The sequence below is a fragment of the Coregonus lavaretus genome (genome assembly GCF_964263955.1).
Source record: "Coregonus lavaretus genome assembly, chromosome: 12".
NCBI classification, from domain to species: domain Eukaryota; kingdom Metazoa; phylum Chordata; class Actinopteri; order Salmoniformes; family Salmonidae; genus Coregonus; species Coregonus lavaretus.
Genome location: NC_139999.1, coordinates 20,531,063 through 20,584,260, shown reverse-complemented (window position 1 = coordinate 20,584,260; position 53,198 = coordinate 20,531,063). Strand labels below are relative to the sequence as shown.

Sequence of the window (53,198 nt, the reverse complement as noted above, 5' to 3'; positions counted from 1 at the left end):
ATCATGTTGAGGAGATCAGTGAGAAGAATTACCCAGAGGGATCCAAAGAAAACCATATTAGCCCCAGAGTCTCTGATGGGGTGGTGGTCATCAAACGTGGCTGCCTGCCATGGTTGGCGGGTGGCTCCGTGGTCAAAGCTGCAGCTAGAATCCACCACTGTGCTGAGCTTTGTCGGACAGATGTGTGGTTAGCAGCACTCGGTGTGTAGAGCTGATTAAAATCGAACAAGCTTGTCATAGCTTTGATCTACCCAGCGGCCCCTCTCCCAGTCCCTCTCCTCTCTCGCTCCAGTCCAGCGCCACGGCAGCCATCCTCATACTAATCAGCTGGCATACCATCAACCACGAAACAACCGTATTAACCCCTACACGCCCACCCACTTCTCTTATCCCTTTCTCTTGCCTCTCTCGCCCAGGATCTTGTCTTGGCTTCCACCCACCCTGCTTTATTCCCCCTCTCTTTTCCTCCCTGTCTCCTGCTTTTACAGCGTTGGGCTGTAGTGGGGGTCATGCCTGCATGTGACTCCCATTTTACAGTAATGAGAGCAGCATGTGCTGCTGCTAACTTTAGCTCCTCATGATGACCAGATGTTGGCTGGTGTGATCAAACACTGCCAACTCCCCCCTCAGCAGTGTCACATTGTTGGGGGAACCATAAGAACTAAGTGGCCACAGTCACACACATACCCACACCTTATTTTCCTTATAAAACCTACATGCCAACTACAACTGTGGACGCACCCTTGTGTGCGTAGATGCAAATTATTCTAGCATGCATCTGTGTTTAGCAGAACATAAACAAATTGAGGCATAGCTTAGCGCAGTATCATGGAGCCCCCCCGCAAGGTCTGAGTTAGACCCGCCCCCCCAAAAGAAACATTTGCCGTTTTATTGCTAATCTCATGCTATTCTACACTATTTGCCATTTTGCCATGGCACCATGTGGTCGCCTAGGCAGAGAACTCCTGTACAATACATTTTGTAAATATTTATTTTTATTATAATTTTTTGGGGGAATAGCTAAGTGAGCATAGACGAAGTCTGGGTTACATCTATTTGTTTCCTGCCCGTGAATCTGATGGCAAATCAGAAAACAAGATGGTGCCGACAGACACGGTCACCCTGTTTCTAGCTCCTAGACAACTTTGCCATATTTGTTGTTGTGGTAATTTCTTACATTATTTGCTCAGAACATTTCTTGTATTATTACCTTCAGCCAGAAATAACTTTCGGATATTAGATCGGCGGTCACTCACCAGAATTTCGAGCAGAAATTTGATTTCTCTGACCTGAACCCTTTGTTTGAACTTCCGGAGGCAGCTGCACCAAAACGCTGATGCCGGAGAAGAGGTAGAAGGAGTGGGGCCCTAGTCAGACTCAGGCGGCATGCATACCGTCCACCGCTTCCTAGTATATTACACGCTAATGTTCAGTCCCTGGACAATAAAGTAGACAAGCTCAGGGCGAGGATCTCCTTCCAGAGAGACATCAGGGGCTGTAACATACTCTGTTTTTTGGAATCATGGCTCTCTCCAGATATATTGTCCCCATGCATTCAGCCAGCGGGGGTTCACCTTCCATCATGCAGACAGGAAGAAAGCTCTCTGGGAAAAAGAAAGGTGGATGGGTTTGTTTCATAATGAACAACTCATGGTGTGATTGTAGTAACGTACAGGAACTCAAGTCCTTTTGTTCTCCCAATCTGGAATACCTCACCATCAAATGCCGACCGCATTACTTCCTGAGATAATTTTCTTCGGTCATCGTCACTGCCGTGTATATTCTCCCACCCAAGCCGACACTGCGACAGAAAGAACAAAGAACTACACTGGACTATGTGCAAACTGGAAACCGCATATCCTGAGGCCACATTTATCGTAGCTGAGGATTTAAATAAAGGAAATCGGAGGAAAAAGCTAACGAAATTCTATCAACACATCTCCTGTGCTACACGTGCAAAATGGACCCTGGATCATTGCTACTCTCCCTTCCGGGACGGCTACAAGGCCCTACCCCGCCCTCCCTTCGGCAAATCAGATCACGCCTCCTTTCTGCTCCTTCCCACTTATAGGTAGGAACTTAAACAGGAAGCTCCCGTGGTAAAGACTTTTCAACATTGGTCTGACCAATTGAAATCTAGCTAGTTAAGGACCATATCACCTCCACCTTACCCGATACCCTAGACTCACTACAATTCGCATATCGCTCAACAGATCCACGGACGACGCAATCGCCATTGCACTGCACACTGCCCTATCCCACCTGGACAAGATACACACTTAAGTAAGAATTCTGTTCATCAACTACAGCTCAGCCGTCAATACCATAGTGCCCTCCAAACTCATCACTAAGCTCAGGGAAGGAAGGAGCTGATCGTGGACTACAGGAGACAGCAGAGAGAGCACACCCCCATTAACATCACAGTGAAGAGGTTCAAAAGCTTCAAGTTCCAGTGGACATCACTGACAACTTGAAATCGTCCCTTCACACAGACAGTGTGGTGAAGAAGGCGCAACAGCTAAGACCCTCACAAACGTCTACAGATGCACCATTGAGAGCATCCTGTCGGGCTGTATCACCGCCTGGTACGACAATTGCACCGTCCGCAACCAGCAGAGCTCTCCAGAGGGCGGTGCGGTCAGCCCAAGGCATCAGGGGCACACTCGGTCACTCAATTTTTTTGGGGGGGGGTTGGTTCTTTCTGTAATGAAAAGTACTATAGAAGCTGAATACATTTGTATTATTATTATTATTATTATTATTATTATTATGAGGCTGATACTTTCTTTTCAGTTTTAAAGCTAATTTCCTGTAATTCTATTTTTATGACACGACCTCCGGGGGACCCCACCCGCCTTGCAGGGGCTGTGGGGATGTGTGCTACGCCAGTGGGCATGTGTTCCTGTTGTAATCTTATAACATAATATGCATGTCGTTTTAAATTCAGACATAAACGATGCATGCTGTTTGTATTTCCAATCAAGGGAACATTGTGAATAGTTTCCAGGCATCATTTGCATGTGAAACCCTTCCAAACTTACAGACTGAAGCTGAGGTGTGCTTTACTACTAATCATAGAGATCCCTTATCTTGGAGGGGACTGATGGGATTAGGTGACCAATTAAAAATAAAAATAAAAATGTATTTGTCACAAGCGCTGAATACAAGTGTAGATTTGACCGTGAAATGCTTACTTACGAGCCCTTTCCCAACAATGCAGTTAAAAACTAAGAACATTTACAAATACAGTGCCTTAGGAAAGTATTCAGACCCCTTGACTTTTTTCCACATTTTGTTATGTTACAGCCTTATTTTAAAATTGATTAAATTGTTTTTTTCCCTCAGCAATCTACACACAATACCCCATAATGACAAAGCAAAAACTGGTTTTTAGATATTTTAGCAAATGTATAAAAAAAACAACAACTGAAATATCACATTTACATAAGTATTCAGACCCTTTACTCAGTACTTTGTTGAAGCACCTTTGTCAGCGATTACAGCCTTGAGTCTTCTTGGGTATGACGCTACAAGCTTGGCACACCTGTATTTGGGGAGTTTCTCCCTTGCTTCTCTGCAGATCCTCTCAATCTCTGTCAGGTTGGATGGGGAGCATTGCTGCATAGCTATTTTCAGGTCTCTCCAGAGATGTTCGATCGGGTTCAAGTCCGGGCTCTGGCTGGGCCACTCAAGAACATTCAGAGACTTGTCCCGAAGCCACTCCTGTGTTGTCTTGGCTGTGTGCTTAGGGTCGTTGTTCTGTTGGAAGGTGAACCTTCGCCCCAGTCTGAGGTCCTGAGCGCTTGGGGCAGGTTTACATCAAGGGTCTCTCTGTACTTTGCTCCATTCATCTTTGCCTTGATCCTGACTAGTCTCCCAGTCCCTGCCGCTGAAAAACATCCCCACAGCATGATGCTGCCACCACCATACTTCACAGTAGGGATGGTGCCAGATTTCCTCCAGACGTGACGCTTGGCATTCAGGCCAAAGAGTTCAATCTTGGTTTCATCAGACCAGAGAATCTTGTTTCTCATGGTCTGAGAGTCCTTTAGGTGCCTTTAGGGCTGTCATGTGCCTTTTACTGAGGAGTGGCTTCCGTCTGGCCACTCTACCATAAAGGCCTAATTGGTGGAGTCCTTCTGGAAGGTTCTCCCATCTCCACAGAGGAACTCTGGAGCTTTGTCAGAGTGACCATCGGGTTCTTGGTCACCTCCCTGACCAAGGCCATTCTCCCCCGATTGCTCAGTTTGGCCGGGCGGCCAGTTCTAGGAAGAGTCTTGCTGGTTCCAAACTTCTTCCATTTAAGAATGATGGAGGCCACTATGTTCTTGAGGACCTTCAATGCTGTAGACATTTTTTGGAACCCTTCCCCAGATCTGTGCCTCGACACAATCTACAGACAATTCCTTCGACCTCATGGCTTGGTTTTTGCTCTGACATGCACTGTCAACTGTGGGACCTTATATAGACAGGTGTGTGCCTTTCCAAACATGTCCAATCAAATGACTTTACCACAGGTGGACTCCAATCAAGTTGTAGAAACATCTCAAGGATGATCAATCGAAACAGGATGCACCTGAGCTCAATTTCGAGTCTCATAGCTAAGGGTTTGAATACTTCTGTAAATAAGGTATCTGTTTTTTAATTTTTAATACATTTGCAAACATTTCTAAAAACCTGTTTTTGCTTTGTCATTATGGGGTATTGTGTGTAGATTGCTGAGGAAATTGTTTTATTTAATCAATTTTAGAATAAGGCTGTAACGTAACAAAATGTGGAAAAAGTCAAGGGGTCTGAATTCTTTCCGAAGGCACTGTAGATAAAAAGAAAATAGTAACACAATAAAATAACACAATAAAATAACAATAACGAGGCTATATACAGGCTATATACAAGTGTCACGCCCTGGCTCTGGGGACTCTGAAATGTTGAGCCAGGGTGTGGATTTTCTATGTTTAGTTTTCACTGTGTAGCTTCTATGTTGTGTTTTCTATGTTTTGGTTTCTGTTCTAGATCGTATAGATCTATGTTGGGCAGGGTGGTTCCCAATCAGAGGCAGCTGTTGCTCGTTGTCTCTGATTGGGAGCCATACTTAGGCAGGCTGTTTTCATCTGTTCTTTGTGGGATCTTGTTCCGTGTTGGTTGTGTTAGACCTAGGACGTCACGTTATCGTTTGTTGTTTTGTTTATTGTGTGCACTTAATAAAATAAGGATGTACATTTAAGTAATTTAGCAGACGCTCTTATCCAGAGCGACTTACAGTTAGTGAATACAATATATATATATACACTGCTCAAAAAAATTAAGGGAACACTTAAACAACACAATGTAACTCCAAGTCAATCACACTTCTGTGAAATCAAACTGTCCACTTAGGAAGCAACACTGATTGACAATACATTTCACATGCTGTTGTGCAAATGGAATAGACAACAGGTGGAAATTATAGGCAATTAGCAAGACACCCCCAATAAAGAAGTGGTTCTGCAGGTGGTGACCACAGACCACTTCTCAGTTCCTAGGCTTCCTGGCTGATGTTTTGGTCACTTTTGAATGCTGGCGATGCTTTCACTCTAGTGGTAGCATGAGACTGAGTCTACAACCCACACAAGTGGCTCAGGTAGTGCAGCTCATCCAGGATGGCACATCAATGCGAGGTGTGGCAAGAAGGTTTGCTGTGTCTGTCAGCGTAGTGTCCAGAGCATGGAGGCGCTACCAGGAGACAGGCCAGTACATCAGGAGACGTGGAGGAGGCCGTAGGAGGGCAACAACCCAGCAGCAGGACCGCTACCTCCGCCTTTGTGCAAAGAGGAGCAGGAGGAGCACTGCCAGAGCCCTGCAAAATGACCTCCAGCAGGCCACAAATGTGCATGTGTCTGCTCAAACGGTCAGAAACAGACTCCATGAGGGTGGTATGAGGGCCCGACGTCCACAGGTGGGGGTTGTGCTTACAGCACAACACCGTGCAGAACGTTTGGCATTTGCCAGAGAACACCAAGATTGGCAAATTCGCCACTGGCGCCCTGTGCTCTTCACAGATGAAAGCAGGTTCACACTGAGCACATGTGAGAGACGTGACAGAGTCTGGAGACGCCGTGGAGAACGTTCTGCTGCCTGCAACATCCTCCAGCATGACCGGTTTTGGCGGTGGGTCAGTCATGGTGTGGGGTGGCATTTCTTTGGGGGGCCGCACAGCCCTCCATGTGCTTGCCAGAGGTAGCCTGACTGCCATTAGGTACCGAGATGAGATCCTCAGACCCCTTGTGAGACCATATGCTGGTGCGGTTGGACCTGGGTTCCTCCTAATGCAAGACAATGCTAGACCTCATGTGGCTGGAGTGTGTCAGCAGTTCCTGCAAGAGGAAGGCATTGATGCTATGGACTGGCCCGCCCGTTCCCCAGACCTGAATCCAATTGAGCACATCTGGGACATCATGTCTCGCTCCATCCACCAACGCCACGTTGCACCACAGACTGTCCAGGAGTTGGCGGATGCTTTAGTCCAGGTCTGGGAGGAGATCCCTCAGGAGACCATCCGCCACCTCATCAGGAGCATGCCCAGGCGTTGTAGGGAGGTCATACAGGCACGTGGAGGCCACACACACTACTGAGCCTCATTTTGACATGTTTTAAGGACATTACATCAAAGTTGGATCAGCCTGTAGTGTGGTTTTCCACTTTAATTTTGAGGGTGACTCCAAATCCAGACCTCCATGGGTTGATACATTTGATTTCCATTGATAATTTTTGTGTGATTTTGTTGTCAGCACATTCAACTATATAAAGAAAAAAGTATTTAATAAGATTATTTCATTCATTCAGATCTAGGATGTGTTGTTTAAGTGTTCCCTTTATTTTTTTGAGCAGTGTATATTTTTTTTTATACTGGCCCCCCCTAGGAATCGAACCCACAACCCTGGCGTTGCAAACGCCATGCTCTATCAACTGAGCTACATCACTGCCGGCCATTCCCTCCCCTACCCTGGACGAATTGTGCGCTGCCCATGAGTCTCCCGGTCGCGGCCGGCTGCAACAGGTCTAAGGCCTGGATTCGAACCAGGATCTCTAGTGGCACAGTTGGCACTGCGATGCAGTGCCTTAGACCACTGCGCCACTCAGGAGGCTACGAATATCACGCTGCGCCTTGGTCCCCCTCCTTCGACGATCGTGACAACAAGGAATACCAGTACAGAGTAAATTAACTATTGCAAACAGGGCTGGGGTCAATTCGAATTGAAGGCAGTCAATTCAGGGAGTAAACTTAAATAACAATTCAACATTTGAAAAAACGCCATTTATTTTCAATGACTTCTCAATAAACTGAGTAGAAGCTATTTATTTTAAGTTTAAATCACTTCCTGATTTGACTACCTTCTATTTTAATTGACCCCAGCCCTGATTGCAATAGTTAATTTACTATTTATCATTTTCAAAGTATTTCTCCTCTTTATGAGGTGCGCACTCACAACGACAACACCAAGGCACTACATGAATGTCATATGTGCTATTTAATGGCTGAAATAGATACACCGTTAGGGCAGCACATGTCTCATTAACACTGCAGTGTTTTGTGGCTGTGGGTTTTATGAGTGGAGGCCATAGACCAGCGGCGAGAGAGGCTGTCCCTATGGAATGTTGGTACTGACGACCGGCAGGTTGGTGAGGGGGGGGGGGTAACTTTAACCTCAGTGCCTCCTGGGGGCATTGAAGTGGCCGCTTTGGGTTGGGGCAAGTCACAGGTGGACGCTTGGCATGCTCGTAATGAGAGCATTTAATGTGTGGCGGGTTTAAGGCAAGGACGTGGAGAGACAAAGTGAGAGACAGAATCTCCCAAACCCTGCACCTCTTAGACCCAAAACAGCTGCATCTGCATTTGCCCCATTTCTGACTGTGACTTTTAGGGGGGAACAGTTCCCCAGGAACCAAAGTCACATTAAAGCTCAAAAATCAGAAACCAATGGTCGTAAAAGCATTCAGCAGAGGGGAAAGCCCTCACTGATCCAAAGTGACTGCGAGCACTTTGTGTGTCTGTGTGTATGTGTGTGTGTGTGTGTGTGTGTGTGTGTGTGTGTGTGTGTGTGTGTGTGTGTGTGTGTGTGTGTGTGTGTGTGTGTGTGTGTGTGTCTTGACTGTGGACATTACAGAAAGGTCTGCTAGATTTATTGCAGTTTCAGTTTCTCAGTCCTCCCTTACCTCTAAACCAGTACTCATGATGCTGGGAGACCTTGTTCCACTGTTGTCCACTACCCTTTAAATGCCATATCATTAATGGACCAGACAGTGCACAATCATTCATATCCTGGATATCCTGTAGAGTCGTTGGAACAAAACCTCATGTAAACCAGGACTTTATGCTTCATCTTCATGGGGAAATGAGTTGCTTTGAGAGGGCAGGATAAGAAAGAGTGGATCTAAATATATGACATACGCGTGTACAAATGTATGCATGAGTCAGGTTGTGCAATGCAGGCATATGTGTTTGTTAGCATGTGTGGGCAGGATAAGAGAAACAAGAAACACTGCTCAGAATATAACATGTGTGTGCAAATATGGTTATGTGTGTGAGAGTAAATGCGTCTGTGTAGTAGGCATGTATGTTTGTTAACGTGGGTGGGAAGATCAGCAGCGCTTCAGCTGCATTAGTAAAATAAGTCACTGCCAATAAACCCAAACCCTCTTCAATCAAAACCTTGCTTCTTAAAATTTCCAGTCATTCTTTCTTGCTAAAACTTAATAAAGGAGAAATTAAAGGGATTTGAAGTCTCGACACATGTAAGTGTTTACGAACATAGATTCCCTGGTAGTGCGCGCACACAACACACACACACACACACACACACACACAGTGCATTATTACTTTGGCAATGTGCCCAAGCGTTGCACAGGGGCCCTGGTCTGTCATCCTGCCTCATCTGGCCTCTATCACTGGCTGGCCTGACAGCTTAATTTGTGTCATTCATTCTCTCAGATCAAAGAACCTCAATTTCAACCCATTACACCCACACGTAAAGACACAGAGACATGCATAGTATACACACATAAAGATACAAACACACACACACATGCGCGAGACAACATAAATGTGGAAATACATAGATACACACACACACACACACATTAGAGATACTGTATGTGAGCAAACACTGAATTCAGATTTGTGATGCAGCCCAGCGAGGACAGCAGGAATTAGGAGATCTTTCTTCTCTGTCTGGTCATGAGCGTCACCATGGAGGAGTATTTAGTTGAAAGAGTAACAGAGTAAACACTCACAAGAGGAGACCCTAAGGACAATGGACCACCATAAAACAGACCATAAGAATGAGAATTCCCTATTTTATTGGACCTTAACTAGACCTTTGGAAATTACTTCTAACCCAAACTTTAAGAGACTGATAGTATTTTAGGGTCAGATATGCAGAGAAACCCCACCTCTGTGAACTACCTCACTGCATGCCTTGATGTCCACTGGTTTAGGGTGTACAGTAGGGTTTCACTATGGTGCAGTGTTTTAAGTATCAAAGCATGATGATAATGAATGCACATTAACCTTACTGACCGACCTAGGCTCTTAGTGACACCTCAAGCAGTTCCCATGTAAGAAAATATGACTCTAAGAGCCTTTGCACCACATATCCACTATGTTTTGATGGTTACCCATAGCTACACAGAACCGAAACATCAATGCTCACCCAAGCACAGTCCACAACAACCATGGTCTTCACCTGTCTCTGTTAGGCCAGGAGACATTATTATGTGACCACCCACCCAGGTTGCCCTCAACCCATAGGCCCTACCACCGTTTTACGCTGCAGATAGTCAACAGTGGCAATGGAAAGAAAGGGCACAGAGTGAACAGACTGAGAGCAATTTCCCCTCTTATCTTATCTTTATACTTAATAGTGAATAGAGAAATGCAGTAACAAAGACAGATTTTTGAGAAATAGATGAATGTCAAGCCCTCAGTATCACTCCTACTCCCCAGGCGCTATCATTTGCTGACTTCTGTAATCGCAAAAGTCTTGGTTTCTTGCACGTAAATATCAGAAGTCTACTTCCTAAGTTTGAGTTATTCACTGCGTTAGCACACTCCGCCAACCCTGATGTTCTAGCAGTGTCTGAATCCTGGCTCAGGAAGGCCACCAAAAATTCTGAAATGTCCATCCCCAACTATAACATTTTCCGTCTAGATAGAACTGCCAAAGGGGGTGGAGTTGCAATCTACTGTAGAGATAGCCTGCAGAGCTCTATCATACTATCCAGGTCTTTGCCCAAACAGTTTGAGCTTCTACTTCTAAAAATCCACCTTTCCAGAAATAAGTCTCTCACTGTTGCCGCTTGCTACAGACCCCCCTCAGCCCCCAGCTGTGCCCTGGACACCATATGTGAATTGATTGCCCCCCATTTATCCTCAGAGTTCGTACTGCTTGGTGACCTAAATTGGGATATGCTCAATACCCCGGCCATCCTACAATCCAAACTAGATGCCCTCAATCTCATGCAAATTATCAACGAACCTACCAGGTACAACCCTAAATCCGTAAACATGGGTACCCTCATAGATATCATCCTGACTAACATACCCTCTAAATACACCTCAGCTGTCTTCAACCAGGATCTCAGCGATCACTGCCTTATTGCCTGCGTCCGTAACGGGTCCGCAGTCAAACGACCACCCCTCATCACTGTCAAACGCTCCCTAAAACACTTTAGCGAGCAGGCCTTCCTAATTGACCTGGCCCAGGTATCCTGGATGGATATAGATCTCATTCCGTCAGTAGAGGATGCCTGGTTGTTCCTTAAAAGTAATTTCCTCTCAATCTTAAATAAACATGCCCCATTCAAAAAATACAGAACTAAGAACCGATATAGCCCCTGGTTCTCCTCAGACTTGACTGCCCTTGACCAGCACAAAAACATCCTGTGGCGTACTGCATTAGCATCAAATAGCCCCAGCGATATGCAACTTTTCAGGGAAGTTAGGAACCAATATACACAAGCAGTCAGGAAAGCAAAGGCTAACTTTTTCAAACAGAAATTTGCATCCTGTAGTACTAACTCCAAAATTTTTGGGACACTGTAAAGTCCATGGAGAATAAGAGCACTTCCTCCCAGTTGCCCACTGCACTGAGGCTAGGAAACACTATCACCACCGATAAATCTACAATAATCGAGAATTTCAACAAGCATTTTGCTACAGCTGGCCATGCTTTCCATCTGGCTACCACTACCCCGGCCACCAACTCTGCACCCTCCGCTGCAACTTGCCCATGCCCCCCCCCGCTTCTCCTTCACACAAATTCAGACAGCTGATGTTCTGAAAGAGCTGCAAAATCTGGACCCCTACAAATCAGCTGGGCTAGACAATCTGGACCCTTTCTTTCTAAAACTAGCCGCCGAAATTGTCGCAACCCCTATTACTAGTCTGTTCAACCTCTCTTTCATAACATCTGAGATCCCCAGAGATTGGAAAGCTGCCGCAGTCATCCCCCTCTTCAAAGGGGGTGACACTCTAGATCCAAACTGCTACAGACCTATATCCATCCTGCCCTGCCTTTTCGAAAGTATTTGAAAGCCAAGTTAACAAACAGATCACCGACCATTTCGAATACCACCGTACCTTCTCCGCTATGCAATCCGGTTTCCGAGCTGGTCATGGGTGCACTTCAGCCACACTCAAGGTCCTAAACGATATTATAACCGCGATTGATAATAGACAGTACTGTGCAGCCGTCTTCATCGACCTGGCCAAGGCTTTCGACTCTGTCAACCACCGCATTCTTATTGGCAGACTAAATAGCCTTGGTTTCTCAAATGACTGCCTCGCCTGGTTCACCAACTACTTCTCAGATAGAGTTCAGTGTGTCAAATCGGAGGGCCTGTTGTCTGGACCTATGGCAGTCTCTATGGGGGTGCCACAGGGTTCAATTCTTGGGCCAACACTTTTCTCCGTGTATATCAATGATGTCGCTCTTGCTGCTGGTGACTCTCAGATCCACCTCTACGCAGACGACACCATTTTGTATACATCTGGCCCTTCATTGGACACTGTGTTAACAAAACTCCAAACGAGCTTCAATGCCATACAACACTCCTTCAGTAGCCTCCAACTGCTCTTAAACACTAGTAAAACTAAATGCATGCTTTTCAATCGAACGCTGCTGGCACCCGCCCACCCGACTAGAATCACCACTCTCGACGGGTCTGACCTAGAGTATGTGGACAACTACAAATACCTAGGTGTCTGGTTAGACTGTAAACTCTCCTTCCAGACTCACATTAAGAATCTCCAATCCAAAGTTAAATCTAGAATCGGCTTCCTATTTCGCAACAAAGCCTCCTTCACTCATGCTGCCAAACATGCCCTCGTAAAACTGACTATCCTACCGATCCTTGACTTCGGCGATGTCATTTACAAAATAGCTTCCAACACTCTACTCAGCAAACTGGATGTAGTCTATCACAGTGCCATCCGTTTTGTCTCCAAAGCCCCATACACTACCCACCACTGTAACCTGTACGCTCTTGTTGGCTGGTCCTCACTACATGTTCGTCGTCAAACCCACTGGCTCCAGGCCATCTATAAATCACTGCTAGGCAAATCCCCGCCTTATCTTAGCTCATTGGTCACCATAGCAGCACCCACCCATAGTCTGCGCTCCAGCAGGTATATCTCACTGGTCATTCCCAAAGCCAACACCTCCTTTGGCAGCCATTCCTTCCAGTTCTCTGCTGCCAATGACTGGAACGAATTGCAAAAATCTCTGAAGCTGGAGACTCTTATCTCCCTCACTAACTTTAAGCATCAGTTGTCAGAGCACCTTACCGATCACTGCACCTGTACACAGCCCATCTGAAATTAGCCCACCCAACTACCTCATCCCTATATTGTTATTTATTTTGCTCTTTTGCACCCCAGTATCTCTATTTGCACATAATCTCTTGCACATCTAGCATTCCAGTGTTAATACTATTGTAATTATTTTTGCACTATAGCCTATTTATTGCTTTACCTCCATAACTTGCTACATTTACACCACTGTATATATATTTTCTGTTGTATTTTTGACTTTATGTTTTTTTACCCCATATGTAACTCTGTGTTGTTTTTATCGCACTGCTTTGCTTTATCTTGGCCAGGTCGCAGTTGTAAATGAGAACTTGTTCTCAACTGGCTTACCTGGTTAAATAAAGGTGAAATAAAAAAAAATAAAAAAATACAATGAAGGAACAGGAAAAATATAGAGATGCTAATGATAGACCTAACCGTTTTCTGGTAGATGGAAAGGCTTTCCCAAAAACCTTCTCTATTAAATGTTAACTAGCTACAAAGTAGTATATGCCTACCTGTCAGAATATCATGATTATTTGTATCAATCCAGTGGCCATTTCTTTAGCAATCTCCATCTCATGTGCAACAGAAACACTACTAACCAAACAACAGTGATAGGTGCCTGAACACTTGAATTAAAGGGTAACTACACTAAAAAAAAGACATCTTAGATTTTTTCCCAGACCTCAAAAGTGGTCTCCTGATGTGGTTCAAGCATTTTTATGGACTTAGAACACACAATTTTGTTGTATTTCTGTATAACAAAAGTGCGACTTTGAGAGCATAGTACAGCTTGGGTTGGCATGACTGTGAAAGACCAATATGGGATACAGTATATGATTTTAGGTCATTCAGAGTATATTTAACTGTTTCTCATATAATTTTTCACACAGGGCGCCTTTCCTTCGCTGGGCGGGCCGTTTGAAAATGTTTTGGCAAAATTAGAATATACCCACTTCTCCAGGCACCACTACACCACTGGAGAGCAGCAATTAAAAGTAGAGTCATGGGGCAGGTAACTGAACTCTGGGATAACCTGGCTGGTATTTGAACCCTCACAGCTGAGGGCTGTGATGAACATAGAGATAGAGAACAAAACGTATTCCAGGAACAAATGGTGACAAAAGAGAATGTAGCCTACTCCATGTACCATTTTCCCCTTGACTGCTGTCAGAATGCTTGCTGTGTTTGCCAGTAGGGTTTTGCTTTCATTATCTTTTCAAATGTTGTAAACAACAGTTTTATTGCCTGTGGGCTGGCAACTAACTCCTTTTTCATAGTAAATTACCGACAATTACTATCAAGGCAATTTACATTTCAATGTGTTCTGCATTTCAAGCGTACATATGTAGGATCTTAATTTGATCACCCTGTTGCAGGAGAACATTCCTGCAATGCAGGACATGTAATACTTGAAGTGTATTTGAGTTTCAAAGATGCTTCTGAAGTTTGTAATTTCCACTTCGAAATTTCAGACTTGATTTACCCTTACAAAAAAAGCATCAACCACTTACTAAAAATGTCATTAATTATAATCCACATAATAATTAACATTTCCTGTTGCTGCAGGATTATTTTCCTGCTGTAGCAAACTGGCTCAAATTAAGATCCTACATCTGTAAATGAGCAGACAAATATAGGGTGGATTTACATTAGTAAAATATGTCTTCAACATCAGATTTGTAACTTTTCTGCTTACAATAGCCTTATAATAATAATATGCCATTTAGCAGACGCTTTTATCCAAAGCGACTTACAGTCATGCGTGCATACATTTTTTGTGTATGGGTGGTCCCGGGGATCGAACCCACTACCTTGGCGTTACAAGCGCTGTGCTCTACCAGCTGAGCTACAGAGGGCCTTGAATGTGGTGTGGCCAAAACCATATTCCTGCTTCATGTGTGAGTGCAGCTATTAGCATACTGTAAATACCATAGTATATAGACAAACAAAATAAGGATAGCAATTCAAACTATGTAGGAGCTTCTCATCTAAACAATATTGCACATAGTGTTGCATAATTGATTAATGCAAGGATTCACAAATGTGTGGATATTTTAAAAGCCTTTCATTTTCAATTTTGCTAACAGAGCAAAAATGCTGTCTACTGGTATTAAGATAATTAAGATAAGTATTCCATGGACAAGTGGTGTGGGAGAGCCTTTGTCTTTACACTGTACCACTCAGAGAGGGGGTATGTGGTGTAGATGTCTCCAACACTACCTCCGGAGGTAGAGTGGGAGATAGTGTGGGAGACATCTCTTAAAGAGATATTTGAATCTAGCTCCGTCTCTTTACACTACACAAGTATGTCTCCTAGACCAAGTTTGTGTCGTCAAGTAGTGTAGTGGAAAGAGGCTCTATAGATGGCTCTTTATAGTGCAGCTTTCAACATGGTTTATAGCCCTCTCTCCCATCCTGTTTAACCCTTTCAGCTCTCATCTCCATGAGCTAAAATGAATCAAAATACATGATTAGATTTACAACAAAACTAGCAGAATTCTAAACAAATTAATAAACAATCCACATTTGCCAAAACACATCCCAACATATGTCTGGTGTTTTAGCGATGTTTGTTTACTTTGCAGTAACACCAAAGCAACCCCATAGTCTGATTGATTTGCATACTCCGTCCACTCTCCATTCTCATTCAATTTCTTGATCTGAATGTCCATATCATCCAATTTGCACACAAAAACTGATTACAGATAGCACACACACACACTTTCAGAAAGTATTTATACCCCTTGACTTATTCCACATTTTGTTGTCTTACAGCCTGAATTCAAAATGGATTAAATATATATTTTTCTCACCCATCTACACACAATACCCCATAATGACAAAGTGAAAACATATTTTTGGAAATGTTGGCAAATTTATTAAAAATGAAAAACAGAACTATTCACGCCCGTGCGTCAATACGTTAGAATGACCTTTGGCAGCTATTACAGCTGTGAGTCTTTCTGGGTAAGTCTCTAACAGCTGCACACCTGGATTGTACAATATTTGCACATTATTCTTTTTTTAATTCTTCAAGCTCTGTCAAGTTGGTTGTTGATCATTGCTAGACAGCCATGTTCAAGTCTTGCCATATATTTTCATGCCAATTTAAGTCAAAACTATAACTAGGCCACTCAGGAACATTCAATGTCATCTTGGTAAGCAACTCCAGTGTATATTTTGACTTTTGTTTTAGGTTATTGTCCTGCTGAAAGGTGAATTTGCCTCCCTGTGTATGTTGGAAAACAGAATGAACCAGGTTTTCCTCTAGGATTTTGCCTGTGCTTAGCTCTGTTCCATTTCAAAGGCACGGAGGCATTCGAAAAAACTCCCTTGCCGATGACAACCATACCCATAACATGATGCAGCCATCACCATGCTTGAAAATATGAAGAGTGGTACTCAGTGATGTGTTGTATTGGATTTGCCCCAAACATAATGCTTTGTAGTCAGGACATGAAGTTAATTTTTTTGCCAATTTTTCATTCAGTTTTACTTTAGGGCCTTATTGCAAACAGGATGCATGTTTTGGAATATTTGAATTATGTACAGGCTTTATTCTTTTCACTCTGTCATTTAGGTTAGTATTGTGGAGTAACTACAATGTTGTTGATCCTTCCTCAGTTTTCTCCTATCACAGCCATTAAACTCTGTAACTGTTTTAAAGTCACCTTTGGCCTCATGGTGAAATCCCTGAGCGGTTTCCTTCCTCTCCGGCAACTGAGTTAGGAAGGACGCCTGTATCTTTGTAGTGACTAGGTGTATTGATACACCATCCAAAGTGTAGTTAATATCTTCACCATGCTCAAAGGGATATTCAGTGTCTGCTTTTTAAAAATGTTTACCCATCTACCAATAGGTGCTCTTCTTTGCGAGGCATTGGAAAACCTCCCTGATCTTTGTGGTTGAATCTGTGTTTGAAATTCACTACTCGACTAAGGGACCTTACAGATAATTGTATGTGTGTGGCACAGAGATGAAGAAGTCATTCAAAATCATGTTAAACACTGTTATTGAACACAGAGTGAGTCCATTAAGTTTATGTGACTTTTTAAGCACATTTTTACTCCTGAATTGATTCAGGCTTGCCATAACAAAGTGGTTGAATACTTATTGACATAATTCAACTTTGACATTATGGGGTATTGTGTATAGGCCAGTGACAAAACAATCTCAATGTAATCCATTTTAAATTCAGGCTTTAACACAACAAAATCTGGAAAACGTTGAGTGGTGTGAATACTTTATGAAGGCACTGTACACACACACACACACACACACACACACACTCTCTCTCTTTCTCACGCTCTGTGAGACAATTTTACAACATAAGCCTCTCTAATAGGCTTTCGAAAAGCTGATAGTCTCTAAATCATTATTTTACAATGACACAATCATCCAGATCCTACATCTGTATGTCACTAATGTTACCATCTAACAGCTAATCCCTCAATCAGGATGAATACAATCTCTCATAGAGACATATATGACACATACTGCAGTTTTGGAGAGGGACCAAAGGAGAAACAATGAGATGTTTGAAGATGAAGGAGAGAATTCAGCTTTTTACTGCCTGGATGTCTACCAGACCCTATAGTGGGTGTAAGAGTGGAGTGGAAGAAGTGTGAGATTGAAAGAGTTGTGTGGAGTAAGAGAACACAAATGGAGAACAGATAAAGAAATGGTGATGCAGCAGCTACTCTTGCTGGGGTCCACATAAAACATACAAATACATGACAAAGTACAGAACAGTTATAGACAAGAACATATATTACATTAAATAAATAAATAAAAGTTATAGGCCTATTTGGAATGATAATTAATATTAATATTTAAAAATATAAACATACCATTTTAGATTTGGCACATTTTCCTATATATTGTTGAACATAATATACTCTAGGGGCATATGAGAATTCTAGAGTGGGATCTCTGCTAGTTTTAGTGTTATGATCCAATTTGTAAGCATTACCAACAGAGTGAATGTGAAAATGTATTAAAAATACTTCCTCCAAAGTACCCTTATGTAAATTACATTTTGTGTAACTGAAAATCCCCCATATCTGTCTTTTTTTGTGAGGAATCACCCTTATCCACAGCTGCCTCATAAAGGCTTGCATGTCATTGTATTAGTTGATTTCTCTCCAATTATGTCCGATTTCCTTCCACTACCCTCAATGATAATATGTCAGATACTGAAAATCATAGAGGCCTTCATGTACAGCTATTCTGTTTAATATAAACGTAATTATGCCATGGTGGTTCCAATTTGTGTTCACTGCCTGGAAATGCCATCAGTCTGGTCTGTAAATAGTTTGTATGTTATTAAAGTCATTTATGGGAATAAAATCCAATTGTGTGGGTCTATTCAACAATTCTGAGCCCCTTACATTTACACTGAGCCATAATACTGAAGAGGCATGGTGTTTATTCCATTTACTGGGTATGTGTGTCATAGTGCCAGGGGTCAGGAATGCATCAACAAGTTCAGCAATGGACTGTTCATTTCCTGACATAGGCCTACATGTGGTTGAAAGGGAATTTTATAGAAGCACTGTGCTATATCAACACTTTGAAGGCCATGTGTTTAACATCGAGCATCACTATAGAAACGATTCACATAAAATTACGTTTGGTAGAGCATGGCGCTTGCAACGCCAGGGTTGTGGGTTCGTTTCCCACGGGGGCCAGTATGAAAATGTATACACTCACTAACTGTAAAGTCGCTCTGGATAAGAGCGTCTGCTAAATGACTAAAATGTAAATGTAAAATAAAAACTACGGATTTCAGCACCAACAGACTATCCTGCATTTACACAGTAAATTGACCTGTGTAAAGTAATCTAGAGCTGATTCAAATAACCAACTCATCATCAAGCTTTGATTATTTGAATCAGCTGTGTAGTGCTAGGGCAAATGTTGTAATGGCTCAGGAGTCCGGACTCGGCATCGTCAGACTCTATCGTTGAGACATGGACCAGCCGCGTACGGGACACACTTCATTGTCATTGATTAATGTTAATGCTGATGCTCTGAATGCGAATACAATCCTTTCCCCGTCGTCATTATTAAAGATGTCAGACAAAACATATGGATGAATCAAACTGCTGCTCTATTGGACTTCAAGTGATAGATAGGGATGTGGGCTAGGCTATGCGGAATTTTGCCGTTCTCATTGAAATGCGCTCATCTTTGGAATAAACAAACGCATGTGCTGCTGAGGCGTATCTGCACTGCTGGCAAGAATAAGAAGACTATTTGACTGTGGGGAGTTTTCTTGTAATTCGGATTGCTAATAATCCATCCAGTGGGAGATTCTCAAAGCCTATGAAACGACTTGAAGGTCGCCTTCGATTTGAGATGCTGGCGATTAACTGCGCTTTAATTGTAGCGCTCATGCACAGCGGGACAGGTGAGTGTCCATCACTTTGAATGAATTTGATATGATGGGATGCACCAATAGGCTAGGCATAATATAGGCTATATCTGGAATTCATCACCCATGCATATTTAATGACTCTTATGAATAATAGCCTAATATATTAATTCCCCATATTAGGTTAGATTTATGTCCGTCATAATAATGCCTGTTGGTTTCGCCTTTATTTGGCGCTAGTGTAACGCAGTGGATTATAGGAATGTATCATAATAAATTCCATTGTGGGATGAATTGTGAACACAGTGCCACCGTGCCTCCAGCTGGCGGTTCCGTTATCTGCCTTGTTATCTTTACAGTTATGACTGGAAAATATCGAAACTCGTTCTTGATAACTCTGATAGCGCAGTAGCCTATCGCCTGATTTACTCTGATATTATTGGGTTACCTTGGAAGATGCAACCTGAGATACACGCGTGCACATCGCTCCCTTTCCTGCCCGACACTATGAGTGCATTGACACTCTCCCATGGGAAAATAGCCAATATGCAGTTATGAGATCACTTATTTTATATTTATTCTGCATTAACTCTCTTCATCCACCCATATTCAGCCTCCAGGTGTGTAGACCTTGCATGCAGTCCTCCCATGGGCAACCTGGCCAGTGGTAGGACCCTCACAACCCTCTCAGGCTGCTGTGGGAATGGGTCCCACCACTCCCCATGCCCCACTCCCCTCCACACCTGTCCAGATCATCTCCACCCGCCTGTCCACATGGTGGATGATCCCTTCCTGCACCCAGACACCTGGTGGGCCTCGGGCATGGGCACTGACCAAGAGGAGGAGGTCCGTCTGGACCTGGAGACCCGTTTCTGTCTGACCCACGTGGTGCTGCTGTTCCACTCACCCAGGCCCGCTGCCATGGCCATGGAGCGCTCCCAGGACTTCGGCCGGACGTGGGAGACACTCAAGCTGTTTGCACAGAACTGCAGTCTGGCATTTGGTCTTCCTGATGACACCAGTCAGCCTGGCTCGCTGTGTACGTCCCGGTACTCCAGTGCCAAGCCGTGCAGCAGGGGAGAGGTAAGGGGACAGAGTGTCTCATGCACTTTGTGGGGTAACATAAAAGCAGAGTTTTAGAAGCACAGTAGACATACAGTATATAGTAGACCCTTATGTTTCTCACAGGTGATATTTCGGACTCTGGGTCCTGGTGGATTAGTTGACCCCTACAGTCCAGAGGGCCTTTCCCAGCTGACCCTCACCAACCTCCGCCTCAGACTTCTCAAGGCTCAGACCTGCCCATTATCTGTGGCACCTTCCACCACTTCTTCCTCTATGGGACTCTCCAAACCTCCTGCGGACCTGAATCTCCCCCTTCTCCCTTCCACTTCCCCCCAGCCCAGCTCAGAGGCCCCTGCCTCAGCTCCGTTTTCCATTTACACTCTCCTGGCTAGAGGGACCTGTCTCTGTCATGGCCATGCAGAACACTGCTTAACCCACAGAGGCGGACAGGACACACTGAAGGACATGGTGAGTGTGGCCTGCTCAACCTGTGTGTGTGTGTGTGTGTGTGTGTGTGTGTGTGTGTGTGCTTTAAAAACCCTGAAGTAGTAGTATGTTGGTCCTTTATATTTGTGTTAAATAGCCCTGATGTTTATTGCAGGTGCCTGGCAGGTGTGTGTGCACTCACCACACAGTAGGAGAACACTGTGAGAGGTGTGGCCCACTCTACAATGACCGGTCCTGGAAGCCAGCCAACGGCAGCAGTGGGGAGCCACACCCGTGCCATAGTGAGTGCCCTACTAAGAGGGGCCAGGCCCTGTTGAGTTGCCAACTCAAATCAAGCTCATGTTGAGAGATTATAGAAATACTTGTTTACATTTCAGTTATTAAGTTTCATTCAAACATTAACAAAATCTCCTGGAAAAGTTGTAGAACTTGCAGGGAGGTTAAGACTCCAAGCCAAACCGGGAGTGTTGGCAACCCTACCGTTGGGTGTCATCTCATAATCTATCCTCTCGCCCATCCCGTTGTTGTTGTCTCCCTGTGCTCCAGAGTGTGAGTGTCACGGCCATGCAGAGAGCTGTCATTTCTCCCAGAGGGCGTGGCTGTCCTCGGGGGGCACCAGTGGGGGCGTCTGTGATGACTGTCAACACAATACAGCTGGGCGCAGGTGCCAGCGCTGTCGCCACGGTTACCACCGCCAACCAGCCATACCCCTCAACTCCCCCCATGTCTGCACACGTAAGTCAGGACAAACTATAGACAAGTGAAAGTTATAAAGAATAACGTATGATGATACATTTAATCTGTTGTACATTCATTATTGTTCCACATGGCAGTTAATTCCAGTTATACATCATGTATAACACTGCTTGAAACTGAAAACATGTATATTAAAACATCTATTGTCTCCCTCTACTGGTATGGATTTGTAACAGCATGTGGGGATAGAGCGAGAGAAGACAAGGGAGAGAGGATGTGTGTGTTCTTGATAAGTCTATGTGTCTCTGTTTATCTCTCTCTCTCTTCCTCTTTCACAGGTTGTTGGTGTGACCCACTGGGTTCATTACCAGCCAGCTCTGGGGAGGAGGGCCCATGGTGCCACCCCAGGAGTGGACAGTGCCACTGCAGACCTGGTGTGGGGGGAACAGGCTGCAGCCACTGCCTCCCAGGGTACTGGGGCTTTGGGGGACAGGGGTGCAAACCCTGTGCTTGTCCCCAAAACTGTGACCCCCACACTGGGCTCTGCCTGGACAGGTAAGCCCTAAGCCTATTTCTCTCTACTAAATCCAACACTTCATATGTGGCTTTCTTTCCTATTTTTCAGTTTCACTCTACAATGACATCTTACCTCTGTGTTCTCGTTGTCACTTCATCAGCTATGCAAATAACCAGGTTTTAAATGTCCCTATGGGGGGCAAGATTCCTGACATGGACCATGCCTTGACCAATGAGGGCGAGACAGTGTGGTCAAAGCAACTGGCAGTCTCTGCCATGCACTACACAGGTGAATGATGATGCACACTAGCATTAGAGTTATGCACCACACACTACTTAATGCTTGCCGTCATGGGTTTGAGTAAACATATTAATGTGCTGCTGACACTGTCTATGGCTCTTTCCAGGGAAATGCAGCTGTAAGGAGAGAAAGTTGAGGAGTGTCTCAGATCTCTGCAAGACCAAATATGCCTATGGTAAACTATTTCCCAAGGTTCTCACATACTGTACACATCCTACATTACTTTAATGTACCTCTCACTTTTTCAGTGATGTATATGTCTCCGTGTGTTTGTGGCAGTGATCAAAGCCAGTGTGTTGTCGGCTTATGACAAGGGGAGCTACGCAGAGGTACAAGTCAAAGTTCGCAAGGTCCTGCGGTCAGGACAGGTGCCCCTCTCCCAGGGCACCCACAGTCTCTACCCCCTATCCTGGACTAGCCGGGGGTGCACCTGCCCCATCCTTAATCCAGGTAGCCCAACATATACACTGAACAGAGTATTGTGCGACTATATTCAGTATGTTCTAAATATCGTCCTTATTTTTCCACAAGGTTGGTAGCTACTCTGTTAACTCTGATATATGTTCTTCTAAACAAGATTGATGCTGAACTCTCTCCTCTCCCTCTTCTTCCAGGTGTGGAGTACCTGCTGGCGGGTCAAGAGGAGGCAGGGACGGAGCGGCTGCTGGTCACCATGCAGAGTGTGGTGGTTCCCTGGACCCCCCAACTGGGGGCCCACATATCAGAGGGCCTAAGACAGGGCTGCCCCGAACACCCTCTCCAAACCCATAACAGATCAATTTGAATGGAAATGGACCAAGGGAATCACTGGTTCAATAGATCATTCAGGAAAGGGACTTAAACTCAATGGACAAGTCTTTGCCAAGTGTCTTGACCAAGGACTTCTATGGAAGATCTTGCCCATATAAGACTACAACCCTGCCATACGATACAAAGTGGATGGACTGGAATCTTCTGAGCCAATCTTATTAAGATGATTTAACTAGACAGAAAAAAGCATCCTTCTGGAATCCAATGAATGTTTGGGTGGTTATGGGTGGTCGTATTTGAGACCTTTTCTGCAAGCCAGTGTGAACTATTGGACACAACAAACCCTGGTATACAAGCTTTACAGACTTTGTATGTCAAAAGCCATGCCTTTTATAAATGATAAAAACATCAAAATGATGCTAGGTTCTGTCTCAATACATTACATTCCAGTGCGGTCTCTGCTTTTAGTGTACTATATATTTCTCAGAATCCAATTCCAATCATTTATTTTTCATTTGAAATGTTCCAATTAAAATGCAAAAAATACACCTACTTACTTAAATATTGAGGCACATAAGGCATCTACAAGAGAGTGCACTGCTCCAGTCTGCAGCCTTCTTGGTGTGGTCAGGCCACACTCCCAACTTATTTTCTATTGTTCTTCTCTATGTCTCTCTTCAGCGTAGTGCAATCACAGGGTGCAGGTCTGGTGGTAATCTAAGTCTACACATGTCCCAGCCATCGCCATCTTATTTTCCTCAACAAATATGGCCTACAAAGTACATCAAAAGATAAACCTTAGAAAATGTAAGTGTTACGGAAATGTAGCTAATATCTTAATCCAAGGCTCAATGTGTGTGGTGCAGTTTTACCAAAGAATGAACTCAGGATCCCTGAGGAAGAAACACTCTCAAAGCATCATGGTCCAGTCGTATATATGAAGACCTAAATTCATTTGTGCTTGAACAGTATTTAAACATATGATTAGAAATAGGAAATGAGACATGGTTCAGTATGATATTTAATCAGGAGGTTAAATAGAGTACCAGTCCATTAAGGCTTAAATTACATGTTTTAAAAGCAGGTGAAGGAAGTGCCTTCTTCACTGTGGATGGTTACTCAGGCTTTGTACAATTTCATCATTGACAAAATTGTTTTCATTCAATGATTGCCTAGCACTTATGAGTGGATGCTACTGTATGTACTCACCAGCCTTTCTTCATCAGAACAAGAGTTGTTGATAAAAGCAGCCAGCACCAAACATATCCGGCCTTCTAGGACCTGAGGCCTCTAACCCGAAAAGTCATACACTACATACACAAAAGTATGTGGACACCTCTTCAAATTAGTGGATTCGGCTATTTCAGCCATACCCATTGCTGACAGGTATAAAATCGAGCACACAGCCATGCAATGGCCTTACTGAAGAGCTCAGACTTTCAACGTGGCACCGTCATAGGATGCCACCTTTCCAAAAAGTCAGTTCGTTATATTTCTACCCTGCTAGAGCTGCCCCGGTCAATTGTGAGTGCTGTTATTGTGAAGTGGAAACGTCTAGGAGCAACAGCGGCTCAGCCGTGAAGTGGTTGGCCAAACAAGCTCAGAGAACGGGACCACTGAGTGCTGAAGTGCGTTAAAATAGTCTGTCCTCGGTTGCAACACTCACTACCGAGTTCCAAACTGCCTCTGGAAGCTACGTCAGCACAATAACTGTTCTTCGGGAGCTTCATGAAATGGGTTTCCATGGCCGAGCAGCTGCGCACAAGCCTAAGATCACCATGCGCAATGCCAAGCGTTGGCTTGAGTGGTGTAAAACTCTGCGCCATTGGACTCTGGAACAGTGGAAACATATTCTCTGGAGTGATGAATCACTCTTCACCATCTGGCAGTCCGACGGACGAATATGGGTTTGGCGGATGCCAGGAGAATGCTACCTGCCCCAATGTATAGTGCCAACTGTAAAGTTTGGTGGAGGATGAATAATGGTCTGGGGCTGTTTTTCATGGTTCGGGCTAGGCCCCTTAGCTCCAGTGAAGGGAAATCTTAACGCTACAGCATACAATGACATTCTAGACGATTCTGTGCTTCCAACTTTGTTGAGGTCCATACAGAAATGGTTTGTCGAGATCGGTGTGGAAGAACTTGAATGGCCTGCACAGAGCCCTGACCTCAACCCCATCGAACACCTTTGCCCATGATTTTGGAATGAAATGTTCGACGAGCAGGTGTCCACATACACTACATGACCAAAAGTATCTCAAAGGCCCAAATCCTGAGATTTACACACATTACATCTCAGATGTTCACATAAATCATGTATTGATGTTATTGCGATTTGCATAAAAGTGTGCATTATAAACACACATCTCAAGTTAGGATTCAGCCCCAGTGTTCCAAAGCTCCCCTCTGATTAGTAGTGTCACTGTCCAATACATTTCCAACCTCTCTCTTCCATGGAGACTGCATTATGCACCCCATAAACAAACCCAAGGCTCGCAGTGTTTCATTCTCTCCTTAAGAGGAAATTATTGCATAGACACAATGGATTTCCACTTTCTTAGGGTATATCTTATGAAGGGTGGTCATTAGATGGAAAAATCAATTAAATAATAGTGAGGTAATGTAGGCTGTGTGCTAAAACTCAGATTTAACTGAAAAATACAGACTGGTGGAAAACCTTGCTGCCACCAGCGACGTTCAGGACTTTTGACAAAACTTAAGTGGAAAAACAGACATGTCACATGATCTTTGGCCAGCAATTGAGTACACAAGAGTAATCAAGCTTTAATACTAGCTCAATCGCTTACTATGATCCGTCAAGCACAAACATGAAGTCAAGTGATCACAAACTAGTCTGACCAGTAACATTGACAGTAGGTTACACACCTCCAGTGTAGCATTAACGCAGAATGGCACAATATATCTGATTTGAAGCTTGATAAGCAGCATAAAATGTTGGTTGCGAGTCTTAACTGTAGTCCTCTGCAGCAAACCACCCCACAAACTCGGCACTGTAGGAACCTCAGGAGCTCAACAACCACTACAATAAAGCCTATGAAATAGATTGGTATTGATTTTGTATTGTCCTCCTCTCACAGCATTAACTGATATTCCTGTAAGAGACAACTCCTCTGCAGTACTAGGCCCCCTTTAAAGTCATTATCCTTTGTGATGAATGTTAAACGAAGAGAACAGGTCTGAGGCACCAGTGAACACACAGCTGAACTCCCCTGAGAGTGGCCTGTGCTCGGCAGTGGTTTCAGAGAGAGACTGGGGGATGGTGGGTGATTTTAGCTGGCAGCCTGGCTGTCTGTGGGTGGTGTATTGTCGGATGACGGGGCATACTCAGGTGTTGGTGGGGACGTGGTAGAGTTACTAGAGGGCACTGAGGCTGGGGAAGAGTCCTCAGCGGGCACGGGGGCAGGTGCAGTATAATCAATGGGGGGAGGGGCAGCAGCGTCAGCCCCTCCTGGGGTGGCTCCCTCATTCTCATCCTCCTGGGGGTAGAGCTCGGGGTACTTCTGCATACACTCCTGCATAGCACGGAAGTTGTCGATACACTCTGAACCCTTCACCTCCTCATTGCTGTAGTGGAAGCAGGAGAAGGCCTCCTTGAACTGTGTCCCACAGGGCCCGCTAGCCATCCCTCCCAGGCATGGACAGTTCCAGTTGATCTCCCCACTGGGCAGGATTAGGCCTAGAGGAATAGGGATATAAGAATGTATTGACATGGTTGTAATTGCGAACCTTCATCATTCTTCAATATACACCTCTTTGGTATCCTTGTAATGACTACACTACTGATGAGTTTCATAATCCTTCTACATGAATTCACAGAATCCACAGCCCACTGACCCTGATCTTCGTAGGGGTCATTGGGGTCGTCTGCAATGAGCTCAGCGTTGCTGGGCGCTTCATGGTCTTCCTTGGTAACGAAGATAATGCGATCTTTACCTGGCAGGGAGAAAACAGGTGAGAGGTCAGCATGAGAAGATGGCATCTCCAAGGAAACAACAGGCACAGAGTTGTGACCATGAGATACTAAATGCACTTCCCCTCCCCGGTCTCCAGGCTGGTTTTAAATCAAAGTGGGAGACCATTAAAAAGGAATGGTTCACATTGTGTATATTGTCTGACTGACCCCCCAAAAAACACAATAGTGCATTTATCTATTGGATCATTGCAAGCAGTAGGCTATTAATGTTGGCCATAATGTCTGTTAAGTTAACAATTCAACAGCTGTTTTTCAACAGAGTTCTGCACACAGAGTGCTAAGTCAGCAGGGTCCTGATATAAAACAAACTTAACTGTCACCTGACATGAACTGCTCTTAGACAGCTCCGAAAGAAAGTCCTCTAGCCTTGCTAGCTAGTATCTGGCTAGCTAGCATGGAAGCTGATGCTCTCGTCTCGCACTACTAATAGCCTAGCTAGCTACCTCTACAAATCGGATGAATACTGAGATAATTATCTGATTGCCCTATTTATAGACCTCGTTGAACCTATAACTGGCAATCTACAAGGAATTACTGCACCAATAAAGCTGGAACAAGCAACGCTGACATGCTACTAGTAGCTAGCTAAAATGCTAGCCCCGTCAATGACATTGCACGAGCGAAATGAATGAAAATGTGAGGATGTGCGCCATTAACGTTACCCTCTTGCTTGCAGTACGACATGACTGCCGGTGGTAATATCCGTCAGTCCTCTACTTGTCTTACAAGCAACGACGGTTTTTGTCGAACAATTAGCAGCTGTGCAGTCATTTAATAACCGCCCGGCTATCAATGTCTTGTCAGCAACACTTAAAAGGTACTTCCGGGTCACGGAATTTCGAAACGTTTCTAAATTAAAGTCCCCCACGTAAAAGTAGAAAAGTGTCAATGGCCTGTATTTATTAACAATTATTCATATTTGTTCATGTAAAAGTGAAATTTGCATTAAATTTGGGTTTTAAAACATGTTACAAGGTCAAATAAATGACCCCAATGCGAATCACTGTATATGAAATACATATTGGCTTATAGAGCAAAAACTATTCTAGGTGCGCAGTAAAAGTATTGTAGGGAATACTCAGTAGGGTCTGTAGAATGTATATATGGTGTCATTTCATGGGGCTCTGAATAATACGGAGTGTTGCTGGCCTTTTACTCCACCCATTTCATTGGCCACAATGGGAATCACTCTATATGGAATACATATTGGTTTATAGAGCACAAACTATTCTAGGTGTGCAGTAAAAGTATGTTAGGGAATACTCAGTAGGGTCTGTATAATGTATATATGGTGTCATTTCATGCGGCTCTGAATAATACAGAGTTTAAATTAGGGAATGTCAACTGCTCAGAGAAGACCTCAGACTGCTAACTTAATATGCAATATGTACACACTTAAGGATAAATAACCTGCTTCTGATTTTCATCCTGATGTAGCCAAGATTTCGTATGAGGAAGTGTCAGTGGTGCAGCTCAATCAAATATCAGACACCCCAAATAATGGAAATGAATACTACCACTTAGAGACAGAAAGTTGAGGTAGAGGTTTATCAGACGAGGAAATCGCTAGCTCTATGAAAACCAGTAGGCTATTATTATGTTTTGACATTCACTTACTTTAGCTCCAACCATTTCTCAATGTGCTTCACCTTAATATTTCTTATATAAAGTAGTAATTGTCTTTAGTTTAGATTTTCCCCATGTAGTTATTCATATTTTGTTACATTATGCAAATCTGCAAAAAAATATTGATTTCGTATCAGTGTTTTCAATCGGACTTTTATTTTTAAAACAACATTCCAAAAACAGGAAGTGTTCATATGGATAGGGGATCCAGCTAGTGCTGCTGCCATGACACTAATCGCCCGGCTTCTGTCAGACATGCAGTTACCTTTGACCGCTCTATCCTTCGACTCTTGGACGCATACTAATGACGTCACCTGGGCGTCCAGTCGTGATTAAAGCATCTCGAGGTAGATCTAGGATCAGATTACACGTCCCCTTGAAGATATAATAATAATATGCCATTTAGCAGACGCTTTTATCCAAAGCGACTTACAGTCATGCGTGCATACATTATATATATTTTTTGTGTATGGGTGGTCCTGGGGATCGAACCCAAATATTGGTTTAAGATAAAATAACAATCTGACCCTGGACCAGTGGTTAGGGGCAACTCCTACCAACCCCTGTGGCGTACCAGACGACTATTTGGCAGTACTGTACCACAGAGAAGTGAAACCTGACTGTGCTGAGCTCTGTTGGCAGTATGTACCACAGAATTATATATAGGTTTGTACCCGGTTTGATGCATATTGTAGTGACTCCTCCTGCCATGTGAATATTCAACACAGAATATGCTTTCTAGCTGTTATTGAAAAACATTGGCCTAAACAAAGACATAGGCCCTGTCCATAGTAGCGTTTTATTTGGAGTCGCTGCAATGGTTTCTCTCTGTGGGTGGCATGGTGTATAACATTATGAAATAAGTTAATTTAACTTGAGTGTTGGGAAAAAAACACTTGTTTTTTTTAATAATACAATTATGTCCAATACAGAAAGTAAAAACCAAAAAAATGAAACCCCTTTCCCTCCCTACCAAACCCACCCAACCACGTCTAGGAACTATCTGCAGCGATTCAGTCTGGGAATAAAAGACCACGACAACACAGACAAACCCTTCCCTTTAGGACTCAGAGACAAAAGCACAAACATATGCCCTTGCTAAGACCAGCACGAATACAAATATATTCCATGATTTAAAAAAATATATAAAATGACAAGACTTGTTGGAAATTTCCAGAGCCATTTAAGGAATACAATACATGTACAAGTATATTTAACTTATATTTTTTCACCCCAATATGTGGCTCTTCAAAATCCATGCACAGCTTGCGATGACCTGAAATGAACATGACATGGCTTTCTTTCCACTCTCCAAAAATGTCCAGGTGTAGTGCTTGTGTTGGTTTAAGCAGACTCCTTTAGATGGTGTCTCAGCCTTCAATTTCCTTGAGCACGCTTCAGCCAACCTCGCTTGATGTCAGACAACGACATCATGTCAGACCTTTGTGCTTTTAACCTGTCTATAGGAGATGACAGTCAGCAGAGTAGCCTGGCTGGTCAGATCAAGAGAGGACAGTAATGGTATTGAAAAAACAACAATGGGACAGAACAGGTGCAATTCCATTCTGAACACTGGGACAAATGCTAACATTCTTTCCCCAATGAGATCCAGTCTGCATTTGAACCCTCAAGAGCTACTGGGAACACAAAGAAGCTGAGAAAGAAGATGCATCCCAGAGGCAGAATGTACTGATTTGTGCGCATTAGATACAATGCAAAATAAAAAGTAAGAATTTGTGGAGGGTGGAGGCTGTCTGTCTGTGGTATGTGTTGGAGGGGGGTTTCTAGAAAAGCAGCGCGCCCATGCTTCCCACTTCACTCTGCTCCTTGACGAAGATCTCAAAGTACTGGTAGATGATGGTGACAGCCAATAGGATTCCAGTACCCGAACCGATGGCGCCCATGAAGTCAGCCATGACAGACAGCCCACCTATGCATAGGCCACCGAAGGCTGCAGCCGTGGGGATGTACCTTCACACAGAACACAAGATATTAGAAATGTGTAGAAAGGTATACACACCAATAATTTTTGACACTTGGGCCAGAGTGCAACCAAAGGTGCATATGTTTTTACCTGTTGAGCTCATGCACCATGGAGGTTTCTCTGTGTCCCCTCATCACCATCTGCTGTTCCTTCAGCTGCTTAGCCACCTGTCGGACATACAGACCTGAGTTAGAAACTACCATACATACATACTTCACTGTACACAACCTAAAGTACATCTATAACATATTGAGCAAATATATCTGGTGCATCAAGTGACTCACATCTTTGGCAGAGGACCCTGAAACCTCGATCCATGTCTTGGAGAAGAAGGCACAGGAACCCAGCATGAAGACTATGTAGATTGCAGCATGGACGGGGTCATCCAGAACAGAACCAAAGGACTCCGGGGGAGAGAGGAAGTAGCAGAGACCTCCAACCGGGTAGGCACGAGCTGGTCCTCCAGTGGAAGTATCCTATACACAAACAACCACACATACAGTTAATACACGATGTATAGATTTGAGTAAAACCTGCCAAAGGCTAGCCCGCTTACACAGGCCTGCTGAAATGAAATATTTAATTATGTCAACCCTCCCAGTGTTCTTACATAGTAGTCCAAAACGTGATCATAACCCCATTATGGCTTCAAATAGACTCTTTGTTGTTTACGGTCACCCATGACTAGACGTCACATAGAAGTATTCAGTACTGTTGAACTCATGAAGGTTTAAATGTGATGCGATAAAATAACCAAGTATGTGCATTTTAAATAGTACTGGTGTAATGAAAGTTAGTAAGGCAAGTCTTCCTCTGTGTGGTGGACACTAAAGCAGCACTCGAAGGTCATTCTGATAGGTACTTACAGACCAGGTGCCCAGCAGGTTAACCAGGAAGTTGCCGCTAAATCGCGTGGAGAGCATCTGAGAGATGACGTACAGGTTGGACACGAGGGCAGATTGGAGGATGATGGGAATGTTGGAGGTGTAGAAGAGCTTGATGGGATAGGTGTTGTACTGGCCACGGTAACGGGCAGACTTGATGGGCAGGTCCACCCTGAAGCCCTGGAAGGAAGAGGAGAGAAGTGTTCAAGACCTTTCAAACAACTACGGAGAGTCAATGGTACAGTGGGGAAAAAAAGTATTTAGTCAGCCACCAATTGTGCAAGTTCTCCCACTTAAAAAGATGAGAGAGGCCTGTAATTTTCATCATAGGTACACGTCAACTATGACAGACAAATTGAGAATTTTTTTCTCCAGAAAATCACATTTTAGGATTTTTAATGAATTTATTTGCAAATTATGGTGGAAAATAAGTATTTGGTCACCTACAAACAAGCAAGATTTCTGGCTCTCACAGACCTGTAACTTCTTATTTAAGAGGCTCCTCTGTCCTCCACTCGTTACCTGTATTAATGGCACCTGTTTGAACTTGTTATCAGTATAAAAGACACCTGTCCACAACCTCAAACAGTCACACTCCAAACTCCACTATGGCCAAGACCAAAGAGCTGTCAAAGGACACCAGAAACAAAATTGTAGACCTGCACCAGGCTGGGAAGACTGAATCTGCAATAAGTAAGCAGCTTGGTTTGAAGAAAATCAACTGTGGGAGCAATTATTAGGAAATGGAAGACATACAAGACCACTAATAATCTCCCTCGATCTGGGGCTCCACGCAAGATCTCACCCCGTGGGGTCAAAATGATCACAAGAACGGTGAGCAAAAATCCCAGAACCACACGGGGGGACCTAGTGAATGACCTGCAGAGAGCTGGGACCAAAGTAACAAAGCCTACCATCAGTAACACACTACGCCGCCAGGGACTCAAATCCTGCAGTGCCAGACGTGTCCCCCTGCTTAAGCCAGTACATGTCCAGGCCCGTCTGAAGTTTGCTAGAGTGCATTTGGATGATCCAGAAGAGGATTGGGAGAATGTCATATGGTCAGATGAAACCAAAATAGAACTTTTTGGTAAAAACTCAACTCGTCGTGTTTGGAGGACAAAGAATGCTGAGTTGCATCCAAAGAACACCATACCTACTGTGAAGCATGGGGGTGGAAACATCATGCTTTGGGGCTGTTTTTCTGCAAAAGGACCAGGACGACTGATCCGTGTAAAGGAAAGAATGAATGGGGCCATGTATCGTGAGATTTTGAGTGAAAACCTCCTTCCATCAGCAAGGGCATTGAAGATGAAACGTGGCTGGGTCTTTCAGCATGACAATGATCCCAAACACACCGCCCGGGCAACGAAGGAGTGGCTTCGTAAGAAGCATTTCAAGGTCCTGGAGTGGCCTAGCCAGTCTCCAGATCTCAACCCCATAGAAAATCTTTGGAGGGAGTTGAAAGTCCGTGTTGCCCAGCGACAGCCCCAAAACATCACTGCTCTAGAGGAGATCTGCATGGAGGAATGGGCCAAAATACCAGCAACAGTGTGTGAAAACCTTGTGAAGACTTACAGAAAACGTTTGACCTGTGTCATTGCCAACAAAGGGTATATAACAAAGTATTGAGAAACTTTTGTTATTGACCAAATACTTATTTTCCACCATAATTTGCAAATAAATTCATTAAAAATCCTACAATGTGATATTCTGGATTTTTTTCCCTCATTTTGTCTGTCATAGTTGACGTGTACCTATGATGAAAATTACAGGCCTCTCTCATCTTTTTAAGTGGGAGAACTTGCACAATTGTTGGCTGACTAAATACTTTTTTTCCCCCACTGTATTTAAAGTTGGTGTTCAATCATTCTATGCATTCAGGTTTTTGGTCTGACCATTTATGTTCACATTGTCAACAGATCCAATGGTCATATCATAGGTCACTTAAAGCTGAAATCCGTAAAGGGGAAAACTGTCACATCTCTTTGGGATATTACAACAACAAAAAAGTTACTTCAAACAAACACTATTTCCTTCGGACATCATTGCACATTTGATAGAACACCAGAATATGCACACTAATTGTTTTACCACACTGCTGGACACTCCTTTCCTCCATTTCATCAACTAAACAAAAACAATAAAGGCGCTGTAGCGAACCGTGGCGTTGTTTCCCATTTACGGATTTCAGCTTTAAGCATTGAATTGAAAGCAATTTGTAAAACCAATCAAAAGACAGCCAAGTTGATATAGGCTACAACTATAGAGGGGGTTGTCTGTCCACTGACCTGGAAGTATATGACTACAGCAAAGACGAAGACAGTGGCGATGAGGTTCAAGAGGTTAGGCAGGTTCTGGCGGTAAAAGGCCTCTCTCAGGGCGCGCACCTTGTCTGTGCGTGTGGCCAACAGGTGGAACAGGGCAATGATGGCACCTTCAAACTCCGTTCCTGAGACACAAAAGACAAGGTTACTCAACCAACCACAGAACAGAAGGGGGAGCAACCCTGACTGAAAAACAAGAGAATGAGTACATTGTCAATACACTTACAGGTAGCAGTAAGGCCAGTATACATACCTCTGCCAGTATTGACAGTGGTGGGGCTGAAAGCCTTCCAGACGATGGTCTCACAGATGTTAGTGGCGATGAACAGGGAGATACCAGAGCCCAGACCATAGCCCTTCTGCAGCAGCTCATCCAGCAGCAGCACAATCAGACCTGCCACAAAAAGCTGGGGAAGAAAGAGAGGGACAAGAGAGCTTCAAATACAGTCTGACCAGGCGGATGAAAGCTGAGCATCGCTGATTGAAAGATTAGAGAAATGGCAGCCAGGGGTTTAAGTAGTGAAAGTTAGAAATGTCTCTGTACTTAAAAGGGTCAAATTAATGAATTGTTTATATGAACTGTCCAGTTCACTCATGACCATTATCCCTAGGGTTTCAACCATTACAGAGAGTGTGGTAGTGGTAGTATTAAGTGTAGTGGTGGGGGGGGGGGGGGGGTCTAACTAACCTGAATGATGATGAGCAGGCAGATCCCAGCACCCATCTCTGAGGGGTCTCCGTACATGCCGGTCATCACATACACGATGGACTGTCCAATGGTGATGATCATTCCAAACACTGCAGAGGACAAAGGGAGATGGGTTGTATATAATATAAATAATAATATGCCATTTAGCAGACGCTTTTATCCAAAGCGACTTACAGTCATGCGTGCATACATTTTTACGTATATATTCAATATCCTTGGACAGCTATGAGTTGATTGACGATGAAAAACGGAATACACCCCAGCTTTATGACAGGCTATAGACCCTTATTCGACTACCCACCACATACAAGCCCACAACTCAGAGAACAGTTGTCAGGTGGTTAAATAACCATCACTTATCTCATTATGATTAATCCCATTCTTGGTAAAAACTTTGTAGGGTGGACATACGTTTCTGCGCTCCATTGAAGAGTGCTCTGTCCTTGGGGGTGTCTCCAACCTCAATGATCTTGGCTCCAGCCAGCAGCTGCATGATGAGACCGGAGGTAACGATGGGTGAGATACCCAGCTCCATCAGAGTACCTGTAGAATGGTGGGATCACAGTACTGTTTTCAGTCAACTATTATTATGAACCAACACTTGTAATGGGAAAGAGGATTATACTAAGGCTAAGCTATGAATACAGTGACAAATCAGCCAAAGAATGTCAGCTCTTGCCAAGACTGCTTGTCAAAAGAGATAAGACCTGATAACATCACAGGGAATAATTATTTATCCATGTAAGAGGTAGGAACAAACAGCGAAAGTATAATAGGGATGTGTTCAAACAAGATCAGTAGCCAAGATTGAGAGCTGTTTATCAATATGACTGATGATAAGATACAGGCAAGCATTCAAACTAAGTAGAACCAGACTGTTGGTTTCTCACCTCTGTTGGAGGCCAGGATTACTCTCATCCAGTAGAAGGGATCTGCGGAGTCTGAGGACATGATGCCGAAGAGGGGAATCTAGAGGACAGAAGACAAAGAATGAATCAATACACTGAACCCACAAGAGCTACAACTGCACCTCTGGCCTTAACTATATTATCAGCTGGTGAGAGAAAATGTGCATTATTCCTCATGTTATTTTTTTAAATATATTTTTCTCTCTGCATTGTTGGGAAAGTAAATAAGCATTTCACTGTTAGTCTACACCGGTTGTATACGAAGCATGTAACAAATAAAATGTGATTTGATTTGGGCTGCAGGGTTTCTTTGCAAGCGCCATACAATAGATAGAATTACACTGAGAAACAGATTTTCAGGCCGGCAGATACTAACCTGGCAGCACACCAGGAAGATGAAGAGAGTGATGGCAGTCCATAGTACTTTTTCTCTGAACTGAATCTGTAGAGGTAAATGAGGGACATTTTAGAGAGACATCACTAGAGCTAAGATTGTTAAAGAGCTATTGCGGAGAAATTGCAGTATACTATACTATACCTTTCTCTCTGGTTTCTGAATCTCAGGTAAGACCGCACAAAACGGCTTTATGACTTCCAAAAATTTGACTGGAAAAAAACAAGAGGACATTGGTTAGTTTCTTTGGACAAAAACTACATTATACATCAGTGATTTAACATACAGTAATATAAAGTCTTAACCAGTGAATGACATTATGCTGAACAGTGAGGTAGGTCTACATACATAGGTAGGAGGATACTTCTGAAGTAAGGAGTGGGTTGTACTTTGTGGGGAGCTAAAACTTCATCACAGAGTCCCAATACAGAGAACCTGCAAACAGCGGAGACGCCCTGATGACATCGAGATGCCTGCCCTTGGACATGCTGACCTGACCACCACCTCCGACTACCATCTAGCTATGATCATCTCATGACCAAGGCTGCCCAAGCACTCAAACGGACTTGATCTAGCTAGCTACTGTTGTAGCCTATATTTATTTTTAAATTACTTCTTGTTGTTTATTTTGCTAAACAAGCGCTTTGAGATTCTGTCTGTAATGAAAAGCGCTATAAAAGTGTAATTATTATTACATGATTCTACAGCTCATACACCAAAAAAAAAAAAATGCACGCATGACTGTAAGTCATCTGCTAAATGGCATATTATATTATTATACTCAAACTTTGTCAGGATGAAACGTCATCACTCCCACACATGCAAAAAGTTGGTTCGACTCACTAACAAGGTAACGAAGCTAGTCCTGCTAGCTATTCAATCTAGCTAACTAGTTATATTGTAAGTGGGGACAAACTAGTGGTCTTATAGATAATTATGAGAGTATATTAAAAGAGGCAATAGAAATAAGGTTAACTACTGTTACTGTAGATAGCTAGGCTCAAAGAAATTGACATTCATTGGCAATGCACTGGCTTATTCAAATCAATGAGCGAGCTAGAAGCAAACTACAGTCATGATGATAACAGTTACTGTCACATTCATTGCAAAGACGGTGTTACAGTTCCTATAAGGATGACACCAAGACTGTAGAGGGTAGATAATGTTGTAGATGCACACAGCAATCTAAATGCCCCAAACAAGGGCCAACAGCAACAATTGATGGGCCCTCGAGTCTGGCTTACTAAGGTTACAGTAGCTAGCTAACTACTAGTCCTGCCTTCCTTGGCTTTATCGTTAGCTGCCAATTCCGTTAGTATTGTAACTAACATTAGCTACCTAGCTAAATCACAATGGAATATTTTGCAAGCTTTATTTAACAGTTCATTGATAAGTAAATGGTGATGTATGTAACACAGATTAGCAAATGTTAGCTAAGGACGCACAATAACTAGCTGTTACTAGTTAGCCAGCTAGAGTAACAACGTTAGCTACAGCTGATGTTAGCATTACAGCTTCATAGCTACATATCCATTCCTAGCAAAGTTAAATATTTCTAAGATAAATGTCATATGCAGTTCACAGGTACATGAACATACATAGAAGTTGGAAAAATCACTCACTGCCCATGGTGTCCTTGATCCGATTCCTGTTGTGTTAAATTGGTGCCACTTGAAGGATCAGCACAGTTCGCGTGGCACCATCTAGCCTCTCCGCACTGAAAAGAAAGCTCTGTAAAGACACGTCACCAATGAAGCGCCTACTACCATATGCCATGTTCTAGTATTAGTCGGAACAAGGAAACTCTGACATTGTAGTTATACACGAGCCGCGTTCAACCAGTTAGAAAGTCGCACATCTCTGCGTTTCTAGTTCCGACTAGCACTTGAACGCGGCATTTGACATTAAAAATCAGCCAACTACAAGTCAGATCTTGAGGATCTTTCCTCCCGCAGATTTATGGAGCAACGTAGCTGAATGATAACCATAGCTAGTTCACCTTGGGGATATGCTCTGAAAGTAGATGTTTGATTGAACAGAAGTGACCACTACCAACTACGTTAGTTTTATTATTGACTGTTTATGTTTGAGAAATCTTGACACTTCACAGAAAAAATATGCGTTTGATTCATGTTTGATTATGATAAACAATATTGCTCTTGCAGGAAATTATTACAATCTCAAATTATGACACGAGACTGCTAATTCAGTAGTCTAATTTACCTTCAATTAAATAAAAATGCATGATCATGAACAAATTATGTTTATTTGACTTCAATGATTTCTGAATCGAGAAAATATTGGGCCCTGTGTGACCATGAAGCTATTTGGCCTTGTGTCTAAGAGGTCACTTGTGCTGCTGCAGCCGTTTTTTTTAAATCTCAATATCAAATCATTTCTGGGTAAAAAATAAGCACCTTAATTAAGTACCTTTGTTTTCAAACCATTCAAAAATATCATCTTAGCAAGAGCAATTTCTCAAGCAAGAATTTTGCTATGACTGGTGGAGTTCGTTTTGTATAAAGAAACAACAATAGCTTCTTAGGGAGTGGTCGAAATGTACAAAATTGTTACCTGGAGGGAAATGTGTGAGGGTCATGCTTTTTCAATTTCAGTCAGGGGGAGGGTTTAGTATTTTTTTAAAATTTGTCCAGGGGAGGGTCATGTAATTTGTAATTGATTAAATGTCATATTGCTCAGGGTTTGAGAATTAGTTGATTATTATAGTATCTAGATGAGTGCCCAATGATGCCCCTCATCCCTGATTCTCTGCTGGGTGCACAATATCAAGTGCACCTAGTGTGGTCTGAATAAAATTATCCTTGGCTATACTATAGGCTATACGCCTAGGCTGAAGATGGCGCCAAAGAAGATGGCAGCCGTTTTACAGCCCTCTAACCAATTGTAATATTATGTGTGTTTTTTCGCGTTATTTGTAATTTATTCTGTACATAATGTTTCTGCCACTGTCTCTTATGACCAAAAAGAGCTTCTGGATATCTGGACAGCGATTACTCACCTCGTATTGGACGAAGATTTTTTAATCAACGAGTCGGACGCCAAGGATATCCTACAGACACCCGACAAGGCCCAAATCCCTGTCATTCGCATGAGAAAGAGACAGAGATATCGTGGACGTAGGTCGGGGTGCCTTGTAAGGATCCGACGGCGAGCGAGTAAACTGCCTCTTCCATCAATCCTATTAGCCAATGTTCAATCATTTGAAAATAAATTAGACGACCTAAGATTACGGTTATCCTACCAACGGGACATTAAAAACTGTAATATCTTATGTTTCACCGAGTCGTGGCTGAACGACGACATGGATAACATACAGCTGGCGGGATATAGGCTACATCGGCAGGATAGAACGGCTGACTCCGGTAAGACAAGGGGTGGCGGTCTGTGTATATTTGTAAACAACAGCTGGTGCATAAAATCTAATACTAAAGAAGTCTCGAGGTTTTGCTCGCCTGAGGTAAAGTATCTCATGATAAGCTGTAGACCACACAATTTACCTAGAGAGTTTTCATCTATATTTTTCGTAGCTGTCTTTTTACCACCACAAACCGATGCAGGCACTAAGATTGCACTCAATGAGCTGTATAAGGCCATAAGTAAACAGGAAAACGCTCATCCAGAGGCAGCGCTCCTAATGGCCGGGGACTTTAATGCAGGGAAACTTAAATCCGTTCAACCTAATTTCTACCAGCATGTTAAATGTGCAACCAGAGGGGAAAAAAACTCTAGACCACCTTTACTCCACACACAGAGACGCGTACAAAGCTCTCCCTCGCCCTCCATTTGGCAAATCTGACCATAACTCTATCCTCCTGATTCCTGCTTATAAGCAAAAACTAAAGCAGGAAGCACCAGTGACTCAGTTAATAAGGTAGTGGTCAGATGACGCAGATGCTAAGCTACAGGACTGTTTTGCTAGCACAGACTGGAATATTTATTTTTTATTTTTTATTTATTTCACCTTTATTTAACCAGGTAAGCCAGTTGAGAACAAGTTCTCATTTACAACTGCGACCTGGCCAAGATAAAGCAAAGCAGTGCGATAAAAACAACAACACAGAGTTAGTCATTTAGGCAGGTTATCTTAGTGTTCTTGGGCACAGGGACTATGGGATTCTTCCGATAGCATTGAGGAGTACACCACATCAGTCACTGGCTTCATCAATGACATCATCCCCACAGTGACCGTACGTACATACCCCAACCAGAAGCCATGGATCACAGGCAATATCAGCACTGAGCTAAATGGTATAGCTGCCGCTTTCAAGGAGCGGGACTCTAACCCGGACGCTTATAAGAAATCCTGCTATGCCCTCCGACGAACCATCAAACAGGCAAAGAGGCAATACAGGACTGAGATTGAATCGTACTACACCGGCTCTGACGCTTGTCGGATGTGGCAGGGCTTGAAAACTATTACAGACTACAAAGGGAAGCACAGCCACGAGCTGCCCAGTGACACAAGCCTACCAGACGAGCTAAATCACTTCTATGCTCACTTCGAGGCAAGCAACATTGAAGCATGCATGAGAGCATCAGCTGTTCCGGATGACTATGTGATCAAGCTCTCTGTAGCCGATGTGAGTAAGACTTTTAAGCAGGTCAACATTCACAACGCCGCAGGGCCAGACGGATTACCAGGACGTGTACTCCGAGCATGCGCTGACCAACTGCCTTCACTGACATTTTTAACATGTCCCAGACTGAGTCTGTAATACCAACATGTTTCAAGCAGACCACCATAGTCCCTGTGCCCAAGAACACTAAGATAACCTGCCTAAATGACTACCGACCCATAGCACTCACATCTGTAGCCATGAAGTGCTTTGAAAGGCTGGTCATGGCTCACATCAACACCATTATCCTAGAAACCCTAGACCCACTCCAATTTGCATACCGCCCCAACAAATCCACAGATGATGCAATCTCTATTGCACTCCACACTGCCCTTTCCCACCTGGACAATGTGAGAATGCTATTCATTGACTACAGCTTAGCGTTCAACACCATAGTGCCCTCAAAGCTCATCACTAAGCTAAGGACCCTGGGACTAAACACCTCCCTCTGCAACTGGATCCTGGACTTCCTGACGGGCCGCCCCCAGGTGGTAAGGGTAGGTAACAACACATCTGCCACGCTGATCCTCAACACGGGGGCCCCTCAGGGGTGCGTGCTCAGTCCCCTCCTGTACTCTCTGTTCACCCATGACTGCATGGCCAGGCACGACTCCAACACCATCATTAAGTTTGCTGACGACACAACAGTGGTAGGCCTGTTCACCGACAATGATGAGATAGCCTATAGGGAGGAGGTCAGAGACCTGGCCGTTTGGTGCCAGGATAACAACCTCTCCCTCAACATGATCATGACAAAGGAGATGATTATGGACTATAGGAAAAAAAAGAGGACCGAGCACGCCCCCATTCTCATCGACGGGGCTGTAGTGGAACAGGTTGAGAGCTTCAAGTTCCTTGGTGTCCACATCACCAACAAACTATCATGGTCCAAACACACCAAGACAGTCATGAAGAGGGCACGACAAAGCCTATTCCCCCTCAGGAGACTGAAAAGATTTGGCATGGGTTCTCAGATCCTCAAACAGTTCTACAGCTGCACCATCGAGAGCATCCTGACTGGATGCATCACCGCCTGGTATGGCAACTGCTCGGCCTCCGACCGCAATGCACTACAGAGGGTAGTGCGTACGGCCCAGTACATCACTGGGGCCAAGCTTCCTGCCATCCAGGACCTCTATACCAGGCGGTGTCAGAGGAAGGCCCTAAAAATGATCAAAGACTCCAGCCACCCTAGTCATAGACAGTTCTCTCTGCTACTGCATGGCAAACGGTACCGGAGTGCCAAGTCTAGGTCCAAAAGGCTTCTTAACAGCTTCTACCCCAAAGCAATAAGACTCCTGAACAGCTAATCATGGCTACCCGGACTATTTGCATTGTCCCCCCCCACCCCAACCCCCTCTTTTACACTGCTGTTACTATGTTTATTATTCATGCATAGTCACTTTAACTCTACCCACATGTACATATTCCCTCAATTACCTTGACTAACCGGTGCCCCCGCACATTGACTCTGTACCATTACCCCCTGCATATAACCTCCCTAGTGTTATTTTATTTTACTTTAATTATTTGCTTTTTTTTCTTTTCTTTTTTCTTAAACTGCATTGTTGGTTAAGGGCTTGTAAGTAAGCATTTCACTGTAATGTCTACACCTGTTGTATTCGGCGCATGTGGCAAATACAATTTTTTAAATTTGATTTGAGCATGCTCGGCAAAGCACAGGGCAAAGTTATATTTCTTAGAAAATGTACTTCCTTCCAGGGTTTTTGCGCTACTGGGATGGTGTATATAAAACTAGGCTACACTGCAATGGATAGGTGTTCCCAATCATGAGCCCCGGCCTGCCCTGCTGTTGCTGACGTAAATAAACACTTTTGTGCTGCCTAACCGATGACTGTTAATTTAAACAGTCTTCATTGTAATTTGACTTTAGGCTACTAACAACAAGAGGGTTTTGTGTTGTAGCCTGTTTCTTCCTATTCATGAAATAAGAGTTTGACAGACAAAATTATAGTCTACTATCCATAGATTTTGTCAGCCAATTCCTTCAGTCACCATACACTCCTTAAATAAAAACCAGGGCTCGAATTGAGGGTATTGTGGCTTTTGTTAAAATAAATGGCTGAAACCATAGGCCTACCCCTTGTTAGCTTATGATTTTGAAAACAATTAAATGGACCTGATTATATAACGTGATCCATAATGGCGCTTTAGTCCGCAATGCTTATTTTTTCTCGGACCGCAAATAATATGCTTTTATTATAATGGTTATATTCTCAAACCTACCCTTGCCCATGGGGGTCTGCAAATCCACAACCTTCTGGCTACTTTGCCATGTAATACTTACAAAACGAAGAAAAGTTTCTAAAACTGCATATCTAAGGCTCTGGTCTGTGACGGTAAACGGTAGGCTATCCACTTTGTTTCCATTATTATTTTGGGTATAGGGGAGGGTCAAGTGTTCAGGGAGGGTCGGGTAAAAATATATTTTACTGAATGGAGGGCCATCCATTTTCATTTCAGAGAGGTCCGATTTTCTCCAGGTATCCCTCATTATAAATAACGTACCTTAGCAAAAGCAATTTCTCAATAAATAATTTTGAAAGGACTGGTGGAGTTCATTTTGCATGGCCCGGTACCCCAGGTGAGTGGAGTTTGCACATTTTAGACCATTCCATTGGTCCTTAAGTGAACTCTCCACTCGCCCGGGGCACCGGGCCTTGCAAAACGAACCCCACCATTGTCTGGGAGTGGTGGGGAGGGGAAAACTGAAAACTTTGGTTTGGAACGCTCTTTCTTATTGGTCATTAACTAATTTACCGCCTGGCCAAAACTCAATGCCACCAAAACAGGCAGTCATTTCAGGCAGTCTTTTCAAACACTAAAAGGGCATTATAATAATTTTCACAATTTTAAAGTATTATTCCAAACTCATAGTGTGGAAATATATATAAAACACAGGAAAACAGATTCAAAAGTTACCACATTTTACTGCCACCAGAGGTCAGCATTATACATTTTTTTAAATCACTGTTCCTGGTTGTTTTTCACAGTCTTCCATTAGCTTCCATAGCCAAGTCAGATTCCACAGCCACAAAGTCAAAATTGGCAATTAAAACAAATATATTTTTGATTTTAATTTAAGGGCAGGGCTAGGCACAAGGTTGCAGTGTGGTTAAGGTTAGGTTTAAAATCAAATTTTAAGATAAATTGTAGAAATGGGCAGGGTTTAGCCTTAATTATGACTTTGTGGCTATGGAAGCTAGTGATGACCTCTTCAGTGGGTTAAGGGAAAGGGAAGGGAAAGGGGGATACTAGTCAGTTGTACAACTGAATGCATTCAACTGAAATGTGTCTTCCACATTTAACCCAACCCCTCTAGATATCATACGTGCAGAGTAGTGGATTGTTTGTTGTATTGTAAATGTATTGTTAAAAAAAGTGACCGGTAAAGCATACCAATAAGCAAAGAAATATTTATGCATATGTAATTTAATGGCGTTTAGATGAAAAGGGGCTCTCTATTAGGCCTACACTGTAAAAAAATAAAAATAAGATTCTCCATGGGCAACTTTGCCCCTGTCTGAACCCTAGAAGTTTATGGTACAGTGTGAAAAAACACCAACACACATGCAGTGGTGGTAGAACTGTGTGGCACGCTTAACCACTGATCCATAATGGCACAATTACTCACACACACACCAACAACACAGGCATGGCTTAACACACCGATCCAAAATTCCAACTGAATGGCGTAGCCTACACAGTCATTCTGCTGACTAGGATCCATTTGGAAGTATACATAATGGGAGAACTCACTGGGCCACAAACTAACATGTTATTTTGTGACAGCAAAAAAACACAGAGAGCAAGAGACCGAGAGACTCTTGGTTACAGCCTGGGCTCGCTTGTCTGCCCTTAGATAAAGACATATTTGTTCAGCTTGGTTACATAATGACACAGAATGGAGAGCTAAGACAGAGGTGAGGACAAGCAAATACCAACTCTCCTAGTCACTCCATCATAGTCTCTCTTACCTTCTGACACAGTAAATCTTGCACATAAAAACTACATCTATTATCTACCCTATTTCATTCTTGGATTTTTTTTTCTCTCCATTTATCTGTATTTCGTGCCTGTTTTTTGTACAAAGACTGATTTTCAGTGTACATGTTGTCAGTCAGATATAAAACATTTATTCTGAACTTCTCAATGCTGGTTTTTAGACCTTAAAAAGTCCAAGTCCAATTATTTGTCTATGAATATGAGAAACATAATGTTTTGTATCATGGAAAGCAATGTGTGTTTGAATGGACATGCCATGTAAAGTGATCTTGAATGCCTGGATACAATTATATCACCAGTGAAGACATAGAGATCCTAAAGACGTGTATGAAAACTTGACTGTAGAAGTGCTGAAAGGGTGATGAAAGATCAATGATCAGAAGAAGCATCAGATTTCTGGAGTGCTAGGCAACTCCCCTCCCAGAGGCTACATGTCCTTCAATCTGGTTGAGTGGTCATGAAAGAAAGAAGCTGTGTATCTCTTACCTTCAGTTAGGTAAACATACTTAGGTATCAGAGTACATCTATTGCACAGAGTCCCTGAGGGGAGAGCATATACACTAAGTATACAAAACATTAAGAACACCTGCTCTTTCTATGACATAGACTGACCAGGTGAATCCAGGTGAAAACTATGATCCCTTATTGATGTCACTTGTTCAATCCACTCCAATCAGTGTAGATGAAGGGGGGGAGACAGGTTAAAGAAGGATTTTTAAGCCTTGAGACAGTTGAGACATGGATTGTGTGTGTGCCATTCAAGGGTGAATGGGCAAGACAAAATATTTAAGTGCCTTTTAACAGGGTATGGCAGTGGGTACCAGGTGCACCGGTTTGAGTGTGTCAAGAACTGCAACACTGCTGGGTTTTTCACGCTCAACAGTTTATATCAAGAATTATAAAACGGGTGGGTCTAATCCTGGATGCTGTTTGGTTAAAACCGCATTCCAGCCGGTGTCTATTCCGCAAGTTACCACCGGCTAAAGCTGTGATGTTGAAATGCCTATTTACTCTGTTCCATCTCACTGCGCAATCCACTGTCTCATCAGCCCAGCCAGGCAATTTATAAACTTGATCTCCACTATAAAAAGCATCTAGACATTATCTCCGATTGCTTTTAGACTAGCATTTGGTTTTCAACAGCGGAGGTTTGTATACTGTAAACCTTGCTGTCTGTCTCTAGGACATTTGCAACATTGTTTCAAAATTCAAATTCGATCTCCAGCTGTTCCATAGTAATGAACGTGTCAGGAGTCAGGACGAGACAGACAGGCAGACAGCTTTTCTCAGCCAGTCGAAATCACGAATCAGCTGGCATCATTTTCTTTGATATATACAAAGAAATGTCAATAGAAAACAGGTAAAACAAAACAAAATGCAGCTAGTTTGCAGTCTTTCCAGCTTCAGTTTGAAATGATTGTGTTAGCTGTGTTGTTGGCTAGCTCCTCTGAACAACAGTGTCCTGACAAGAGAGCACATTTTTTATGCCAGGCGAAATCGTGCATCGTTGTTACGGATGTATCCAAATAAATGTCACTAGAAAACAGCTTAAACAAACACAAATGTTGCTACTTTGCTGTTATTCTGTCTGCACTGTTTGACGTGACTGTAAGTTAGCCGTAGTTGGCTAGCTAGCAAGCAAGGGAGGCAATGGAACATTTAGAACGAATGACTGGGTCGCGTCCACAGATACAGAACAAAAACACTTAATGGCTGGGTCGCGTCTCTGGCAACCGAACCGATAGAACGAACGACCAGCCGGCTTGGGTAGCAACCTTAGATTTGTGTCAGGACTATATCTAGTGGAAGGATGAAATAGTATGAATAAATTCATCAAAATTACGTTTTTTATATAAATATGTCAATCATTATTTGAATATGTTGGTAACTGTCGTAGTAAATATATAATGTTATAGCTTGGTCTGACTAAAATCTTGTGCATGACCCATTTTGTGTTGGGCGTTTGTTTTCAATCAATGCTGTTCCTATCCAATAACAATGGACAAAAGGGTCCTATCTTGTCAGCCTTGTCAGCAGGTGGCCAAGGACAACACCCACGCCATAGGCCTCTCAGTTCTTCCAACTCACGAGTTCTTGCTCTGAGGACGCACACACACAAAAATGCATACGCACACACACACAACTGCACTTCTTTCTACTGGTCGGGTGCCAAGGGCAGAGGACTCTGCCGTGCACCAATGGGGCTTCTGCTCTGGACAGAGCAGACCCGCCTCCTACGCCTCGGGAACCAATCAAGGGACTAGAAGAAAGACCCTTTCTTTATGTTGCATTGTATAAAGTAATGCTGAAAACTCTGTTTTTGATCCCTTTTCAACTGTCTCCATAAGAGGCAACTGAATGGGTCCATGCATGTAGCTTGAGCAGTACCAGCTATCTCTGTTGTTTAATAAACTGCCTTTTGCTTAAGCATATTCCTCTCTGTCTAGCGTCGTTGGTTTGTACTTCCTCTCCTTATGGTTCCACCAACAAAACTCGACTTCATCTCGGGCCAAACAACACCCGTGCCAATATATCCTCCAAACACCGGCTTCTCAGGCATTATCACTTAATGGTCCACAACCCAAAGGACATCCAGCCAACGTGACACAACTGTGGGAAACATTGGAGTCAACATGGGCCAGCATCCCTGTGGAACGCTTTCGACACCACGAATTGAGGCTGTTCTGAGTGCAAAAAGAGGGTGGGGAGGTGGGATTCTCTCTTTGTTCCTTCAGCTATGATGATTATCCCACTCTGGTGAAAGAGCACCATCCTATTAATTAGGACCTCCAATCTAACCCAATCTGTATGTTAAGTGATTTGATGGACCCATCCAGCTTGATCAGCTGCTGTTGTCACTTTACCTGCCTCCATCCTCTCTAATTGATTAATAAGGTCATAAATGTTTGTTTTTTAGGCTTGATTCCATCAGTACAAATCTTACTACCTTCTTCTCCATGAGCTGATTGATTGAACATTGTGATTATAGACAAAATACATATATATTTATTTATAGTTGTTTCAAAAATGCATTACTGACAGCAACATGTCAGACCCGTATTGACACTAAGACTGATGTTGTTGCTCTGCTTTTTCTAAAAGATTTTGGTATAGGTTGTTCTATTTTTCCTTGTGAGGCTGCCCCAAAAGGGGACATGCTTCTCTCGGTCAATGGACAGAGATGTCTGAAGTGCATGTCTGAGTGGTTCACAAGGGATTTGTATTTTCCATCCCTGAGGCTGGAAAGGGAGTTTTTCCTTTGAGAACACTGTGTGTGGCATAGAGTTTTCTATGATCTTATGAGTAGCCGGGGATCACACTGCACAAGTAGGCTACTGTACAAAAAATACATTAGCTCTGACCAAACACTCATATAGCCCCCGCCCTGAAGAAAAATTGGTCTATCTGCACAATCTCATAAACGCGTACATATAGAGAAACACACGTCCACACAGAGAAATGTGCAGACGTGCAGTAGAGACCTGCAGATATTCTGAGGAGTGGGAAGCTGATCTGTGAACAAGAACACATGGTGACGTGGGTGGACAGATAATTTGCGTCCTCTCCAGATTAGACGGTTCTTTTCCTTCTTATTTTTAGAGGCGGCTAAATATACAGCACCCGGCTAGTTGTGGGGGAATGTTTGTGTATGACTATGAGTCAGTCGCTCCCTTTAAGAGTGTGCTCCTAATCTCAGCTCGTTATCTGTATAAAAGACACCTGGGAGCCAGAAATCTTTCTGATTGAGAGGGGGTCAAATACTTATTTCCCTCATTAAAATGCAAAACAATTTATAACATTTGTGACATGTGTTTTTCTGGATTTCTTTGTTGTTATTCTGTCTCTCACTGTTCAAATAAACCTACCATTAAAATTATAGACTGATCATGTCTTTGTCAGTGGGCAAACGTACAAAATCAGCAGGGGATCAAATACTTTTTTACCTCACTGTATTATTGGGGTTTTCCATGTGATTGAACTTAATAGAATATAATGTATTCAAAAGTATTAAATGTAGTCTTTGGCTTCCTACAGGTTACACACATCCCTGCCCTATTCACTGTGTATGAAGAGAGCATTGATTAAGGTCAACAACATGGGCGTTTAATGGATAATGAACCCTATTTGTTGGGGTTATAGAGATCAAATCACCCAGTTAACTATGTCTCACTCCATCCATCTCCACTTGGGCTCTCAGTATTACATTTTAGTCATTTAGCAGACGCTCTTATCCAGAGCGATTAACAGTTAGTGAGTGCATACATTTTCATACTGGCCCCCCGTGGGAATCGAAACCACAACCCTGGCGTTGCAAACGCCATGCTCTACCAACTGAGCTACACGGGGCTATTACTACTAGACCTGAGCTGTTTAGCTGCTGGGATACAAACACAGAAACATGCAGCATCCCTCACCTTTACTATTCACATCCCCCTCTCCTGGGGACACAACATGGCAGTGAGACAACATTTATGTAAACCCAACACTCAGCGTCAGAGATACAGATGGGGACAAGGAGGGGGAGGGCAGCTATTATTATTGGAAAGAAAATGTAATAAAGAGAAAGAGAGGGAGGGAATGAGAGAGAGAGCGCATCATTATAATCCCTTGCATTAAATTGTTTGTACATAAACATGATAACAGATTTTGTAAGCTCACACTATTTCAGCAATTTTGTTTTCAGGACAACAAAATCTTCTATAACCAGAGTGAGGATGAGGAATCAAGGATGATGATTTACATAGAAATACAACCCAATCACTATTGCAGATAAAGGCATGAAGGCCAACATTACAACAAGATGAACTTGATGTACAGCCAACATAACATGCATCAATGTATTACAGTAATAATCCTTATGGACAGTAAATTGTCGACATACTGTATCCACTTAATTGGGTGATCATATATCAATAATGACGACTTGTGACGAAGTAGGGTGTGTCATTAATATCTCATTAAAGTAATTTGGATGTTCATCTAAGCCTGTTTAACAGCACAGGCTGTGGACCAGCCCTAACAGGAGCCTTGGGCTAATTCTTACCCTGCTATGTCAAACCACGTCACCGCCGCCCTTATGTAAGAGTCTAATTCCATCTTGGCCTGATTTGTCCTCTTGTCCATTCCTTGTCTCCCTCTATCTCCCTCCATCCATCTCTAAATATGGTTAAACCCCCCTCACAGATGTGAAGGTCACTTGAGCCCAATGGTGAAGCATTATCAGGATCCTCTGTACAGTATAAGCAGCACCTGCAAAGCCAACAAAGGACTGCACAACCCCTCCAAAACAGAGAGCTCTTGTTTTCCCCTAGACCTTGTATTGTGTTAAATATGATCCACTATCGGTAGCCTTTCTTTCCTCTGTCACATTTGTGTGGTTGTTCCTGAGGATCACTAGCAATAGTGGATTATATTAGGCTAACGTATTACAAATTGTGCAATAATTTGGGACATGTAGCCTATTTATGGAACGCAGACCATACATAGCAGTTTAAACCTGGAGCCTGGTGCATGGTTCACGACGACTGGACCATTGTCATCACAGTTCCATAATTAATGAGGATTATTAGGGTAGATTTATAGGACTACTGTTTAACCCCTATTGTACACTTTTCTCACTTTTAAATATTTCATGGATTGAACAATTGAATATGGCAACTCACAGGATTATTTTTGAACCACTATTTTTGAATCACTAATATATTTTGTGCGTAAAGGCTCTCCAAACCTTTTTTTTTTCTCATGATTATTCATAAATACTTTCCTAACCTTAAATAATACACAAGATCAGAGTATTTTTTAAATCTACCAATTGGTGCTGAAAAAGAGACGTGTGTGTATTTACATGGCTTTCCTTCATTGATCCCTAATATTTTGAACAGTTCTCTCCATATATTCATTCTAGTGAGTCTGTTAAGAAAATTCAAATTAAAGGTGGGCTTACAATAAATTAAAAGGGATGGCTTGAGATAAAAGTGTTGAAAACCCCATTGAATGAAAACTCCACAAGAAAATCTGTTGGCCAGCAACAGATTTTCAGAGGTTGAATTAAATATGTTTTCCGCACGTGCAAGGGAACCACGCCTGCAAAGCCCGTTACACAATGCCTAATGTTACATCTGAATAACAACTACTGAGAAGTGTGTAGGAAAGGCGTGTGTAGGAAAGACAAGTCTGAATCTGGCCCAAAGTGATTCCAAGATCACAGTACAGTACTTTTGACTGGGAGTAGTATACAGAAGTGTTATATCAGGATCAAATGGGTTTTCATTTAAGCAGGTATTGACAGAGAACTAACTAAACCTGACGAGTGACAGGGGAGAGGGCACTGAAAGAGAAGCAGTCATTTTCACCTAGTTTCCATTCTTGTTTCAATGCACTGGCTGACTTAGAGCAATATGAAGTCACTGAATTTAACCTCTGTCAAAACATGCCCAGCACAACAACCATAACAACACTGGCTTGTTTAGACGCACACACACACACTCGCACACTCCATTTTGAGAGCCGAAAGCGGCAGAGCCACAAGAAATGTGAGTTAGCCATTGCAAGCCTTTGCGTGACAGACAGAGGGATTCTGTGACTGTCTGAGGGCCTATCTGTCTGAGAGGAGGCAGAGGGACTGAGTGAGCGATGGGACTGATAGGGAATTGGTGTGCTTGTGTGTGGGGATGTCTGCCTGCATCCATCAAACTATACAGTCTACTCAGTCCAACAAAGATGAGCAGTACAAATCTGTTTGTTTAAATTTGTTTATTATTTCCCTTGACGCCTTTTGACATTTGCATGCTTCTTGATGTGCCCAACTTGGTCTTCCCGGAACTCTTAAACACACTTAATCTGTGTATGTGTTCGTGAGTTCTGGCAGGCTGTGTAAGTGCGTGTGTTTGTGTATGAAATTGGGTGTTTGTGGCGGGCTCAGTTGGAATTGTTTATGCATGAGGATTTGATTTCAGGCAAACAGCAAGAGACTGATACGGTGTAAGGCCCAAGAGTGACATCAACCCAAGTTAACCAGTGTGTGTATATTAAGAATGGCCTTTGGCTTAGACACACATGTTTAGAAATGTTATATATCTCTGTCCTTTAGAGGAGGCAGAATGAGGGTTAGGAAGAAAAATAGGAGCGCTAAAACTCTGTTTTGAAGTATATTTGAAGCACATGATACTTAATGGAGTATGACATAAACAGATAATGATAAATAGACATGCAGCATTAAGAAATAAATACTTTTGTTTGAAATAGAGGTGAGTGTTTGATGGGGTATGATCACAAACATCTGAGATTCTGGGACACCATTTTATCCTCAGCTTCAGAGAAAACCTAAAAATAGTTCACTGTTGTTGCCATAGTGATTTTGTACCACTGTTATACAACTGGGCCATTTGCATTGGTAGCCTGAGCAGAGTAAAACATAACGACAACATACAGCCTAGTAGATAAAACAGTCCACTCGGTGGCTTTTCTGTTACATCAACTAAAGCCACTTTCAAAGAGACTGGAGATATGACAGTTTATACTCTATACAATCACTCCATCTCTCTCTGCAATCTCACACAGGAATGGGACTAGAGACAAATAGATTTAGTATGTGGAGTAATTTAAAGCTGTAATCGTGAATGTGTTTGTGTGTCTGTGTGTGTGTGTACATATACTGCCTGTGTACCCTCCGCCCTGATTCACCCAGCTGTCTACCCTGAGATTGGAGCGGTGTCCTCTGGGTCACATCAGCCAGTGGGTCAGACCTGCTCCACATACAGTACAGAGGTTTAACATTTCATAACATGAGACTTCCCTAAAATCAGTCAAACTAACTACAGAAACAAATAGAAGATGCACTGGTAGACAGAGAAAATGGCGTGTGTGTATAGAAGAAAGCGTCTCTGATTGTCAATGTCCACCATACATGTATTGGGGTAGAGCACATAAACTGAGAGCAAAAGACCAAGTTGAGCTGCTGTGTTTCCCAGAGAGAGGGCACTAGGCAGATAATGTCTATCAACGCTGTGTACACAGGAGAGAGAGAAGAGCTGTCTGAGTGTTAAGGATCCATTCCATGAGTGGATCACGTGTCTCCAGAAGCCTGTGACTCATACCATTCCTCCCAAGACTGGCTGATTCCCTCTCCTCTCCTCCTCTGTCTCGTTCCCTTTCTTTTTGCTTCAGACTGGTAAGGACCTGACCGTGGCTGGCAGAGACACCATCTCCCCTCAGCTTCGGATGACCTCACTCAACCTCTCACTGTAGAACCAGCCCCACCTGCCACCACCACATACACTGTCTCTCTATTCCTCTCTGGATCATGCAGCTATGTACAGCATTTGTGACGCTCTGGAGCCGTTGTGTCTCAGCAACCCAACGTGATCACGATAATGGCCCATCTGACATTTTAATAAACTGAAAGTGATACTTTGTTATTTAGATGGGAATTCTAGCCTCAATTCTTAGATGTTATCTAACAGAGCAGTCTGGCCCTGTGGTCAGTTCTTTCCCCCCTGACCCAGCAGGTGGTGGTGGGAGGACTTCATCATGACTGATATTATTATGGAGCTGCAGTTCTCAAAGCTAATTCTGGTTTAAATAATCTTTCATAAATGGACTGGCATTCCCAGTCATCACTCACCCACACACAAGAGGAACTTTCCCCTCCATCAAATGTATGTAAACGAAGAGCATTGCCAGCTTTCTATTATAATCAGGGGTTACACTAGTTTTCCATGTAAAAA

At 43.2% G+C, this 53,198-nt stretch overlaps 3 protein-coding genes across 3 annotated transcripts; 1 reads left to right on the top strand and 2 right to left on the bottom strand.

The window, feature by feature from the left end:
* Nucleotides 1–19,159: 19,159 nt before the first annotated feature.
* Nucleotides 19,160–23,017, top strand: LOC311138208 (netrin-4-like; the record flags this gene model as incomplete). Its single annotated transcript, XM_084172880.1, has 10 exons — nt 19,160–19,244; nt 19,822–20,291; nt 20,397–20,741; nt 20,875–21,001; nt 21,267–21,455; nt 21,755–21,971; nt 22,094–22,221; nt 22,340–22,408; nt 22,513–22,683; nt 22,848–23,017. The coding sequence occupies 10 exons, from the start codon at nt 19,160–19,162 to the stop codon at nt 23,015–23,017; spliced, it is 1,971 nt and encodes a 656-aa protein (XP_084029006.1).
* Nucleotides 23,018–23,991: 974 nt separating this feature from the next.
* LOC311138158 (mitochondrial intermembrane space import and assembly protein 40-A-like) lies at nt 23,992–27,785 on the bottom strand. Its single transcript, XM_084172828.1, has 3 exons — nt 27,640–27,785; nt 26,839–26,937; nt 23,992–26,680 (listed from the first exon to the last, which is right to left on the bottom strand). Exons 1-3 carry the CDS (start codon nt 27,659–27,661, stop codon nt 26,274–26,276), a joined length of 528 nt encoding a protein of 175 aa, XP_084028954.1. The 5' UTR covers nt 27,662–27,785; the 3' UTR covers nt 23,992–26,273.
* A 1,598-nt stretch (nt 27,786–29,383) lies between these two features.
* On the bottom strand, nt 29,384–42,808 carry LOC311138703 (protein transport protein Sec61 subunit alpha). Its single transcript, XM_084173492.1, has 13 exons — nt 42,694–42,808; nt 37,432–37,540; nt 35,954–36,021; nt 35,792–35,857; nt 35,398–35,476; nt 34,919–35,050; nt 34,487–34,596; nt 34,052–34,205; nt 33,763–33,923; nt 31,454–31,651; nt 30,872–31,063; nt 30,678–30,754; nt 29,384–30,574 (listed from the first exon to the last, which is right to left on the bottom strand). Exons 2-13 carry the CDS (start codon nt 37,436–37,438, stop codon nt 30,388–30,390), a joined length of 1,431 nt encoding a protein of 476 aa, XP_084029618.1. The 5' UTR covers nt 37,439–37,540; nt 42,694–42,808; the 3' UTR covers nt 29,384–30,387.
* Nucleotides 42,809–53,198: the final 10,390 nt, after the last annotated feature.

Bases quoted from the DNA above. Each gene is read 5' to 3' on its own strand.
- LOC311138703 (XM_084173492.1), bottom strand. The intron at 33,924-34,051 runs GTATGTATACTG...TTTGTGTCTCAG, and splicing joins CACTGTCAATACTGGCAGAG to GAACGGAGTTTGAAGGTGCC. The intron at 30,575-30,677 runs GTAAAAACATAT...TTCTGTGTGAAG, and splicing joins ATGGTGCATGAGCTCAACAG to GTACATCCCCACGGCTGCAG.
- LOC311138158 (XM_084172828.1), bottom strand. From the start codon at position 27,661: ATGTCGTACTGCAAGCAAGAGG. The intron at 26,938-27,639 runs GTAACGTTAATG...TCTCCCTGCCAG, and splicing joins GTCGTACTGCAAGCAAGAGG to GTAAAGATCGCATTATCTTC. The intron at 26,681-26,838 runs GTCAGTGGGCTG...CTATTCCTCTAG, and splicing joins TGACCCCTACGAAGATCAGG to GCCTAATCCTGCCCAGTGGG.